Source organism: Cicer arietinum, chromosome 3, assembly GCF_000331145.2.
Source record: "Cicer arietinum cultivar CDC Frontier isolate Library 1 chromosome 3, Cicar.CDCFrontier_v2.0, whole genome shotgun sequence".
Classification (NCBI taxonomy): domain Eukaryota; kingdom Viridiplantae; phylum Streptophyta; class Magnoliopsida; order Fabales; family Fabaceae; genus Cicer; species Cicer arietinum.
In genome coordinates, this window is record NC_021162.2 from 6,038,637 (window position 1) to 6,110,725 (window position 72,089).

A 72,089-nucleotide genomic window follows, 5' to 3' on the forward strand; every position below is an offset into this window, starting at 1 on the left:
TTCTCTGTAGTATAGCACTACATGCTTCGGTTAGCATCACTGTTTCACCGCCGATTTTTCTTTTCTTCGACAGAATCTCCTTCATGAACTTGGCGTATGTTGGCATCTGTTCTAGTGCCTCTGCAAAAGGAATGTTAATTTGTAATTTTTTAAAAACATCAAGGAACTTACCGAATTGTTTTTCTGTTTCTTCCTTTTTTAACCTTTGAGGAAAGGGAAGTCGAATTTCTGGTTTTGGCAGTGGTTCCATTTTTTGTACCACAGGTTCTTCCTCCTTTTTGAGAGTGGTGTGCTCATCCACTAAGGTCGGTGTGACTGTTTCTTCTGAGTGGGTCGAGCTTGAAGTACTTACACTTTGTTTGACTTTAAGTGGTACTTGTTCACTTACCTTGCCACTCCTTGTTGTCACGGCATTGACATAATTTTGTGGATTCGGAATTGTGTCAGTAGGCAAATTTTCAGTCGTTCTTTGTGCCACAGGTTCTTCATTTTCAGTCGTTCTTTGTGCCATTTGTTGAGCAAGTTGACCCACTTGAGTTTCCAGATTCTTTATGGATGCAGAGTGATTTTTCTGGATGGCTCTTGACTCTTCAATGAAAGAATTTGTGATTGTCACTAATTTCTCCATGGCACTCTCCCAAGCAGCCTTTCTAGGTGGAAATTGGTTCGCTTGAGCTCCTTGTTGACCCTGAGAACCACCTTGTTGATCTCTCCAGGAAAAATTTGGATGATTTCTCCAACCAGGGTTGTACGTATTAGAGTAGGGATTATTCTGCCTCCCATCATTACTAACAAAATTCACCTGTTCTAGTTCTTCTAACTCATTGTCATCCAGTGTTTCACATGCTCCAGTTTTATGTGCTCCTCCACAAAGGTTACAACTAGTCTGCTTTTGTAGTTTGACGGGGGCCACTTGTGGTTGTATATTTAGAGCTGCCATTCCCTTCTTTATCTCAGTGGCGATAACCTCTTCCATCTTCGATAGTAGCCTGTCTGGAGCTAGCCCATCCATAACATTCAATTCCATTAAAACACTTAATGAACCACCACTTCTGTCATACAACATCATCTGTTCATTTGATGCCATGATCTTAATAATATTTCGTGCTTCTGCTGCGGTTTTGTAATTCAAAGAACCACCAGCTGTGGCATCCAACATAATTCTAGTGCTCGGCCTCAAGCCATTACAGAATATTTGCATTTGGGCAGTGTCGTCATAAGCATGATTAGGACATCCGACTAGTAAGTTTCTGAATCTCCTGTAAGTGTCACGAAGAGATTCCCCCTCTTTCTGTTTGTAACCTGTGATTTCTTGCCTCTTTCTAACGAACATGGCTGGGGGGAAATGATGTTCCAAGAACTTATCCTCAAGATCATCCCATGTGGTGATGCTGTCGGCGGGGAATGAAAGAAACCACTCCTTAGCATCATCTATCAAAGAGAATGGAAATAGCTTCAATTTCTTGGTTTCTTCAGACAAACCATCCACCTTCACTGTTTCACATAATTCAAAGAAATTTGTGAGGTGTCTATTAGCGTCTTCGTTATGTCTACCGGCAAAATGAATTTCCCTCAACTCTCGGTATAGAGCAGGACTTATTTCAAACTTATTGACTGTAACCGGTTGGTGATGAATGGGTAATCGAGCACGATTTCTAATTCGATTCCCATATTCTCCGAGAGTATGTTCTGGTGGTGGTGGGTCGGCCATTTCAGTAAATATGACACAATCACCCAAAACCTCTTCTTCCACAACTAACTGTCTTTTCCTTTGTCTCCTTTCTCGAGCCGCCTTTTGATGTGCCTTTGCTGTTTTTTCAATTTCTGGATCAAAGATAAGCTCAGCTGAGGACTGGCCTCACATACAAGGTTAGACAGATTCTGAGTAACGAAAAGTTTAAAATAAAGAAAAATAAATGATTAAGTAAAAATAAGAAAGTTTTAAACAAATTTTTTTTTTTAGAAATAAAATAAAAGAAGAAATTTTATTGCAGAGCAAAAAATTTCAATTCAGTAAATAAACTAATTCAATAGTGATATGGCAATCCCCGGCAACGGCGCCAAAAACTTGATATCGTTTCAGCAAGTGTACTGAATCGTTGCAAGTAATAATAAAACGGTAGTACCGAGTGTCGAACTCAAGGATTGCGTTTTACTATTGAATTATATTTGATTACTAGAATTGAACAAAAAGGTTCCCAAGTTGATTGAAATAATGTTTGAAATTAACAACAATAATAAAATTGATCTTTTATAATGAGAAAAATGTCAGGGATGAGTTTCACTTCGAATCCAACCTTGGTGTCTAATTTGATCCTAGTTACTGAATTCCTTTATTGAATTATTACCGAATTCTCTTTATTATTCTTGCCCTAATGTCTTAGTGACAGAACCTTTAATTCCAAAGTAACCCCTAATTCCTTAGTGGATTTAAGATTAGAATTAAGCATTACCGTATAGAAATTCTCTTGTAAATTATTGCTTTGCAACTAATTTAATTGGTTTCATGACCTGCACCTATGTCTAGACTACAAATTCATGAATTTCTCATCTCAAGCATTTGTAAAGTCCACTTCCGTTTCAAAATACAAATCGTAGAACATTTTAATGTTGATCAAGCAATAAAAAGCATTAAGCACAGAGATGAGAAAAATAATTCAATAAACTCATTCATATAACTAGAAATCAAATCAGAAAAATAAGGGTTTCATCTGGTTACACTCATCCCTAACAAATAGGGTTTAGTTACTCATGACAGAGATACAAAAGATAAGGATTAAAGAAGAATTACAAGAATGATTCATGGATGATTCTTGATAAAACTGCTTCAATGGCGTTAGAAACGGCCGTCTTTGAGTTTCTATGCTAGGGCACAAGTCTCCCAAGTTCCCCAGAGTCAAAAAGATCCCTAAAACAGTAAAAATCTGCGTTTTTATGGTTGCTGGTGCGCGTCGCGCGCCCCAGGCACGGAAAAACGCGCTCCAGGCGCGCGTTGGCAGAGTCCAATCCTTCGAAATGCACTCCAAGCGCTCCAGGACGCGCTCCAGGCGCATTTCATATGATGTCTGATGTATTTTGTATTTTTCCCATCTTTTGCGTCTGAATTTCGTCCTGGTGTCTTCATGAAAGTTGTAGATATGGATCTTAGCTTTCATTAGCACTTGGAGTGACACTAATTGGACATCTAGAACTCTAGATATGGCTGAACTACTCCACATATGTCATGTTGATTTTTACCAAAATTCCAGCACTGCACTAAAACAAAACGCAATGTAAAATTACGACAAATTCCTACTTAATCAACGAAATAAAAACAAAAAACATTTTATTAACTCAAAGAACAAAAATCAACAAAATGTATCAAATAAATCCTTAATTTAACTGATGATTGAGGATAAATAAGACTAAAACAGTGGGAAAATATGCATATGATGAAGAGTCATCACAACCCCAAACTTAATCTATTGCTTGTCCCCAAGCAACAATTAATTTCATATTTGGTCCTGTTAAATGCACACTTAAATTCAATTTCTCAAATTACATCAAACTCAAATTTCAAAGTTCTTGCTACTGCAAAACATTCATCATGCTCTATGGTTGTTTTCAAAAATACAGACAACAAGATTTGTACACATTGGCATTCATTCATCAAATTCAACTCTCTCTTCACACAATCTCACCAAAATTTCTCTCAAGTGTTTTGAATAGTCTTGTTGTGTTTGCCTTGGGGACCACTACCCCTATATATAACTATTATTAGTTATATCCCAAATTGCAGTATTTCTAATTCAGCCCCTCATTAAATTAGAAACTGTCTGGTATCTACACTATTAATTTTCATAACTATTATGCTCTTTAGCCATAAACTATTATATATTATGTGACCCCTAGTTTATTGGCTAATTATATAATGACCCTAACAACACTTTATTAATTAATTACATATGTGACCCATAAATCTTACACATATGTCTAACAATTAGTTAGGATGGAGTCTTGGGTGAAAATTGATTGGAGATAACGATATTGTGTATACAATGTATAATATGATTTATGAGCATGATTAATCAAATGGTTCATGATAATTTCTGATGGTGGTACACCGGTGAGGGATTTGTTGGAACCTCGCCTTATAAGTCACCTCACCTTTTTTTAATTTCTACAATATATAAATATTTCAAAAAATATATTTGATTACAAAATATAAAAAAAAAAAACTAAATATGTAATTGATATAAATGACTTAACTAATCTTCAAAATTACCTAATCAAATAATAAAAAACATATAAAGAAATAATAATTATGATGAGGTTGGTTATATATATATATATATATATATATATATATATATTATCTTTTTCTAAGAAATCATTTCTTTAAATTATTATTTTTCCCCAATACAAACATCATAGATTGAGTTTTTAAATAGCTTAAATTACATACGTGGTCTCTTAACTTAATTTCAAGTAACGTTTTAGTTGTTTATCTTTTTTTTTTTTCTGAGTTGATCCTTTATTTTAATTTTAAGTGACAATTTAATATTTTATGTTTTAAAATTTCAACAATGTTATCCTTTTTTATACAAAAATTCAAAAAAATCATCAAAATTTTCAACCAAAATCCATAAAATTAATAATCATTTTCAATATAATGCAAATTTTATCAAATCCATAACTCAAACATTCAAATACACTCATATTTTCATCTCCAACAACATCAAATAAATAATGAAAATATGAGTTTATTTTAAGATTTAAGTTATGAATTTGATTAAATTTGTATTTTATTGAAGATGATAATGAATTTTATGGGTTTTGTTTGAAAAATTTGATGATTTTTTTTAAATTTTTATAAAAAAAAAGGACAACATTGTTGACATTTTAAAACATAAAATATCAAATTGTCACTTAAAATTAAAATAAAAGACCAATTTAGAGGAAAAAAAATATAAATGACTAAAACGTTACCTGAAATTAAATTAAACAACTACAGATTGCAGATGTAATTTAACCTTTTAAATATTATAAAATAAATTATTTTCTTATATATATTTTATATTATCAAAATATTATTAAGAGTTATTATTCTTCAAACCAACTTAATTTTTATCCGAAATTTATAGGAAGCATTCGCTTTAAGATCAAGTTCGTAAGATGTGTTGTGGATTTCCCATAAGTAACATGCAGTAGTATATTTATTTCGATGTGAAATTATAAAAATCAATAGAGGATTTGTTTATTGTATAAGTGAACAATGTAAATGTCACAACTTAACCATTCATTTGTTGTTTGCAATCAATCTGAAATTTTGTCTGCCACCATATCTTTCAAATTATTTGTTTTGAATATTTTCTTAAGGTGTATTAGGTATCACATATTGAAACTCTGACTCTTCTAAATTTTCTTAAGGTGTATTAGATATCACATATAAATACATTTTAATCCTTTTTAAAAAATTCTTAATTTAACCTTATATTTTTAAAAAAATTATATTTATTTTCATCTTTGTATTCATGCCAACTCATATATATTTTTTTAAATATTTAAAGGATTATTTTCAATCATACTTATGATATTATAAATATATTTCTCACATTATAAAAAATAAAAACATAAAATATTTAGAAACTTATGAAATTAATGAAAATAAAATATTAAAATTTTATAAAAGATAATGATTTATGTAACTCTAAAAAAATAAGCATATATATTAAATCGTCATCAAACACAGTTATTTTTAATAGTAAAGTATCGTGTACCCAATTTACCAAAAGCCTACAAACAAGCAGAGATGAAGCCAGTAATTAATATTATTAGAAATCATGATCAAAACTTTAATATTTAAATAAAATTGTAAAATTATTTTAGTTTTTTCAATGTGTAAAGTGCGATCCGTCACTATATTTTTAAATTTATTGCATTATTTTGATTAATTAAAACTATCGTAATTAAACACATCATTAAACCACTTTTTATTAGTAATTATATGAATCAAATTGTCTAACAAAAGACATACTTGAGAACTAAATCAACTAATAAAAGATACATTCAAAGACCAAAATGACTAATAAAATTTAAATATATTTTTATGTAAAAATTGTTTAGTAATTAATTAACCATAGCACTATATAATATTGATTATGTATAACTCAAATGAATCTATAAAACTTGAGAGGACCGTGACACTTAGGGGTGTTCAAAAAACACAAAAACTGAATCAAACTGCTGAACTGAACCGAACTGAACTAGTTTTGAACTGAACTGATTTATAAAAATTGAGAACCGAACTGTTTTCAAACTGATTTTTTAAAATAAGAGCTGAACCAAACCGGTTTTCAGTTTAAAAAACCGAACCGAATTGGTTTTTAATTTGAAAAAACTAAACCGAACTGGTTTTTATTTCAAAAAACTTGAACCGAATTTGTTTTTTATAAGTAATTAGGAGTAGTTATGTAAAATTTGGCCTATATGAACAAAAAAAACTAAGTTAAACAGGTTTGGTTCAGTTCAAAATAAAAAAATTGGTTCACCATTTTATAAAATCGGTTCGGTTCGGTTTTTTGAACTGAAAACTGGTTCGGTTCATTTTTCAAACTGAAAATCAATTCGGTTCAATTTTCAAATGGTTCTAGTTCAGAACTGAACTTTGCCCACCCCTAGTGACACTTATCAGTCTGCCTCTCCCTCTACCCCTGTCTACAAGTGTTTTCGACAAGTTTCTTCCAGTTTGGATTCCCCCAACTCAAATCTTTTTCAATTGTCTCTATTTTTCTTAATTTTACTTTTTTTTTATAAAGATTGCATGTAAAATTTTACACAAATCAAAAATCATTTAACACTTTATTGAAATACATCAAAATTAACGTGTTATACACTTTTATCAAACACTTTTATTTTTGGTGAGTTTCAATAACATATCAAATGATTTTATATTTGTATAAAATTTTACACACATAATTTATATAATATAAATTTTTGATCCAACAAAAAAATTAAAATTAAAAAAAAAAATATACAAAAAAAAAAATTGAATTTAAAAAATCCAAAACTCTTCTTCCATCTACCTTGAATTGGTGCACCATCACACCATCCGAAATATATATATGAATTTGTTGTGTTATTTTTATTATATGAAAAAATTGTTGTTGTGTTTTGAAATGGGCAAACAGTGAGGCCTGTATATAAGGGAAAGCATGGAGTGAGTGTGTTTAGAGGCGCCGTCAACCAATAAGAAGCAAAGTGTGATTGCAACAAACACAACAAAACAAAACAAAACCCATTTCCCGTTCTATTAAAACGTTATATATCAATGCCACATACACATCATCGTACGTTATGTCCCCCCAAACACCATGCCATGTCAAAGACTAGACCATCAACCAACTCTCTCACTTTTCACCAATCAAAACTAGACAACACGTAGTACTCAAATAATTTTATCCAATCAAAACTAGACAACATTGTACTATACTAATCCTAGTTTCTCGGTTACTCTTTCTTCCATTCGTTTTAAACTTTATTCTCCTCTCCCTCTCTCTACATATCAACTCAACACCTATGTCTATATAGATTTTTTTTAGTTTTTCATTAATGACAATTATTGTCTCACATCTCACTCAATGTCATTTAGGATCAAAAGTTTCAAACTATATGGTTAAAATATTCAAAATATAATAAATATTGTAAAAGAAACATGTGAAAAATAATTATTTTTTACTTATATAGAAAACATTTAGAATTTATTTATACTACCCATGATAATAATTGGATAAACCTCATTGTAATCCTTTTGATAGTTTTGTATTTTAAACATCGTATTATTATTTTCTCCTATTTGGCCTATTTCTAATAAACTTTTTTTTTTGTTAACTAAATCATGTGAATTAAGAAAGTTAATAATATGATATTAAATTTTTTAGCAATAGATATTTTTATTTTTTCCAAACTTACCTATATTGAGAGAGCAAATTATTTTATTTTTCTATCAAAGCATTTATTGCAGGTTATAAAAAAAATATGTTGTAAAATAATTAAAAGTTTTATTTTCTAGGACCGACTATATAACAAATTCTATATTGTCAATATATTACAATCAATTATATGTATGACTTTATAAGTAATTATGATAAAACTCAAATATTTTAAAAGACAGTTGTAATTGATACTTAATTGTTTGAAAACTGTTTATAATAACAACAATTGTATATAAAATAAATCAAATAATTGAAGATATGATCGATGATAAAAATATTAATTAATACAACTAACATTTGAAAGATATCCTAAAAAAAGAGACAGAAATTTCTCAAGAGAATCAGAAAAGTAGCCAGTGATACACAATCTCTAAATTACTCTAATTAAATTCATCAAATTAGTCTCATGATATTTGCTTTCGATATAAAAGATAAAGTAAAAACTTGAAACTAACTTGAATAATTTACAAACAAACTATTAAGAGGGAAAATAATAGTTTAGATACTACACTTTCCCTAAATATAAACCCTATTTTAAATTTCTAATACATTTATTTATTTATTTCAAATGTATTCATAATTAATAACTCTAAGTCTTTTTAAAGATTAAAAAAAAAAACTAGAGTTAAACACATATTCGTATATATCAAATTGTACTCCTTATATCCCACAATGAGATGCAAAACAAAAGCAAAAATAAATTAATATTTTAAAAATCAATGTAATATTAATTATTATTTTTTCAAAATCATTAAAAAATTAATTTAATATCATTTTTTATTTTCACCTACAATTTATTTACCAAAAAAATTGAACAAAATTAAACTAATATCTTAAAAGATCAATTTAATATTAATTTTTATTTTCACCAAAAAATGTGCCCAAAATTAATTAATATTTTCAAATTTCAATGTAATATTAATTATTATTTTTCTAATTCTATTTAATATTACTTGAATTACTCTCAAGTCAATATCTTTAATATTTCATTTATAATAATAGTGAATACACTAAAACTTTAAGAGGGTAATTTAATAAAAGTATTATTCTCTCTTTCATTTATAAACTCTTTTTAATATATATCAAAATCAAATAGATCACTAATTCCAAAATAGAGACGGTATTGTAGAAATATTCATTAAAAAAAACAATAAACCCATAAATTAAATGCATTATTTTTTTCTTTTACATAATAAAAAAGTCCCCATCCTAAGCTATTAATTAGAAACCATCCATTTCTTCTGAAACTCTTCAATTCCTTCAGGTGAACAATATACTATATACTCTCTATCTACTCTACCTAGGGTTTCCTTCTTTATCACATATTTCTCTATATGTAACCCCTTGTGTTACTTTTTTTGTCTAGCTATCTCTTTTTTTATTTTGATTATTCCTTCATTCTAACTAGAAGAAGAATTGTTGGTAGGTTAAAAAAAACAAACAAAGGATCTTCATTATGGGAAGAGGTAGGGTTCAACTGAAACGGATCGAAAACAAAACAAGTCAACAAGTGACATTTTTCAAAAGAAGAACTGGACTTCTCAAAAAAGCTAATGAAATTTCTGTGCTTTGTGATGCTCAAGTTGCTTTGATTATGTTCTCTACCAAAGGAAAACTTTTTGAGTTTTCCTCAGCACCAAGGTTAGTTAGTTCATTATTTACTACAACTTCTTCCTCATAATTTTACTTCACCTATATATATTTCCACTTTATTTTTTTTTCTTCTTTGCTTTCATTTTTGGATTTAATTTCTATATATTTATATATGAATTTGGTTGTTTTGGATCCATCTTTTTCCTATCATCATCATCTAGTTAAAGAAAATTTTCATACCATATATACATCCTAATTTATTTATTTTTATAAGCAAATTGTTCATATATATATGGTTATTTTGGATCCATTTTTTTCCTATCATCATCAACATCTAGTTGAGGAACGTTTCTTACCATATACATAGGTATAATTATTATTTATTTTTTTTTGGTGTTCTCGTGTGATGTATTTCTATATATATACATGTTTTTGTTCTAGATCATGGCTCTTTTATATCTTATTATATTATCATCTTCATTTTTAATTTATATATGTAGGTGTTTATTTCATGATTCAAATATTTAAAATTGTTGTGTTTATTTCAAACTCTCTTACCTAACTGAAATAGCACTAAGTTTGGATCAAAATTAAATATGTAGCATTACTCATCATGAGTGGTTGAGTACTACATATTGCTGTTTGTTTGTACTTTTCTTCTCTATTTTGAGTCATCTATTCACATAATCGTGTTTCACTATCCAACCCTTTTTTCAAGCCATACTCTTCAAGATTTCTTTGTTACTTTTCTCTAAGAGTTTCTTTAGATGTATGTTTTTCGTACACTATTTATCATTCATAGACATGACAATGCATATTCTTCATCTTCACTATAATAAACAGTGTCCTGTTCAATTCAATTTATGCATATATACTTATATATTTATAAATATCTTATATATAGCTATGTTATTATTGTATAGATATATTTTTCAAGACATTTTCACTTACTTATTATTGTATAGTATATTATAGAATTAAATGAAATCTTAAAAAAAAAAAAATAAAGTTAATAAATGTATAAGTCTAACCCTAGAGCTATATATGTGTGATATAGAAGGAGCTATAACCTAATCTAGATTTATATTAACCTAGATATATACACCACCTCGAGTATAAGAAGCTACATATAACCTAATGAAGGCTAAGACCTAATCAAGGACTACACATAAATTCCTAATATTTTTATTGTATTATAGTAACTGTTGGAAGACAATGTGCTGGAACAAAAAATCTTGGCTGAATTATAGTATAGTACAAAAGTAGTAGTCAGAGGAAAACTGAAGTTAAAGACTTCTGGATTCCTGGTTCCTATAGAAAAAAGAAGCATAGACATGTGGATTTTTTGAGGGTTTTCTGTTTCCACAAAAATGTCATTCTTTGATAATAGGAGTAGGATTTAATATAAATCATTTTTTTTTATGATGTTGTGTCTGGATTTCGGTTGTTTTATAGGTTAGAGTATCTTTTTCTATTTTTATTAATAATACTTTTGTTTATAAAAAAAATTAAATCACCTTATACTTGTTGGACGAAAAAATCATATATGTTGATGTGTGGGTTATACATATATGGTTGAGTTTTTATTTTAAACTATAAAGTTTTTAGGAGAATTGTTAATAAGTCTGATCAATAATTATTTTTAATATTTAAACTAAATTTTTTTTAAATGATTCTTTCTTATTCAAATTTATTATCCATTTGAGTTTAATCACTGGTTTGATGGTGGACAAAGCTTATCATAGTAATATAGTTGACAAATTTATATATATATATATAGTTTAGAGGAAACTACAGGTACATAAATGTGAGACATATGGTTTGTTGTGTTGCCATTGGACGTTATGGATGTTAGACAAATAATATTATTTTATGTTGTAAACATAGCTATGTGTCTCATATATTAAAACATTGTTCTGAAGTTGTGTCATTTTGAGAGAGGATAGAGATTCTATTCTAGTCTTGTTTTTTTTTTTTTTGGACTATTGTATAGTAACCCGTTGACTTGTTTTAAAGTCATATAGGTTTAGAGATACTCCATTGTCTCATTTATTCTTTTTTTTTTTTATTATCAAGTGTTTCATTTATTTATTTGAAAATTTAGTTGTCTTTTTATATTACCAATAAAATATTAATTATTTGTTTCCACTACTATACTTTTATTTTGTTTATTGTATTTCAAATCACACTACTCTACTAACTTCTATTTTCTGGTCTAAATTAAGTTAAAAGTAGGATAAACTAATTCATTAACTATATACTACTAACAATAGTATATAATAGTATTTTAATAAATAAAATTCATTTTATAATTGAAATTAACACAATTTAACATTTAAAAAAAACATGTAAGATCTTAATGAGATAAGTATAATGGAGACGGAGATAGTATCCGAATATGTAATAGATTGGAGTACTCATTGACCATTGTACTCATAATTTTAATTATTTTATTAATATATTTCTCTATATTGAGGATATGATTCTAATTTCATATGTATCATTAAATGTCAACAGTACTATAACTAGATAAGGAGATCGTGGTTTATTTGCATGGGTTTGATTTATGCACCTATAATGTTGTTTTCTTTATTTTCTTTTTCTTATGGATAATTAATTTATGATCACATAGCATTGAAGAAGCAATTTGCAAAGGATTACATTTGGTTCTTTTTTGTCTATAGAAGAGATGATAAATATCACCATAAATTTATATGTAACTGTGAAGTTTTCAGTTCGAATTCGGTACAAGACATTCAATTTAATAATATTGACATTTCTCAATGACATTTGGTTTTAATCATTGGGCCGTGTAGCATGAGTATCAAGGGACAAGTCAAAATCAAGGGACGTTCTGGTTTAAATATAGACTTTACTTTTTTTAATAAATTTTAATGAATTATTATATTTGTAGTTCCATCTCTTATTATTATAAAATTTATTTTTTATTAAAATTAGTAAGAGTCCATCCTATACCCTTTTTGAGATCACTATATTAGACAAACCCTCGCAATTATATTGTTTGATATGCACTCATGAGTATCAAATATACATTTAATCTCTCTCATTTTTTATTGAACCAAACATACCCTTATGATTTTCCTACTTTTGCATGATTATTTGGTGTATTTTTTGTAGAATGCATGTAATTTTAGAGCTGAAAAAAGAGAGAAAAAAATGTGTTAAAGATTTTGTGTCTTTGATAGTTTCTCATTTTGATTTGTGGAACAGCATGGAAGATATCCTGGAACGATATGAGAGACAAAACCATACAGAGCTTACTGGAGCTAACACTGAAGCACAGGTATTCTTCATTAATGAAACATAATTTCTATTGACATATATTACAAAGAGAAACAACATATATGAATGAGCTAGCATTCCCATGCACTCAAAATTACATGCAGTTTTACAATAAATGCATTTGTGAACGTCTGATTAAGATTGGAAGGTACAAATTTCAAGTAGATTTTATTATTATTATTATTATGAAATATAAAAATATGAGCTTTAAATCTAGATCATAAATCAGACAACCAATTATGTGACTGTACACAGTTTTGACTTTTGACTGCATGCAATCTATATGCGTAAGAAATATATATGATTGAGATCATTTGATTGTATAGGGAAACTGGTCTTATGAATACATGAAGCTAACTGCTAAAGTTCAAGTCTTGGAGAGGAACTTGAGGTATACTTTTATTTAGACTCTATTGTAAGATGTACAATAAGTAAAAACAATTACTTTCAGCTATTACAATTCTAAATAGAAATCATAGTTAGAGAGAAAAGTAAAAAAATGTATATTGAACAATGAGATAATTGTGTTACATGAAGTACTACAATAAGGTTTAGCCAATAAGAACAATTAACTAATTAGTATAACTAACAACTAATTAACTTATCTAACTAGTGTGACTAATATTGTATCTAATAGATGTTATAGGAGATCCAAACTTTTTCTCGTGCGTTTGGATCCTCTATTGCACCGTATAACGGAGTGCAAGACCGTTGGATCTGAATGCAATTGATTTTGAATTAAGATCTAGCGGTTCTGTAGACCGCTACATGGTGCATCACTTATAGGAATCCAAACTCAACACACTCAAAATTTGTCTAACAATCCTTTTGCTCTCTTCATTTTCTCTTTTTCGATCTAACGGTCTATAGTCGGCTGCACCGTAAAGTTAACACAAAATTGAAGTAATTTACTATTTGCAAATATCATTTGGATTTTCAAAGCAGTCAACTGTATTGTGGAATCAGACACTTCACAAGTCTAGTTATGTGATTAGATGCATCAATATCACAAACATTATGGAAAGAATGATACATAGCTTATATCATCTTGAATATAGGAACTTTGTGGGACATGATCTTGATCCTTTGAGTGTGAAAGAGCTTCAGAGTTTGGAGCAACAGCTTGACATGTCGCTAAAGCGCATCCGAACAAGAAAGGTAAAGAATGCTTATTCAATTCATTTACAAGAAATAAGAAGATAAAACTATACAGAAGAGAATAAGCATTAGTACATATAACATTTGGTTTTTCAGCTGATGTTCAAATTGACTGATCAATATATATGATTTTTGCAGAACCAAGTTATGAACCAATCCATCTCAGAGCTGCATAAAAGGGTAAGATATTTATGTCAGTGACAAATGGATTGAGATCAGACGATCCAGATTCCAATGTAAATTTTAATTTTTTTTAAAATGAAAAACTAAGCTTCAAATGTGAATATCCGATCTCAATCTAACAGTCACCGATGTGTTGATTGTATCAATGCGTGGATTGCTGGCTGTATGCAATCCAAGTCCAAACATAATATTTCTTATATACAAGTTTGAAACTTAATTGCAATGACATGTTAAAGCTAAGTCAATATATATAACAAGTTTGTTTTATACTTCACAAGCAAATCATATGACATTAGTGTATTCATAGATATCATTGTTTCTACTTTGTTTTTTCTTTGTCTAGTAGAGTTCATAAAATTGAAGTTGTGAAGTGAAACTAGTTTTCATATGAATGCAAGATTTTTCCACATACATACTTTTGAGATATATAAAGATAAAATTTTGTTGTGTAATGACAGGCAAGGGCATTGCAGGATCAAAACAGCAAGCTAGCAAAGGTAGCAATCTCATTCCTCAATTAATATTCTTATAATTTAATAGGGATTTAAATAAAGGTCTATGACCACGATCTGAGCCGCAAACATAGTTTTTTATATTGCCGAAACCACAATGTGACTGTAATTGAGGCTGGGTATGTTACCCCGATTCTCTGCAATATCATGGATTACAACGCAACCCGTGACCACTATTTAAAACCTTCTAGCCAAAGAAAGGTGGTAAAAAAAAGACTAATGTTTGATTACATTTATGATTTATTTTGATTAGACAAAGGAGAAAGAGAAAACAGTGAGTGAACATCCACAGAGATTCCCAGAAACCATAGGCATAGGACAATGTTCAGCCACCTTCAACTTAACTTGTCAACCTGATCTGCTACCACCACAAAGACTGGTTCCTTCTCTAACTCTCAGGTATTTTTTCTCTCTTTAAGCAGGTAGTATCAAAAAAAAAAAATCTATTATTATCAAACTTAACATGTCGATCCTAGCATAGTTTTAAATTGCAGTCTGCAACCACAATTTTTTAATTGTATCGGTCACATTTTCTTGTAATTTTCCGCAATATAAAAGTTCACATTGTAACCACAATCACAACTGCAATTTAAAACTATGGATCCTAGTATAATTTAGAAACTCCATACATTCCCATACACACACACACACACACATATATATATATATAGCTAGCTATGAGCATTGTTGTTTTGAGATGATAAAAAATGTGTGGAAATGACGGAAGGATGGATGGATGCAGTGGAACTTTACAAGCAAGAGGGTCATTGGAATTTGAAGAAAGGGGTGAAGTTCAGATTGTCCCTAGCAACAACACTAGTCTCATTCCAGCATGGATGCTGCAACATCTCACTAACTAGGTTGACATGTATTTATGTATGTGCGAAAGACATATATATTATATATATGTATTTATGATGAGTGTGTAAGCCTTATTAAGGCACAAACTATGTCAGAATGGTATTAACTGTTCCTAGTGAATATGGCCCCTACCCTGCCCTTCATATTTCAAATCAATGAGAATACAGTCTCTGCTATATGTATGTAGATTGTTGATTCTAAGCAGTAAATTAAGATTTTATTTGGTGCCATTAATATATCTTTTCAATATATGAACAACAATGAAATATGTTTTAAGGCAGATACTACAACCAATGTTTAATTTTAATCGTCTCACTCATAAAGACGAGGAATACCGTTATCTTGTACTTCCAATAAGTTCAAGTGATCTTTAAGTCTTGTCCATAATGGATCACATTCACCTTAAAATTTACCTATGTTTTAGACTGAAATGTTTAGAATAACTTGTTTGAGTTTTTATGTTTATGTCACTTTATTTTAATACCCGTTTACGTAATTTGAAAAATGTATTCATATAACTTATATTTTATAAGTTGTTTTAAGTTTATACAGATTTTACTTTTATTGTCACCAATTAAAAGTAATATCAGTAAAAAACTTATAAAATTAACCTTTGTAACAACTACAAATTGAATAAGCATTTAGTTAAATTGTTTATTAAATACCTCTTAGATGATAATGGGTTTGCAAGTTACAATTGTACCTCCTCTTTCATGAGTCAATGATTTATTTATTCAACATAGCCAAATTATTTGTGCCATACTCTAAAATACATTATTTGGTACTAAGCTGCTAAGTAAATGAACACTATATACACTGCACTACCTTTGTGCAAATAATAACATAGTTACAGTAATGAATACAAGTAATTACATACATTTCATGAATACACATATAATCATGATTAATTCTAACTGAGCTTTGTTAGACTTTACTGTGCTTTTCCTCTCCTTGTCCATGAGCACCACCAGCAATCATGTACTCTCTGCAATCAAGTTGTTGCTATAACATCACCATATGATTCATTGAGAATATACATCAAAGCAAAAAATAAAATAAAATAAAACAAAACAAACAAACACAAAACAAACAAGCGGAGAAACAATAATAATATAATAATAACACAAGGGAAAAATCAATGAAAAAAAGGGTAATGTGCCCCGATTGACAACATATATTTAATTTGCAGAGCAAACTTTTGCTTTCATATTGACAAAAGAAGCCCAACCCAATACAAGTGTTAGAATATTATAAAATATCTTATGATAACTATTGTATTATATTAGAATATCTTGAGTGATTTCCTATGATCAATTTATAATCATAAAGATATCTTAGAATATTTCTTATTATTATGATTTGTTTCTGATTTAGGATTGAATCTATGTTTTTCTATAAATAGATATTAGTACTAAGTCTTTTGTAATCAAGTTAGCTTAATACTATTATCAGTAATATTCAAACTCTTATTATTTTCTCTCATTCTTTTCTCTAAAATCCCACAACTTCAACATGATATCTAGAGCCTATTTCGATCCTCCTTGAACGATCCCGCTGCCGAGTTCCCAAAAGTTTGGAAATGTAATAGTTTCTCTTTGTAGATATGATCTCCTTTGTTTCGACATTTTCCATTCAGTTCGCTACTGCCATCGCCACTGCTTCCGGCAAACGACCATTTCGTCAGCTTCACATCTTCTAGATCGCCCACACGCGTCGTCTCCTCCTTCGCGCATCCAATCCATGCGCAACTGCCTTCCACCACGCAGGACGGCGCATTTGGCAGCCATTTACGACGCGGCCTTTCTCGTTGCTCGTGCCTCGGCCTTGTGATTCAAGCCCTTACTTTTTAGTTTCGAGTTACGGTTACATATTACAAGAACTGTACTTTTGCCCTTGTAGCACGTTTGGCAACCGTTGACGACGCGACCTTTCTCGGTTTGTCTTGTCTCAGGTTTTGGACACATTTTATCATTTCGTTTGACCTCGGCTTCGTTTCGATAGAGTTGTGTTGCTTCTTCTTCGATGTTTGTCATGCAATTTAGTTCTTACTGATAGATTATAGCAGTGGTTTCTATTACCATCGACGATCCTTTCAGAGGTGCCCTTTTACCCACATATGAATCATATGAGTGATGACTTTTTTTTTTTCGTTGATGGTTATTCTAACGATGTCTTTTATTTTCATGACTCACTTTAGCTTGACAATTTATCCCAGATGCACTGCCCCATCTTTGTACCAGATGTACTGGTCTCGTTTTTCTCTCACTGAAACACGCCTCTGCGTTGCTTCTTCGGTGTTTGTCAAGCAATTTAGTTCTTACTAATAGATGATATCGGTGACTTATATTTCCACCGACGATCATTTCGGTGGTGACCCTTTTCTACAGATGAATCATATTAGCGTTGACTTCTTTTTCCGTTAACGGTCATTCTGATGGTTTCTTTTTATTTTCATGACTCATTTTGTCTTGGCAATTTGTCTCAGATGCACTGACCTCATCTTTGTCCCAGATGTACTAGCCTTACCTTTCTCCCCCTAAAGTACGCCTCTCTCTCCTTGAAGCAAATTCAAGTTTAAATATTTTGAGTCTCCGGTATTATTAGTTTGAAACTTCCAAATGCAGTTTTTCGAAGAACGGACCTTGTTTTGTTCAATTGTTTGCCATGAATTTCTCTCATACTGATGATTATTCCGACTATTTGACTAGGCTATATTTATAGCAATTCTCTACTACTTCACATGCATCCTTGAGTTGTCCTTCCATCCATTTTTATTATTTTGCAGAGCAAAACATTATTTTCATGTAACAAGCTAAAGCTTAGTAAGCTTTATCTTGAGGGAGAGTGTTAGAATATTAGAAAATATCTTATAATAACTATTATATTATATTAGAGTATCTTGAGTTATTTACTATGATCAATTTATAATCATAGAGATATCTTAGAATATCTCTTATTATTATGATTTGTTCCTGATTTAGGATTGAATCTATGTTTTTCCATAAATAGAGATTTATATTGAGTCTTTTGTAATCAAGTCAACTTAAAACTATTATTAATAACATTCAAACTCTTATTATTTTCTCTCATTCTTTTCTCTAAACTCCCACAACTTCAACAAAAAGAAATGTGCAGTTTTAGCATCCAATTTTATGCACTTCTACCTACACTATCATATACAATGTTGTAAATTGCGGATTGCAAAAAAATGTGGTTTGTTTAAATTCTGCTAGTTTACATCACTATAGGATTGTTATAGCCACTATTTAACAATACTTTGTACTAAACTGTATATCGTGTAGAATAATAATTGTATGCCAAATTCCGCTACGATGTATAGTATTATTATAGCCATTATTTGACAACACTAGATTTATAAAATTTCAAATTGAAAAATCTTTTGCCATTATGTAGGGGCGACTTATTTTGTAAAGTCCTCAAATAGAGCTTTGAGCTAAGGTTTTCATATAAAAGGAAACAAAATCAACAAGTCCAAAAGGGATTGGCATATCAATCAATCTTTTGCAACCGTCATTGGAGAGATTGAGTAATGAAGGGCCTTCTGTTTTGGTCATATCTTTACCTAAAGTTCAATCATAAACACGATTGATGACTGGGTGTATTCAATCTTACAGTATAGAAGAATGCTTCTAAGATTCAATTGTAGGATTAAGTACGTCGGTGAGCATGATTTTGAGGTGGTACAAATTTATATGACCAAAAGAACTTCAAATAATAGAGTTCACAAAGTATTTAGTTTTTCCTTTTGACTGTGATTTATCAATTGAAGAGTTTAATGGGTTGTTGATGTAAAAGTTTACACTTGCGTTCAATGAGAGACCTCCGTTTTCCATGTCGATTTCACCATCGATTTCAAAATACACTTATAAAAGTAGGGTGATGTAGAAAAAATGGATTTTCATTGGATGTTAGTGTGAACTAGATTTACACTAACAGTATATATCCTTTAAGTCAAAAAAACAAAAAGACATCCTCTGTATGATAAAACTGCTACCATAGTAGGGTCCAAGAAAGGGTCAAACTTATTGCGACATTGATTCTACAACTCAAATACATGACTTCCTAGTCACAAGGCAGCAACTTAAAAACCGTCACAACAACCCATCACAATGGACTATCAATTGCAGACCAATATTTTCACATCCCAATAAAAATTAATGATACTCTAATTGTGTTGCAGTTTATATAAAATACCTGAGTCTTCCACAAAGACGGGCTAAAGCATCTGATCCAGTTCTATATGCAATATCCTCAACCTTAGCAGCATTAGATAAGGTCATACTATCTGCAAGTACAAACTCACACAACTCCTTTAACGAATAAGCATCAGTCAACACAGCTGAATGGCCCCCACCGGCAGCTAGTTTGCGAACCTCCCCAACACACCTGTGATTTCAAAACTTTAACATATACCCTATGCAAAATCATGAAGTTACTTAGGGTCTGTTTGGATTGACTCATTTGAGTGTATATACTTAGTTACTAACATAAACACTTGTAAGACTGTTTGAGAGAGCTTATGGAAACAGCTTATAACAGTTTAACTTATATTCACAACCTTTTCAGAATAGCTTATGAAAAGAGTCTATAGTGTATATATGGAAACAGTTTGACTTTTTTTTATCTTTTTTATAAAAATATTGTATACATAACACTTAATTAAGTTCTTTATTCAAACAGTCTAAGCTAGAAACACGTACCAATCAACTGGTGATGGATACCAAGCATACGTAGTTTTTTCATTGGCTGCCTGACCGTAACTATTGTAACCCCATCCATGTATTCGTCCATCTCTCATACAAATAAGTGTGTGTGAATGTCCACATGCAACAAGTTGCACGCCTTTTGGAACAACTAAAACTGGAATGTTTCGAAAAAATGTCCGAGAGTCATTAGCGACACACGAGAATAATCCAGTATCGGGGCCGAGGCCTAACTGCCCAGATTGACCTCCACCCCAAGCATAAAGTGCTCCTTCTTGAGTTAAAGCGCATGTATGTACACCACCACATGATACATCTTTTATGAAAATATCATGGAGGGAAACTACCCTCCTTGGAAGTAACTCTTTATCACCATACTGAAGTGAAGAATGACCAAGCTGACCCATATTTCCTAGCCCCCATGTGTAACTGCAAGGTCCAGAGACAAATATAAAAAGTGATGAAACATTATCACGGGATAAATTCCATTACTTATCATTTTATGAATCTCAAATAACATATGACCAGAAAAAATTATTTCTTGCATAGTCTAGTATTTGGTTCCTATGGGGTCATCAGGGTCAGGGCAGGCCTCAAGGTTCAGACAATGCTAACAGAGGTACTAACAGATTATCCATCAATCTGGTCTTCACGTCGGCAGCGGGAGTTGAACTCATGCCCTTGTGGGGTGTGGGTCAACTCCTAACCAACTGGACCAACCTTCATTCATGCACAACCTAGTTAAATACATGTGTGTCCATGTATGATGCATGCACATACATACATCACCGTACATTTTTCAACTACCATATAACAAGTATAATGACCTTATTTAAATAAGCATCACTCTGAAATACGGCTATGTCTGTGTTAAAAAATACTAAGCAAAACCGTGATTATTTGTGAATATAATGACAAAACTTGTCACAGACATTTTCAAACAAAATCTAGATAAAACTAAAAATGCTTAAAATAAAATATGACACAGTTGGCTTGAGGAATATATATAACTATAACTATAGTTTTATATGTTATAACCAAGCCAAGGGTCAAGGGAATAGAAACTTGCATAATAGATGCAGCATTTCCATTGTATCTTGTCTCCCGAAGTGAGATTCCCTAACGTGTCATGCGGAAAACCACAATTCTCAAGCTTAAATTTATAAATATCTCCATCTAGAGAGTCCTTTCATATCACTTACACCTCGCCCATATCAGAAATGGCTGCTGTATGGTACTCCCCACATGACACTCTGGTAATCTTCACGAGCTCGGGAGCTTCGTCAAGGTATTTAGCATAAGAACTTATAATGTGAGCTCCCTGTAGTCCTTCACACGTAACACCTCGGCCAAGTTGACCATGCTCATTGTAGCCTGGTTTATGAAAACAATAAGACAACCCTGATAAGTATGTCGCAAGAAACCCTCTTAATTTACTTTCCTACATTCAATGCTCTGTAAACTCATAAGCCTCCAACTCAACTCTATAAGGGCAAACATAGGTACAAAATTTACAAATCATGTATAAATAACAATATATGTAGGCAGAAACAGAAAATAGTGAATAAGAGAGCCAATCATTGAGAATTACCCCAAGCTTGTAATAGGCCTTCCTCAGACAAAGCAACCACATGGACAGCTCCACAAGACACTTGCCTAATGATCTGTAAGTAATTAAATAAATGATGGCAAAATGGAAAGTGAAAGATCAATAAACACACAGAAAAATGTAAAAGATTTCTATTACTTTTGCTGCATTTAAAAATTGTGCCCGGCTAAGAAAAGGAAGAGAAACTATACATTCTACTTCACATTTAATAAAATTAAACTAACCATAACCCTAGGAGAATGGGTTCATTCATATATCACAATTGTAAGCAAGAGACTACAAACAAGAAATCGGGTAAAAAGAAATTTAATGAAATAAATACACTCCCCAAAGCAATTGCATGAAACAACAGCTTCAATTATTGTCTTTTTGGGCCTTCTTACTTATTAAACCTAAGAATAAGAAATAGGTTTTATGCGGTAGAAAAACAATGTGCCGACAGCTGAGCATATTATACTAAGTAAGAAAGAATAATCGTGAGTAAATCATGAGTACAAGCATAGTAAGCTACGGCAATAAATCATGAGTATCAAATATGCAGGAGAAAAAGTATCTAGCATGTATATGATATCAACGGTCAGATATGATAGCAACATTGACCCTAGGGGAAAGGGGAAAAGGATAAGACGTGCTTGGAAAGAGTTCATTCTGAGTAATTGGATCTATTTACATATAAACAAGGCAAATAATAAAATAAACAATGCAAATAAATGGATGCATTATTTGTTTGGGTCATAATGAATGTATAGGTATACGAGGACATGTTACATGTATATAGTCGTATATGCTCAAACATATGTACTTACCGTGTTAGGTTCAAAGGCCCCCCAAAACAACCTAGGAAGATTTGATCCCTGGAATATAAAAAACAAGTTGAAGAAATATCATATATGACATATGAAGAACATTTGTGTTAACTTAACCCTTAAAAATCTAATACCTGATTTTGCCCCCATACCCAGAGCCTTCCGGTCGAGACAGTACCATCATTTTCACGAGGTTCTGCAATGCAAGCAGAACAATGTGCACCACAGGATACAAATTTTACAAACTCTGACTCTAATCGTTTGACTTTCTTTGGATGTTTCCTTCGCTCCTCAGTTCCATCACCCAGTTGACCAAAGTCATTAGCCCCTGAGATATCGGATACATGCATTAGTCTTTGACACTTGGCATTATTATGCTTGAAGCCATTTGCAATATACGTTATTAATAGTAGCAAACAATCGTAATTATTAACCATAGCAGTGTTATCAATCCCGGATAGCGGCACATAAAGGCCGACCCGAAAAACACTAAAGTGGGATAGCTCGTGAACATTATTGTAGCAGCAGGCACTTGGCACTCCTTAAACCCTAGCAGGGTCTAGTACCCGAAATTGGGGAACAAAGGTATAAGTAATTTGCTTCGAATCTATTCATCAAATATTCAGTTTGCCTGAATAACAATCATAACAAAACAAATCCAACACTATAAAACAAAATGTTTGAATGAACACATGAACAAATGAGTAAATCAAAAAAGAGTAAAAGATGTCCAAACCCCAAGTGAAAAGCGAGCCATCGGAAGCTATTGCAGCTGTATGCTCCCGACCGCAGGCAATATCCAACCAGCGCGTATTGAGACCAGCCGGACATCCAAACAGCTGAGGAGGCAGCTGTTTTGGAATCCTCAACTGATCATCTTTCTCCTTTCTACCTGTCTGCCCAGATTGATTATATCCCCACACATAAATGGCACTCTTCCTTGGTATATTTGCGGCCACTGGTCGTGTGGTACCAAAAATTGCATCAATATCCATAGATTGTTTGACCTTGAGATTCAAAATCCAATAAGTTGATTTTCTTAACTACAACCAATGAAAATAAAAACATAAATTGCATTAGTATCCATAGATTTTGACCTTGGGATGCAAGATTCAATAAGTTCAATCTATAAATTGTAACCAATGATAATGAAAACTCCAACTGCATTCAATGTTGTCAAATAGCAGCTATAGAATATCGCTATTGGTCTATGATATGCTATTTAATATAAACAGTTGTCATATAGAGGCAGGCTATAGCATTGTCGCAATAACGAAATTTGAACAAACCGCTATTTTATGCTATTGACAACACTAATTGCATCAATATCTATAGATTGTTGGCCTAGAGATGCAAAGTCCAACAAGTTCCATTTCTAAATTTCAATCAATGATGATAAAAAAACACCAACTATAACAAAGGTTGCATAACACATGAAATGAATATGAATGATGATGATAATAGGAAAATAAACCCCCAAGAAACATTACAATGATTAAATGAAAACAAAAATAAGATGAAACCCAATTTTGATTTTGGCTTTCTGTATGATCTCAAAGACAGCGTAAAAGAACTATTTTTCAAGCGGAATGTCGTAATGAAGACGAAAAATGAAAGAAATGAGATTTTGGGAAATGGGGTTGGAATATTATGGAGGGAAAGATGTAAGATATGAAATTGTAAGGAATAAAAGGAATCGTAGTATGAGAAATTAAAGAGAGAGAGAGAGAGTAGAATGCATACCTGCAAAGAAATGAGAGAGAGAATTGAAAATTGAAAATTGAAAATTGAGAATTGAGAATTGAGAAGCAAGGAGCGGTGTCAAAATGCTTTCTCTGTTACCCACCCGTTTGGAATTTTCTAGTTACCTCATAACCTTATTTCTTTAATTCACTCCTAATCTCACTTGTAAACTAAATGTGTAAAGATAGTTATTTATATTTAGTCCTAATCTTTAGTTTGTTCAACTTTTAATCTCCTCGTTCTAAAATCAATTTTGTATGTCACTCTGTTAATTAATTATTGATATTTTTTTGGTTGTTTCCATTTTTTATCATGCTCTCATCAATAATATGGCTTTAGATTACAATTTTTTAGTTGAATAAAATATTTTGATGTTATTATTATTGTAATTAATTTTATTTTATATTAAGATATTAAAAATATATATTTTTTATTTTATTTTTATATTAAAATTAAAATATCTAAATAATTTTTAAAATTAATTTATTTTATTTAACTTTTTTAATAATTAGAATTTTAAAAATTTTATTTATTTTATTTTTAATATTTATTCTGTTTATACATTAAAATATTAAAAATAAAATTTATGTTATTTTATTTATAAATTAAAATATTTAAATAAAAATATTTAAAATTTTATTTATATTATTTTTAATATTTTAATATATGAATATAATAAATAATAAAAATAATTACAACAATAATAATATATAAAATATTATATTCAATTCATAAATGACATCTAAGTGTCATGTCATTAATGAGGATATCAAATATAGTGATGATCAAAAAATTCTAAAAATTAATTAATAGAACTAAAAAAATTAATTTTATAAATGATTAAATTAAAATTTTATTTTTAATAAAATAAGGTGACTTAAACCTATATAATTGTTTAGTGTATAATTGAATAGTCGGAGACCAAAATATCAATAACACCCATTTATTTCAAAAAAAATCACTAAACTTTTTTTCTATTTCAATTTCGTTCTTTTGCCGAATGTCTTCTCATCTTCCCCCAATTTATAAAAGCACAGTTGAAAATGAGAAAATTTAATTTAGTAGGACGTGATTTAGAATATAGTTAAAGTATAAGTTAGACATTTTCTAATAATTTTAACTGTTATTAATTGAATATATAAGTAACGTAACTCTTTTAACTTTATGCTAATAAAAAATAACAGAAAAAGGTTGGTAATCAATATCAAACGATGACTTTCCGACACGTCCGGAAAAGAAGCTAAAGACAATAAAGTCAACAAATAATAATAATAATAATAATAATAACAATCATAAATAATAATAATAATAATAATAATAATAATAATAATTGGGATTGTTAATGTTATTTTTCCATTTGAACTCTATCATCAAATTCAACATCATACAACTACAAATCCAATTCTCTGGCAAAGCTTCTGAATTCTGGTGCCTCTTTTCTCTCTTTACCCTTCCTACATTTTTCTCTTTGCAAGTTTGTTTCTGATCATGTTCACTTTCCCTTTTGATTGTGTTCTATTCTGTATGAATTTGTTTTTGATCTCCTTTTTCATTGAATTCTGTATGAATTTGTTTTTGGGTTGTTTCTGAATCATCACCTGATTCTTTTGTGCCAATGGTGGCTCATTTTCTAGCATGTTTTTTTGGATCATTCAAGAAACTTGTATCTTTACCTTTATGCAAAATTAATAACTTATTATACAAAGTTTGACACATGGAGATTTTGTTATCTTAATATTTCATTTTTAGCGTTTCATTTTGTGTCAATTAATCAATCACAACAAATCATATTTATAACTTTTAAAATATTAAAATCAAACATATTTAATAATTCATCGATTATAATGATAGTGTAAAAACCTTTTACCCTGATGAAACCTATCAATTAAATTCTTGTTTTTACCCTTTCAAATTACAAAATAGAAGCTTTGGAAAATCTCACATTTGTTAGTTTAGCCTTAACTTTAGAACAAAAGTATACATCATGTATGAAATTTGGGGTAATAGTTAAAAAGGGAAAATAGAAATGTCTAGGGACATAAGGAGGATACAAATATGACTAATGAGCTATGTTTGTCTTAGGTAATAGATTGTTCTTCCTTTTTTGTAATAGCAATCTTAATTTGTGATTTATAGACATTGCAGATACAGCAGGAGGATCATGACTGACACTAACAATGCTCATTCCGAAAAGAAACTTGTTCGAATTGATGTTAGTTCTGATACTGTATGTCCATGGTGCTTTGTTGGCAAAAAGAATCTAGACAAAGCCATAGCTTCCTCTAAGGATAAATACAACTTTGAGGTCTAACACTCTTTTTCATTGTGTGTTTTGGGGTCTAAATATGATTGACATTTTTAGTTTTGTCAAATATCTGCAATATGTAGCAGAATTTAAACAAATTGTTATTGTTCCGCAATATGCTGTTCATTACAAAAGTGGCTCTATAGCACTGAAGTGTAGCAGAATTTGAACAAATTGCTATTTCTGTGATTGACAACTCTGGACATTTCCTTTGCTAATTTGTTGTTTAACTTATTAACTCACAGATAATATGGCATCCTTATCAACTCAACCCTGATGCCCCTAAAGAAAGTATCGACAAGAGGGAGTTTTACACAAGCAAATTTGGATCCCAATCGAATCGGATGGAAGCTCGGATGTTAGAGGTTTTTTTTGCTAATCACTCTCTTAATCACATTTGTTGTTATTGGTTGTAGTAATGTCTAAAATTTCATCACATCTGTGAATTTTGAGAAAGTTCTTATTCCAATTGGTATTTCACAGGTCTTCAGAACGGTCGGTCTCGAATATAGTTTATCCGGACGCACGTAAGATTAAGAGTTGTTTTACAACTCATCAAAGGACAAAGTTTTGTAATAATAACCACCTTAAAAGTGGAGTTTTTGTTTAAGTGAGATGAAGTAACATTGTTTCAATTATTTTGCAGGGGAAACACCATGGACAGCCACAGGCTTATATATTTTTCTAGACAGCAAGATCTTGATAAGCAACATAATCTAGTTGAAGAACTTGGCCTTGGTTATTTCACTCAAGGAAAATACATTGGTGACCAGTAAGTACTTTTTTTGTTCTTTTTTATTCGGAGTGTTATGTCTCTAGAGCTATTTTTTGTGTGATCAATGAGTGGTATTGAGGCCTACTTGGATTGATTTATTTGAGCTTGTGTAATGCCATAAGCACTTGCGAGACTATTTGGAAGAGATTGTGAAAATAACTTATGGCATATCTATAAGTTATTTTCCACTTATTTCCATAAGGTCTCTAGGATAGCTTCTATGAAAATAGTTCAACTTTATTGTATCTTTTGTTATAGAAATAACTTTACATAAGCACTTATATGATAAGCGTTTAATTAAGTTGTTTATCCAAACATCATCTTTATATTTGTTGATTTGGGGCCTTTGAAATTGTTGGGATATTATTCAAACTCCTTTGAAAAGCTATAGCTATTCATCAGTATGGATTTCAGTAGTTAATTTGTTCTGCTTTTTGACATATCAATGATCCTGAATATTCACTTTTCAAGAGTTGATTTTTTTTATCATTTCTTCATGGTTAAGTATATCTTTTTTTACCCAGCTTGGGAAATGTTTTTTTGGTTTTAACCCTCCAGTTTCTAAGAGATAGGGTCCTAGTAATTCGTAGTTCGGCCGAGAGATAAGTAAAGTCTTGCCTTCGATAGTTCTAGCCAAAGTTCAAATTTGGATAATCTCGAACAATTCGACTTTCACTGAAGCTCAATAACCATTTGAGTCCAACCACTTGTTTACATTTTGGGGGACTATGAGAACTACCAATGATGAATAAGGAGGTTCTATTAAATATTTAGGTTTATGTGCTATGTACAATAAATCAAAAGATGAATAAAGAGGAATTGAATGTTCAATATGTAACAGGTATAGGAAATCAGGACCATGGAAAATATAGAATGATGGATGGTAATTTGTGGTAGGACTTTAGCTGACTATGTTTTATTGCATGACATTTGCACCAAATGTCTTCAAATCAAATCTAGTTTCTAAAGTGACAGACAGGCATTAACCTTTTCAATTTGGATGCAGGAAGTTTCTTGTGGAAGCTGCTGCCAAGGTTGGTATAGAAGGGGCAGAAGAGTTTCTTAAGAACCCTAACAATGGGCTGAAGGAGGTAAAAAAGAAGTTTAATATAAGCAAAACTCCTCTTAAGTAGCGGCACAATCTTTTTAGTTGCTAGGAAATCACACATTTTTATCAGTTGTGCAACCGGATTTGGATTTCATGTAGTCGGGCAAAGCACACAGTCAAAGGATATTGATCATTGAACAAAGTTCAGATGATTCGTAATCTGACTTTGCCAAAACCAACTTTAAAAATACATCACAAAATACAAATTGTTTGATCTTATCTAACGACTGAAATCTACAACTTCATGACTACAGAGAATCCAAATCCCCTACCACAATAGATATCATAAGCAATTATTATGGCCAGCTTGGATGTTTGGTTTCACTTTTGTACGAGGCAAAATTGATTATAGAAGAATATAATTGATTTTGACGTGTTTGAATGTGTTCTTGTATAATTGGTTTTGTCTCACGAATTGATTCCAGCTTAAAAGCTAGAATTTGGAGTTTTTGTCTCTAAAATTGATTTGTACACTTTAATTTATTCTTCAACTCGCTTTTACATGAATGTATTCAAACATAAATCATTTACATTCAATCCACCTTTATTCAACCAGTTTTACAAATCAATTTTTGTTACCGTAGAATCAAACACACATTTAATAATAGTTGCATCACTGCTGATCTTGCTTTCCATGACTTTCCACCTAGGTGGAGGATGAGCTTAAAACATGCCCAGGAAACGTCTCAGGGGTTCCATATTATGTGGTAGGTGTACAAAATATTAGTAGTTTTATTTTAGGTACATAGTGATCAGCGTTGAGCAGATTGACTCATATATTCATTTGACAGATTAATGGAAATCAGAAGTTCAGTGGTGCACAGCCCCCTGAGGTCTTCTTGAGAGCTTTCCAAGTTGCTACAAGTTGATTTTTACCTCCTCAAAGTTTATGATTCTACTATTGTCTTTAATTACAATGATATAATTTGGAAATAAGAAGCTAGTGTCATATAGTATTGTATTAGTATATTAAGATGTAAGCCAATTTGAAAGTCTTATACATTGTTTATCCCCAACGATAAATTGAATGACTTTGCTATTTAACTTATAATAACAAGTGTTGTTAAATAGTAGCTATAGTGCTACTATATGGCGTAGCCAAATTTGAAAAAATTGATATTGTTTTGCAATACATTGTTTAGTACAAAATGTCAAATCTTCTTGGCATGAAGGCTTTTGGGGAGGGGGTGGTTAGCTTTAAAGATTGATATCAAGAAGACTTTTGATATTATTGATTGGAACTTTTTGATAAATGTTGTGTGCCTTTGGTTTTAATGAAACTTTTTGTTGGTGGATCAGTACTATTTTTCACTCGGCTAAGCTATCTATTTCTATTAATGGTAAAGCGCTAGGTTTTTTTAACTGTAAAAGGGGACTCGGACAAGAGGATCCATCATCTCCTCTTCCCTTTTGTCTGGCAGAGGATGTTTTAAGTAGAGGCATATCTAAGTTAGACGTTGATGGCAAATTGCACTTGATGTCAGGGCCTCGAGGCTTTGCTATGCCTAGTCATGTGCTCTATGTTGATGATGTGACGATCTTCTGCAAAGCTAGTCATAAAAGTTTAAACTCTTTTTGGATCATGATTACAAGTTTTTAGTCAAGTAAATGGTAAAGAGAAATCGAAATTTTTTTTGGATGTCACCTATCGCACTAGATCCTCTAGTATTAAGTCCACTTTGGGTTTCTCTAGAGATAGAATTTTCTTTCTTTATTTAGGGATTCTAATTTTTAGCAGGAAACTAAAAGCTAACCATTTAATATTCATTGTTGATCGCATCAAAAACAAGCTTTCCTATTGGAAGGGGTCCATGCTTTCGATCATGGGCAAAGTTCAACCGATTAATATGGTTATTCATGATATGCTCTTATATAGTTTTTGCATTTACAATTGCCCCGCTAACATTCTTTATTCCTTAGATACTTGGGTTTGGAATTTTATCTGGTTTGGTAATATCTTTACTCAGAAAGTGGTCACAGTTGTCTGGAATCATATTTGCAAACCTGTTATAGATGGCGGCCTTGGATTAAGGTCCATAAAGGCAATCATCAAAGCTGGTCTGATAAAGCTTACTTGGGACTTTGTTAACTCAGGAGCACAATGGACTTCATTACTTAAGCATAGAACCTTCAGGAATTCTTGTAAGATTAAGTATCATATCACTTCTTCCAACCAATACGTGGCTTTCTAAACATGTTACTTATCTGGTTGAGATGTCTTCCACTACTCGTCACTTGCTCCAAGCAAAAGTCAAGTACCAATAGTAGTTGATATGTGTTTCTTTGTCTTAATGAAAATCACTTTTTTAAAATTATAAAATAAAATTATAAAATAATTTTTTGATAAACTCCTAAAAACATCTCATTTTAACCGATTTTAGATTTTAACATTTTAAAAATTTATAACAAAAGGATGCAAAATTTCAAAAGTTTTTTTTTTAAATGTAGTATTTTACGAAAGAGAAAAAATCTGTATTAAACGCCCTGTATGTTTGGAGAAGCCATGCAGTGTATATAATGGCTGATTATATTCATTACATTATCAATGTGATGATAACCAAATGAATCAAGTTCAAGCCTTTTTATTCTCATTTTTTGCATCTAAAGTAAAGTGGAATATCATTTGAATTTTACAATTAAATGATTGAATGTAAATACAAATGCACCCCAAATTTTGGTGTGCATTATGTTTAGCTATTTGTTGTTTCCTCCAAAAAACAACAGTCTTCTTGCCTTCATAAGGCAATACTCTAAGTTCACAATAAGATCTGATAGCCTTGGAAAGACATTGTTTCTCAAGATTTTCTGATTTCTGCACAAAGCTCTGCAAGTTATCTTTGTGAGAAACTCTCTCAACCTGCAAATGAGATTCAACCACATTACCCTCCCATAAATAGTATCAAGCCATAATCGAGACTTTTTATCAAGGTTCTGTTTAAATAAACAGCTTGGTTAAGTGCTTATAACATTAGTGTTTATCATATATGTGATTAAGTATAAGCTATTTATAAAACAAAAGATAAAATAAATTTAACTGTTTTCATATAAGTCATAACTTGTTTTTATAAGCTATACTGGAGAGTTTATGGAAATAATTGCTTCCATAAGCTCTTTCAAATAGTCTCACAAGTACTTATGTCAGTAGATAAGCTCAAATAAATCAACTCAACTAAGCATAGGATAGATATACCATGCATCTGCACAATATAGACACCAAACAGAAGTTACACCGAAAAGTATTATAGGACTCAAAATAAATATTTGGAAACTTGTGGATTGATATAACTTGAATGATTAATAAGCTAAATACATTCCTCTGCAGAAGTATCTATTCCTAACACATGTCAATGTATATCATAACCTATAAGCAATTCAGATCAACACTATTATTCACATCTTATTACAAAGGAAGCAAGGCAATTTATGTTTACCATTTGCTCAATTATAGGTCCGCCGTCGAGTTCTTCAGTCACGAAATGACTTGTTGCGCCGATTAATTTAACACCAGCCTCAAAGGCCTGCCAAAATAATAGAGCATATTAACTGAGAAAAGGAATCATAAAGAGTGCATAACAAAGTGGTAAGGCCCTGTTTGAATAAACAACTCAATTAAGCACTTATAGCATAAAGCATGCATTCATAGCACAAAGCGTTCATCATATAAATACTTAAGTACAAGCTATTTATATAACAAAAGATAAAATAAAGTAAATTGTTTTTACATTAGCTATAAGTTATCCTAAAGAGCCTATGAAAATAAGTTAAACACAACTTATGAACATGTCATAAGCTTAACCTATGAAAGTGCAGGAAGACCAACCTGTTTAGATGGATTACCACCCTTGAATGATGGCAACAGACCATGGTGAATGTTAATTACGTCATTCCCGTAGCTCCTTAGAAAGTTTCCGGATAGTATCTTTACATATAAATCAATGCTGTAAGTATCAATAGTTCAATACAATCAAATATTAACATTGATATACAATAGATAAAAAATAAATAAAAGTTTCTCAGATTTTCATAAGTTGTACAAGCAGAAAATACTAGATGAACCATTTCTTCCAAAAAAACATCCCAATATTAAGAATTCCTATTTCAATAAAGAGCTTAATTAAGCGCTTATCATATAAATATTTATGTATAAGCTAATGGAGAGTGCATATGGAAATAAGATGAAAACAAATTATGGGCATATCATAAATTGTTTCATAAGCTTACAGTTTCACAAGTGCATATGCCGATAGATAAACTAAAATAAGTTGATCCAAACAGACAAGTTCAGTTACAAATGATCACATTCTTTCAAATATTAGAAGTATAAAAACATGCCGCAAACACGGATTATAATTTACCTGCATATATCTTGCAAGTACTACAAAATCAGTATTCTGAACCAGCTCCAATATCTCCCCTTCTCTTTTATTGTCTTTGGTCATGCTTAAAAAATGATATGGAATACCGTGTCTTTCAAGAAAATGAAACACATGGGTGTTTGAATCTCTATGATGATTACTGATCAAAACATCATATAAGGCAATTAAAAGGTGAAGAAAATACATATAAAAGAGAGACATAAATCAATTTAGTGATGTAGTTCTGAAATTTCACCTAATTACACAAGTGATATCCACTGGAAATCTTCCGTCCTGCCATCCATGTAATAAATCAACCAAGCAGTGGTCCTGTAGCAAACGAAAGAAGGCTTTGATAAATATGACTCTAATTGGATAAACAGCTTATTTAAGTGCTTGTGTCATAAATGTTTATCACTGCTTATGTATAGGCTATTAAAGTAACAATAAATAAATTAAAGTCAAACTGTTTTTATAAGCTATCATGCAGAGCTTATAGAAATAAGCTGAAAACAGCTTATCGACATGTCATTAGTTCTTTTCATGAGCTCTCTCAAACAGTCTTACCAATGGTTATGACTATAAGCAATCCAAACAGACTCATATCTATTTATATGTCTATCTATGTCTATGTAATTATGTCAATGTAACATGACAATAGTGATAATAATGCACACCTGCTTTGATGCAAGAACAGCTATTTTATATTTAGGATCAAGAGCCGGCACCCTCACGACAGATTTCATTGCATTGAATGCCTGTGAAAGATTTAGGAAATCCTCTTCCATCTGCATCCGTGGCCATTTAACAGGATCAAAAACAAAATCGCTGCAATGATCAACACAAGTCAATGCAGCTGTAGTCATTTTTTTTGTTTCCATACACTCCTTCAAGTCAGTGTTCAGAATCCGACTTTTTTAACTATGCATTGGATTATAAAGCTCAGATCAAGCACTCACACTGATATAAACTCGACACCATAGCATGTTAAGGCATACGGAAATAAGTCAATAACTTTAAGATACATTTAATGGAAAAAAGTTTTAAAATGGTAATAATCATCATCAGATTTTTCAAACAACAACTTCTTGCATGAGTTGAAATTAGTGTCTCTATCTTTAACTACTTCATTAACATCTATAAGCTTAAAAGAACATTCCTGTATCTGAAGAATCATAAATTTATTTCAATCGAGAAGCTTATATAAGCTAGAAGCTAATCCAAATCGAGCCTCAGTGCATGATGTTAAGAACAATCCTAATCCTAAATCCAATTGAGGATACACTGTCGGAGTAAATTCAATGAGAACTCGTCATAATGCAACATAAACCCATTTGGTAGCCGCATTTTAAAAATAACTGCTAGATATTGGATTCTCATTGGACATCAATATAAACTAGTTCACATCCCCTTTTAGACCTGTTTGGATTGACATAATTGAGTTTACCTACTAGTATAAGCACTTGTAAAATTATTTGGGATAACTTATGGAAACAGTTTATGACATGCCCATAAGTTGTTTCAGCTTATTTCCATAAACTCTCCATGATAGCTTATATAAAAACAGTTTGACATTATTTTATCTTTTTGTTTTAAAAATAGCATTTACATAAGCACTTATAGGATAAGCACTTAATAAAGTTGTTTATCCATACAGAACCTTTCTGCTAAAACACTATTTAAAAACCCAAGAGCAAGAGAATATTGATTATGTTTGCATGGCATAATATATAAAAAAAAGTAGAAAATGAATGAAAGAGGGTACCTTACCTTCTAGAGTAAAAAACCTGTTTATTTTGAGGAACAAAAACATCAGCAGATAGAATGTTTCCACCTCTTGAAGCAATACATTCAGATAGCTTTGCAACAATTCCAACAGCATCCTATTCACATCACAAAATCACAAACAAAACAAAAAACAAGTCAATTTCCATTACCCTATAGACAAATAACACAATATTGACACAGACACAGACATTTCACCTCGACATCAGTAATAATTTGATAAAATAAGTTAATTGAATATAATTGATGTGTCAGAGTCGTGTTGGACGGAGCCATTACCAAGTATAATTGAAGAAACCCTTTTTAAAATTGAATAATGGGCTATGGAAAAATCATTCCTTTAAGTGTTTCCAATAGAAAAAAAAGTGTGGAATGTGAGGGACTTACAGGGCAATGAAAGACGTGGATTCCATGGTTGAGTGATGGTGATGGTAATGGTAATGGGGGATCTAAAGATTTGAAGGAGATATTTCTGATCTTGTTGTTGGTGAATCCCAAAACTTGGGAGAGTCTTCTCACCATACCCATTTTTTTTCTCTCTGTGTAAACCACAATGAGTTATACTCCATGATGGATAAGCATCATGAAATATTAGTATTTGGTTGATGTTTTTGTTGTTATTATATTTTTTATTATTATTATTATTATTATTATTATTATTATTATTATTATTATTATTATTATTATTATTATTATTATTATTATCACTATGATTATATTTGAGGAATAAAAACTACGACTTATATTATGGAATAAAATTTTATTATTGAGATACTCTTAACCTGAAATATCTTATTATTTTTAGGGAGATGTTATTGAACCTTCGATAAATACGGTAATCTTCTAAAGTTTCTAATAATTAAAAAAATTAGATAAAAACACTATAAAAAGCGATGTCTTCCATTTGTAAATGAAATTGGTGATTAAATGAACAATCACTTTATTTTTATATGCTCACACAAGTGGATCAAAACCTGTGATTAGATATGGGATTTATGAGTAGGACTGTTAAAAAAAGTCGCAAATTCTAAGGTTCTTTTTTATGTGTTTGAGAGAATGGGTGAAAGGGATAATTTCTTGGTCTACTATGGTTTGTGGTTATAGTAAAAAGGGTGATATGGATATGGTGAGGATGTTGTTTGATAGGTGTCCTATGAAGAATTTGGTGTTGTGGACAACGATAATATCTGGGTATGCTGAGAAGGGTCAGGTGAAGGAGGCAATAGGGTTGTATGATGAAATGGAGGAGGCTGGGTTGAGGCCTGATGATGGGTTTTTGATAAGTATTTTGGCTGCGTGCGCCGAATGGGAATGCTTCGTTTGGGGAAGAAAATTCATGTGTAGGTTTAGATGCAGCACTAAGGTGTTGAATGCTTTTATTGATATGTATGCAAAGTGTGGTTGTTTGGATGCTGCGTTTGGTGTTTTTAGCGGAATGAAGGTGAAGAAAGATTTGGTGTCATGGAATTCAATGATACATGGGTTTGGCATACATGGACATGGTGAGAAAGCGATCGAGCTTTTCACTAGGATGGTACACGAAGGTTTTGAGCCTGATAGGTGTACGTTCGTCAGCCTTTTATGTGCCTGCACCCACGCAGGCCTTGTTAACGAAGGGCGTAATTACTTTTGTTTGATGGATAGAGTATACGGGGTTGTTCCTCAAATCGAGCATTACGGTTGCATGATTGATTTTCTCAGCCATGGCGGGCATCTAAAAGAAGCTTTTAGGCTTCTGTGCACAATGCCCGTGAAACCAAATGCCATTATATTAGGTACTCTTTTGGGTGCTTGTCGTATGCATAATGATGTAGAACTTGCAAGAGCTGTATGCGAACACCTGTTTAAATTGGTGCCATCAAATCCTGGGAATTTCTCGCTTCTGTCGAATATTTACGCTCAAGCTGGAGATTGGATTAACGTTTCCAATGTACGGTTGCAGATGAAGAATCAAGGAGGTCAAAAGCCTTCTGGGGTTAGTTCCATAGAGGTAGAAGAAGAAGTACACGAGTTTACTGTACTTGATCAGTCACACCCTAAATCAGGTGATATATATAATATGATTGATAGATTGGTACAAGACCTAAGGCAGGTTGGATATGTTCCTGGCGTATGATGGATGAGTATGATTCTGTTACATTACTATGCACAGCTGAAATGATACTTGTAGTTCAAGAAATGAATACCATAATGTAGTCATGCAGAATGCTGGTTTACTATATGTAAAGAAATTGTCATATTCATCGCCGCATTTCACTGGTTTTGCGAAACAAATGTTGTGTTCAGGGGCTGTGGTTGAATGCCAGAACCTATGCTAACAATACAAGCCATAGAAATGGTACATTTTGCAAAGAGAAGATGCTAGCTAAAAGGTGATTCTTGTTTGCTACTTGATCTAAAAAGCACTGCTGTAAATATGTATACTAGTATGAACCTATGCTTTGGACATATGGAAGAGGTGAGGCGAAGAGGAGAAAAAGACCGCCGTTCTTCACTTCAAGTAAAAGTACTTCACAATCTATATTAATGTAAAGTACTTCTGGATACACTTTTGAATTAATATTTGTGTATTTGATTATTAGAAATGCTCAAAAATTATTCAGATTTTGACTTCATTTACTCCAACCGCTGCTTCATGTTCTTTTACCCTACCAATCTTGATACGCTTGATATGAAAAATGAACATGAATTCGTTCATTTATTTCTTTTCTTTGGTTATTCACTTTTTTCTTATATAGATTGTTTGTGTGCTTTTTACTTGAAGTGAAGAACCGCATTGTTTTTCTCCTCTTCACCTCACTTCTTCCATTGAGATTCAGTCTCACCAAGTTGCTGAAGCATTCCATTTGTTTCTTCAGGTTTGCCTACTACCTTTTGTAGCATCAACACACTTCTGATTGAAGACATGTTACCAATACATGTGATTACATTCAAATTATTCATTTTCTCAAATTATTAGGGGGCATAGATGTGTTTGTTGTCTGTGAATGTTTCATAGCTATTACCTTCCTTGTGACTTTCATATTTTTGTATTGTTGTCAGCTTTAAGAAAGGTTATCAGAGAACTAACAACCCTCGCTATTATATTTCTATTCCTGAAAGTGATGAAGATGGAATACAATCAGAAATAGAAGAGCGGCAAGAGCCTCGTGTTGTAGTTCAAATGGACACAGAGAGTCCTGCAATATACCAGAAATCTTGTTTGGACCATTATTTTGATAAACCTATACAGGTAAGTTATAAGTGTCCATTAAAAATAATACAGTATTTTCGAGTAAACATTTAATTTGATCTCTAAACAATAAAAATATAATAAATAGTCTCTAAACTTTTCTCAATCAGTAAACTAGTCCCTGAATTATCATTCTCTCTATAGTTCAAAGACTAATAGTGTATTTTGTTCGGAGTCAGAAACCACGACAACTCTTAAAACTGTGGCTGAAAACTGTGTCAACGTGGACTTACTAGCTTCTCAATTTCACAGTGAAAAGGCTCCTGACATGCAGCAGCGTTGAGCAAACGCATAACCAAACACTGGCTAAATAAGAGAGAGTGATAGCTTAAGGATTAAACTTGTATTTTTCACAGAAACTAGTTATTTTTTACTAATCACACAATCTAGTCCATTTTGTTAGTGTTTATGCTTATTTATTTTAATGAACTATTGAAAAGAAAAGGGAAGTGCAAAGCATCAACAACAGATTTTGTTAGTATGCATTACTCATTTTCATTTGTGTTTGCATATATTCTCATCAGACATTTAATCATTGGACAGGTAACTGGAGATGTACGTGTGATATTCTATGAGAAAATGATTGGAGGCCGTCTTTTCTACTGCTGTTTTAATACATCTTTTATTAGAAACAGCTTACTACAGGTAATTTCATCCTTCTTAGGGAACTGCAATGTACATGAAAATGGAATTATGCCCTTCAAATAACACTAAGTTTACATAGCATAAATTTCACATCTGTGTATATCATAAGTTTTTGTTTAGGTAGTCCTTCATTAAAATAGTTAGGATTTTGAAGCAATCAGAATATGGATATAGAAAAATACTTGGACACAAGAAATATACCTGAATATATACCAGATACGGTTTTAGTTCAGAAATGATTAGCCTTTTCTTTTCTTTTGGCTTTCTCTTTTTTTGATATTACCATATATAAATTGGATATGAAATGATATTTTGACACACCAATTTAACACCAAAATTTGACAAGTTAGGTGGTTAACACAATTCTAATATGTAGTTAATTACATTTAGTGAGCGGTTAGTTGATGAATACAAGATGTCACAACTCTTTAATAATCCATTTTAAGTAACCACAATTTTGAATGTTATTAACCACGATTTTCAAGTGTATATTTGAATCCAAAATATGGATAATAAACATTATGCATATTTGAACACGTGAAAATCAGGTACATTTGAACATAATTTGGATAGTTAATTAATAGATATGTATATTTGAACATAATTTGAATGGTTAATGAATAAATATGTATATTTTATTTGAACGTGTCAAAGTCATGGTTAATAACGTTTAAAATTGTGGTTGATTGTATTTAATTAATGTTAATAAATTGTGACACCTTGTTATAATCATTAACCATCTATTGAACATAATAAATCTCATATTTAAATTGTGTTAACTGTCTAAGTTGTTGGCAAATTTTCTGTAAAAATAACACAATAAAGGACTGACTGTGTCCCCTTTTGTAACTATTTTTGTTTGTAGCTCACAGTAAAGGACTTGGACAAAGTAGGGAAGAAAGGAAAATCAATATGTGGCCCGACATTCGGCTTAGAATTACTGTTTGGTCCTGCTAATACAGGATTTTCCTCCTCAAGTATATCTATCAGTGACAATTCTAGTGATGATTCACTATAATAATATCATATGTCCATATATGTCTACAAAAAATAATATGAAAGGTTGTGTCCAATTCATTACACTACTTGTTGTAACATATTTCCTGCAAAATGATCCCAACAATGAGTCCCTTGCCTTCCCTTGCTGTGTAGTAGTGCACTGATTCCTCCACCTGTCTTGTCGTCTAATTTTTCATTGGCGAAAGGCATGAAGAGTCTAATTATTGTATTGTTTTTAGTGATTGAATAGCATTCTCTAACTGGATTTAACTTCATGTTTACAAATTTTTAAATCTCATGCATTCTGTAAGGAATTTCCAAAATAATAACAGTCTTAAATACACTAAGAAATTAAGTCATTAAGATAAAGAATGATACGGCATTCAAACTAGCAGCATAACCTTTTGCATTTCCTTGATTATAATACAAACTACTGTATGTCAAAATGAATCAAACTAGGAACTTCAAATTTTTTGTCTTTATGACTCGGTAATACCGAGAAACTCTACAAAAAACAGTTGCACATTAGTTATCATAATTTCCCATGGCTACGAAAATTGGGCTAGTAACTAGTAAGCACATCATTAATGAAATATTACAATTTGAATAGAAGCATGGTATTATACGGTGAGTTCCTCATTGTCATGTGTAGGGCTTGTGCGCCATGCTTCGGCTAATGCAATATAGCATTTGCACGAATATCAATCAGGGATCTAGTGCTTGCCTGTCTCCTTGTCAAGGATGAGCAAACATACAATTTGAAGTAGTTTAACTTCCTGTCAATGCTGTTAGGTTAATAATGCTGCCTTGCGCTTTGCATAATCTTCGACAACACTGATAGCACTATTGCTATGACGCAGCGAAAACTCTGCAAGTAGAATTTGTCTTTCGTCAACTGTCAAATCGCCATGACGGCCCTGCAAATGTTGTGGAGAATTTAGACTTTGCTAAAAGTCAAATGAGATGCAGAAAACATCAACAACGATGCCGTAAGAAATGAATTATAGAATCAGACATGATTTTGATATCATATAAACTTGTTGGAACAGTAGCTCATGTTCAGTTCTTCATTTACAGCTATTAAGACAGTTAAGAAGAGTAAAGAGTGGCCATAATTTTTTTTTATTTTTGATAAGCTTAAGACTGACCATAATAGTTAAAAGTTCACTACCATATTGATAAAAAATCACATAGCATATTCAGATTGAAATGTACAGCTATGCTATGCCACATAAAGTACAAAATTAAAATCATTACCATACGAGAAATTCTATCGCAAACAGCATGGTGCATGAGGATTCCTGCAGCAACTGAAACATTGAAAGAGTCAACCATACCCTTCATTGGAATACTGCAGTGCAAATCTGACAATGCCAAAGCCTCTTCACTAATACCCCTGAAAAAAGAACACAACTCCTGTTAAATATACACAATCTGAGTACAAAAGTCAAACCCGAGTTGCAAGAAAAAGAACAACTATTTAACATTTAATTCAATATCAAGATGGGCAGAGATCCTCAGACTACTCATAGTCAGTCAACAAGAACATACAAGCAAGCTCACATTTGCTTCTTCAAAAGTATTACATGGAATTTTTTTAATCCAACCGCATATCAAAAGCACCAATATGAAGGAAATATATGTATTTTCTTCAAAAGCATCAACTGTCAAATTGAACTGAACCGCCTTTACTAATAAGACATCTATTACTTCATTGATAAACAATTAAGACTAGGGATAAAAAATGAAGGAAATAACCTATTTTCATTCCCGACAACTATTGCAGTCGGACAGGACCAGTCCAAGTCATATATAGAAACCTATACACAGCAGAAAAAGGTCAGTCAATTTCACTGTATGACATACAAGGATTTCGAACATTTTGCCACAGGATTTTTAATAATAAACACAATAATTCAATACTGAAAAAAAAAACATTAATACAATGCATCAATACATGATTACAGGTTTCACACAATTTCTCTGGATGTGAACTAACAAAATTAGCAGAGACAAACAATACCGCATCTATTCCCACATGAGTAGTGGCAATTCGATAACCACATGATTTCAACATTTCAAAGCACTCCTTTGTAGAATCCCATAGTTCAATGTCTAACCATTTCTCTGCGCCCATGCTTACATGGCGATTGTCCTTATACCTGCAACAAGAAACCCAGGATAGACATTGAAAATATGCAAATACCACTCACTTAAGTTCATTTCAATTTCAATTTATGAACTTCAAATACATAAGTCATAATTATGAAAAGTTTTGATCATGACAACAAAAAATTCACGACATTGGCAAATTGTAAGTAGCAAGATTCAAGAAGAGTAAAAACATATATAAAATAATTAGTACATAAATTACTGTTCACTTCATTTATAGTTGAGAATGAAAACAATAATTAGAATGCAACATCCTTTATAACCGCAAGCAACAATAACAAAATTTTCTACAATGTTCAAAAGATGAAGTTCATAACAAAATGTTATTCCACTAACTTTAACTCTACCAACTCTAGTACAATATAGAACATACGTTGAGTATGGTTCATATTAACTAATAAGTGGACAGACGCTCGAGCATAGTGTAACGTAGCAAATGGAGCTGAAAGTGCAACAAGCATAGTGGAACCTTGCCCTTTCGGCTTCGCACCGCGCAGACCGCAGTAGGTTCAGGGCTAAACTTTTAATCTAGACTCTAGTATTTAAAGACAACTTATACTCAATAAACCCTAAGCATTGCCTTTTTGTTTTGGAACACATGATAGTAATTAGTAAGTTAATATTGTTAGTATTTTGCTGAGGGTAGGGATCGAACCCTCAACCTCCTTATCACTCCACTCCCTAACTTACTCAACCCAGCCACTAAACCAACCCCATATCCCCAACTCTAAGCACTGCATAATACAAAACTACATGAGTCACTCTATTTTCGAAGACATAGACACAATTGGTCGAACTCTGTGATCAATAGTTGTGCGTTCATTTATCTACACGCTTTCTTTAAAACCAAATTTGCTAGCCTTATATATTAACATGAAATACGACTTCACTATGATATATGCACAATTAAATTCCTAAAGTTAAGTAATTTCAAAAATCGAAGAACTTGAAAAAACAAAAATTCCAAATCCATTTTCAAATTTCAAATTTCACCTCAACAACAATGTTAACTAACACCTTTTGTTAGCATCAGAAGACACAACATGAACAGACTGAACACCAAGAGCATCAGCAGATCGAAACGTAGCCGAAACATTGCCGAAATCACACAACCCTTCCACCACAAGACAAACCGAGTAGCTTCGGTTCCGAACCGCGTTCCCGAACCTATGCTTCCTCGTTTCTGAAATGCAAGGACTAACCGCTTCAATAACTTCCGAACTTGTAACTTCGTAACCGTTTCCGCACCTGAAAGAGTTTCGGTAAGGGAACCACCGAACCTGAGGTTCGTGAAGAAGAGGTTTGCGTTCCATTTTCATAAGTGATGTGACTCCTTCGGCGCTTAGGAGGTTCTGTATTGAGTGGTTTGATTGGGGATCGTCTATTGCTGAAACGGCGGCGTTTTGAGGTGAGTTGTAACATTGCCACGTGGATTTGTGGTAGTTACGGCGGCGAAGGAGAGAAGAAGAAGGTGAAGGAGTGGATTTGAATTTGAAGGAAGAAGAGAGTGATGAACACAACATGGTTTTGCAACTGCTACTCATCTTGCTTCTTGCTTCTTGCTTCTTCCTTGTATTTTCGAGATAACAAGAATATGTATCAAACTCAAATGTTTTTTTTTTAACAAGCTAAAAATTTATTAAAAGAAAAAAATTAAATGATTTATTTAAAAATAAAAACTGATATTCTATCATTCAAAGGGGTTAAAATAAAGGTAAGATTACATATTTTATTTATTTATATATTTATATTTTATACCAATTTAATCATTTATCTTCTTGCTTCAAATTGTTTTTATTATTAAAATGTATAGGAATTGACCATTAAAAAAAAATTGATGTGTGAGGCTATTGAATTATTTTTGATAAAAAAGGATTAAAATAAAAATTAACTAGATCATCTAGCCAAGAAAAAAAAAATCAAAACTTTAAAGTTAAAATTCTCAAATTAAATAAATAAATAAATAAAACTTTAAACCTACCAAACTAATCAAGAACTAAATCACACATAACACACACACAAAAACCCAGTTATGGAGTCTGGCTCAGTAGTAGCAACAACATTTGTTTAGATGGAAGTCTAGAGAGATATTGTATAAATTAAACTAAAGAGGGAGTAAAGTCGGAATTCTTGAGGAAATCTAGAAATTGTATAGTAGGTCTGAAGAGATCTTAAATAATACTTAGTTTGAATAGTATGTTAGGACAATACTTGTAGTCTGAAGAGACAATTAAATACTTGATTCCTCAATAGTGCAAGATTGCAAGGAGTATTGAGAAGACTAGAAAGTTTCAAGTGGAAAGTCTGGAGAGGCATTGTATAAACTCAGCTCAAGAGACAAAATAATGTCAAAATTCTTGAGGGAATTCAGAGGCTGTAGTTTTGGTAGGTTTGAAGAGGTCTTGAATAATACTTAGTCTAGAAAATAATATTCAACTCAAGGGAAGTGAAACCAATAGTCTTGAGTAATCGAGAGAATGTACTTTTGGTTTCCTACTAAGGCATCAAAATACAGAGAACCCGAAGAGGCTTTGAAAACAATATTAAACACTTGGAGATGTGGTTAATATACTCGAACCTTAGTGGTTTAAGTCGTTGAATGTATCATGACGAAATTTCTATGTAAGAGAAGGATTAGATGTAACAACATTTGATAATTAGTATGAAAATATCGGTGTATTTTTCTTCTCCCTAACCTCTTATGTGCCTTAGATTTTCATGTTTTATCTCCAATCATTGTTTTGTTTAATTGTGTTAAAATGAAGATAATTTTTAGATAAAGAACACATGGAAAGAAAAATTTTTAAAATGATCAACACAACTCAAAACCATCTATTTCTTCTGTTTTCCAATACCTTTAGATTTTACTAGATTTATATCATATGAATTAGTAGGATTTGAAAAGATTTAATAGATTTATAAGACTTCAAAGAACCCCTTGAATTTTTAGTAAACATTTGAAGTTTGTGAAATTAAAATAGTTTTTTTTTTAAGACATTTAAAATTTTACTTGTATTCGTTATCATCTCTGTTAAGTTTCTCAATGATGCATAGAGAAGATTACCAACTCATGTTCATTTTTATATGGAGGGTCATTACCATAACATGCCTTACCTTGTAGATTATATCACACTTCTCTTAGTGGAATATTGCACACCTTAAAGTAGAGCTAAAAATTGTTGTCATTCAAAAAATTCATATTTCACAAAAAAATTATTTTCTCTTACATACCCTATACACAAATGGATAAACAAAAGAGTATAAAGATTAGGACACGAGAAAGATGTGAAAATAAAGAGATGTGATATATGATAGAAATGGAAGAAATGACAAATGAGAATACAGGAAAGAAATAAAAATACATAAAAATCTCATGCGGTGAGGAAATATTTTTTTCTAATAAAAATTCATTAAAAAGTCTAACGAAACTCATTTTATAAAACAATCTATTTTAATGTTTTTGAATACCACTAAACATTTTTTAAGTTGTAAATTTTGATTGAATACCAATGGATTTCTACATTTTGTTTAAAAAATTCAAATTATCCTAATTGAATATTGCAAAATTTATTTTAATTAAGTACAAAATCTTAATTGAATACTACAATACGCTTTCATCCCAACAAAAATCTTTTTGATTCCTAATTGAATATATAAACGTATTTTGTCGAAAATTGAATTTTTTTTCCTACATCAGACTCTCACAACGTAATCTTGTTCCACCAATGAAGCAGATGGAGTTAGACTATCACAACGCAACTTAATAATAAATATAAGTTGATTTAAAAACAGAAATTAAAATTGTTGATAGTTGAGAGACCATTGTTAGGAAGTTGAGAAACCATTATTTTTGTTGAATTTTTATAATGGATTTCACATTTCGCAGTTCAAAAAGTATATGTGCATGATCCTAGTTTAGTTGAAATGTATTGAAATATATGAGCTTCAACTTCTTCGCGAAATACCAATTCTCTTAGTGGGTGTAACTTTTAAGAAAAAATGGTATCTAGACAAATTTTTAATCCTTTTATACTACAACTTTTTTATTTACTCCGAGCCCTCACATGAAATCTTTAACATTCTAAAATAACTAAGGTATATGAATAATATGATGCAACTAATTTGACCCGACGACTTAGGCAACTTCAATTTGATTGCTTCATTTGCTATAACATATTGGGTATCCTCTCAAATCTTTTATAGAGGATAAGAAAAGTGTGTACTAATAATGCTCACCTAAATCTTGTTTTAATACAATATTTACTTACAGAAATATAAATAAATAAATAAAAAGGCAAATTTGACTATGGAATACATCATTTCTTTAAACTACGTACTAGCCATTATAAAAGTGATAATAAACTTTGATTAAATATGTCTAAGTTGTTTAAGACATTCAAAGCTTAATTCAGGCTTGTTAAATACTTTCACAGAAGAAAAACTTATTAATTATTTATGATGGACTTATTTTTAGTATTGACATGATCTTATGAATAAAATTTATTAGCCTACTTAAAATCTTATTTTGTATTAACACTTTTTAATAAGTAATTTGACTTATTTTTGATACATTGAATACAACATTTAATAAAAACTTATCATTTTAGTATGTTAAATAATATTTTAGGACATTCATTTTCCTATTTTTAAATAGACTAACCTCTTATTTGAATTGAAGCGGTTCGTAACTGTCGCAATATCTTTCTGGAACAAAAACTAGGTGCATTTAAAGATCATGTCTGAGGCGGTTAGAATTGTCGCAAACATTTGCAGCAGTTGAAACGGCAGTTTTTTAAAAATAATTAAATGATTTGTATTTTTATGTATGTGTGCTCAATAATTTTTATTTAGGAATCATTTTTACGGGGATGATGTGAGGAAAGTTGATTGAGTTAAGCGGATTTGGATAAAAATTTCATGGTAGCATATATGATTCACATGGAAAAAGAGGGTTTGGTTATGAATTGGGGTTGGAAGGGAGAGTTGTTTGAATTAGGGGTGGGCAAAGTTCAGTTCTAAACTAGAACTGTTTGAAAATTGAACCGAACTGGTTTTTAGTTTGAAAAATATGAACCAAACTGGTTTTCAGTTTAAAAAACCAAACCGAACCGTTTTATAAATTAGTTCACCAGTTTAATATTTGAACCGAACCAAACCGATTTAACTTAATTTTTTTTATTTATATATGCCAAATTTTACATAACTACCCCTAATGATTTCTAAACAAAATTTGGTTCAAGTTTTTTGAAATAAAACCGGTTCGGTTCAGTTTTTTCGAACTGAAAACCAGTTCGGTTCGGTTTTTCAACTAAAAATCGATTTGGTTTGATTCTAGTTTTAAAAAATCAGTTCGAAAATAGTTCCGTTCTAAATTTTTATAAACCAGATCAATTTAAAAACAGTTCAGTTCTGCAGTTTGGTTCAGCTTTTGGTTTATTTTTGAACACTCCTAGTTTGAATGGGATAAAGAGTTGGTAGATGAGTGTGTAGTGTTGTTGGATAACATATTTTTGCAGGAAAACATATCTAATAAATGACATTGCAAATTCAAAATTGGAAGGATCTACACAATTAAAGATGCTTACAAACTACTCTTTGGATCAGTATCGTTGGTTGCATCTTCTTCACACCATGCGGTATTGAACAATATGGTCCCTCTGAAAGTGTTTGTGTTTGCATGGCGACTTCTTCTTATGCTTTTATCAAATTTCAGTACGTTTTTTTACTATATTATCCACTGATTGGTTTTCTGATTTATGGTAATTTTCCTTGATCGAATTTCAAAATTTAGTTTTTAGAGTATTTTCTTATAATTTATTTTTGACTTTTACCCATAAACTATCGAGTTAGATCGATTGAAGGATAAAAAGTCAAAGAACAAAGATTGTTTGCTCGTGGAATCGTACTCGTGTGTGAAAACGTCGAAATAAGGTAAGGGGTGAGAGAGCGTTTGAATTCATGAGTATAATATATTGTGAGATGAATGGGAAAACCGTATTTTCCAATGATTTTTCTGGGGCTCGCTACGTACTGCAGTAGTCCTTTGAGAGATAAATTGATTAATGTGAAATATGATAATTGTGAGATTAAAATGTGAAATAAAAATGTTTATAAGGTGTTGATTGATTTAATTTTTTATACTTGTGTGGTAGTTGATATTTGTCATTATTGTGATGTTGAATGTTGAATGAAATTATGTGCATATGTTTGATTAAACGAAATTATGTGATGTGTTAATAAAAGATGGATGCATGGTATGATATATGTTTACATGATGATAATGATGATTTTGATTGATGATAATGATGTTATAAAATTGTGACGACTTTATATGATGATCATGATTATGTATGATTAATGATATTATAAAATTGTGATGAGAATATTGAAGTACCCCATATTTGATGAGATATTGATGATTTTTAAAGATGATGCTCTTAATGGAGTAGTCTAAGCTAACGAGGGAAGAAAATAAATATTGAGAATTTGTGAAGTGGAGATTATTTTGTCATCATATAGGTAGGGCCTGACAAGCCTAGTGATTTCAGGGAAGTACAATTGAATGAGCCTGATCGTAGCGGTATGTTGTTGAGCTTTATGGCAAGATTGTTAGACCTTGAAGGTATTCAGGTGAGGATTTCCTAGGTGACTTGGAGATCGCACTCCAAATGTCGGGAGCTACCATGCAACACACGTTTACCTTGATTGTCGTGTATGTGTCTCGGGTTGAGTTGAGGGGATCTATGAGGACATGACCAATTTGAATTGTCCATCCACCGGGATAGTGGCATATTATCAAGCCTCCTAACCAAGTAATTCAGAGTTAGAATGGTACCACATTGTGAAGTAGAGTCTAAGCTCATGCATAGCATTACATTCCTTGTGATTGTTTTGTTGTGATTGATGTGTTTGCAAAGCGATGATAATTTCTCTTAGACTATTTGATATTATAGTAAAAGGTATTGATTTTCCTTGAGTGGTTTTAACTTTTTAATGTGATATTCTTCTTGAGCAGTATTTGTGTAATGATACGGTTTTACGATGATTGTTTGTGTGTTGTAACACCCCGTTTTTCAAAGCGATGGTATATTTTTTTTTCAAAAGAAATTAAAATAAAACAGAGAAATAAATAAGGAAATACCTTTGGATAAATAATTGAGTCATTATAATTTACAAGCAGCGGAAAAGTTTCTCAAAATATGAATCCAAAATATTTAAACAACAACAGATGATACATGGAACTCATTCAACTAAGATGTCATACTGACAATATTAGTAAAGGTACAGTTTTCCAGTTCAAAATAACGTAATCCATAAAAAAAAATATGTTCCCTCTATGTCATCCTAATCTGATCATTCTTCAAAAAAACTAAAGCTATACACCCTGAGTGATCTCCACGCGCCCCGTGAGGTCCTCCTAACATAGCTCATGTCAAGCATTCCCATCTACATTCGCATCTGTAGGGTACGAACCGGTAGGATCGTCCTGACTCTCATCTGAGGGCAAAGCCCAGATTTCCACAATAGTTGTAAAGGGTCACCAACCGAAATTAACAATTAACACATAACATTTAAGTTTTTAAATGCACAAAATAACCTTTCAACTTAGCATGCACCTTAAAAGGGTTAAAAGTTCATATAATGCTTGCCAATTAAAAATGAAATCAAAATAAAGTTCTCAATCCAACAAGTAATACATAACTAACCAATATATTGATAAATCAATGAGCAAACTGTTATCTAACTCAAAATAAGAATTTCTACTAAGCCAATCGATTTCCAAATCGATTTCCTGAAGGTTTTTAGTGAAATTTGAATTCTGGGCTTAATTCAATCGATTGGGCAATCGATTGACAGGATAGCTGAGCCCCTGACTTAATGCCAATCGATTTCCAAATCGATTTTTGTCAGTTTTGCTGAATTTCTGCATGGCCAAATCGATTGGGAAATCGATTTTATAAATAGTTGAGCCCCTGTAACTTCCCAAATCGATTGGGATATCGATTTCCCTGCTTATCCTTCCAAAAATACATAAACTAATTCAATCACATTCATACGCAACTCCAAATCTTAACACTTAGCAATTCCCTTACAATCACCACGACAAATTGATACTCATTTAACTTAAACGATTTTCCAAAACAAACATTAAGTAAACAAGACATTAAGTGATTCCTCATTCTTAATACTCATTTAACTTAAACGATTTTCCAAAACAAACATTAAGTAAACAAGACATTAAGAGATTCCCCATTCTTAATACTCTTTTAACTTAAACGATTTTCCAAAACAAACATTAAGTAAACAAGACATTAAGAGATTCCTCATTCTTAATATTCTTTTAACTTAAACGATTTTCACAACAAATATTAAGCAAACAGAAATATTAAGAGATTCCCCATTCTTAATACTCGTTTAACTTAAACGATTTTCTCAAACACGCATTAAGTAAACCGAGATATTAAAAGATTCCCCATTTTTAATACTCGTTTAACTCTAATGGTTTTCACGCCAACATTAAGTAAACGTAGACATTAAGAGATTCCCCATTCTTAATACTTGTTTAACTTAAACGATTTTCTCAAACACACATTAAGTAAACCGAGATATTAAAAGATTCCCCATTTTTAATACTCGTTTAACTCTAATGGTTTTCACGCCAACATTAAGTAAACGTAGACATTAAGAGATTCCCCATTCTTAATACTTGTTTAACTTAAACGATTTTCTCAAACACGCATTAAGTAAACCGAGATATTAAAAGATTCCCCATTTTTAATACTCGTTTAACTCTAATGGTTTTCACGCCAACATTAAGTAAACCAAGACATTAAGAGATTCCCCATTCTTAATACTCATTTAACTTAAACGATTTTCCAAAACAACATTAAGTAAACCGAGATATTAAAAGATTCCCCATTTTTAATACTCGTTTAACTCTAATGGTTTTCACGACGAACACAAACCAACACAATCCACCATTCAAACACAACAAGTTTCATTTACTCAAAATCATACATAAATGAGTTTAAATTCATTTTCCACGAAACATTCATCAATATAACCAAAACCTAACTCTAAGATTTTACCCATAAAGCCTTAGATTCATTTTCCCCCAATCAACACTTCAACCCTAACAAATTGCTTTCCACACAACCACAGATAAGTCCCTAAATGCAAACTAAAAGTTTGGAAGGAGCCCTTACCTTCTCGTTAGCTTTAACGTTCGATTACGGTACCGCGAGTAAATCTGGTAAACTCTTCGCTCGCAACGCCGCTTCCAAAGTTGGTTCCCTAGCACCGTAGCGTGGTAGTGAGCAACTTTCCCTTCTATCTCTTCGCGAAACGAAGCTTGGATCTAGATGAAACGGGGAGGTTTGTGTTTGACAGTTTTGAAATCCTTAACTCCGTTTTCGAATCCGAGAAGGAGGAAGGAGTTGAGAACTTGATCTTTCTCACCCACTAGCCTTGGGTTTCAATTCTCGAACTTAAAGGAAGCAAAGAAAACGAAAAATGTAGGAAGGAGGGAGATGAGCGTGCGAGACAGAGGAAGAAGATGGAAAAATCTTGTTTTCTTTCATTTCTCTTTCTTTCCTTTCTTTTTCTTTTCTTCCTTTTTCCTTATTTCCTTGTTATATCCTTTTCTTTTCTCCCCAAACAAATATATACATATAGATATTTATATATATTTTAATTACTTTTAACAAATATCTCAAAATATCTAGATATTTGTTAAATTACCATTTCACCCATAACACATTAAATTCTTCGTAAAAGATTCACCGCAGTTAATTTAATTTATTCATCGACGAGTAATTCTAATCAGCATGAAAATATCTTTTTGATCATATAAACTCCAAAATATTAATAACTTTGGCTAAAAAGCCTCCGAGTTCAATACCAAAATACACTAAAATACATAAAGTATACTTTAAAATTATGGGTCTTACATGTGTTCTCTTTACTTATATTATACTATTAACATGATTTCAAAACTCACCTCCTTAGTTGTTTGTGTTTGACTGGCTTGGCCCTGCGTTTGCGAAATCGCAGTTATTACAAGTTAATGAGTCTTGAAGTTCAAGTTTGGGAGAAACCCGCTCTGATAGGTGATACCGGGAATGATAGTCATAAGTTGTATTTTATTTATTTAATTAGAAACAACTCTTTTATGAAAACCCTGTTGTTTTATAAATGAAAAAGTTTAAATTGTTCCTTTTGAATTTTGAGAAATGTGATATTCTAAATTTGTTATAAAAGTTTTATTTCAAAAAATAAAAATAGATTTTCTTTATCTACTGCGAATTAAATTTAAAAATTCTTGTAATAATTAATATATATTATTTTAGAATTTAGGATATCACATTAAATGGTGTGTTTCTTGTTGAGAACATAAAATTATCAATTTAGGCGTGATCAAAGTTAAAAGATAATAATTCAATTTATGATTTTATTTCTTGGTATTTACGACCCGAAAGTGTATGGGGCTTTTTATTATGTATTTTGTGTTGTGTGATGATCTCCTAATCTCTTTCGAAGGATTTGTGTTTGTGGTTCGTTTTTGGCATTACTTTCTTGTATTTTTAAATTATGAATATCTCTTGTACTTTGAACTTTTATTGTTATATATTTTTTTAGCTAACTCAAAAATAAAAATACTTGCATGCTCACATCCTAAAGATTGTGCCAAAGTCTTTAACCATACAATAATTCACATATGTTACGTTAAAAACACACTTAGAGCAAATATACTTTATCGCAGAAATAGTATAAAAGATTTTCGTATTCATATAAATTAATTAACAAATACTAAATTAAAGAAAATCATCTCCATATGTCACGATATTCATTATTTTAAATTGGTAGAATATATCAATCGAGAACAACACAAATTTAAGGATGTTAAAAAAAAAAAAAAATGAATATGCAAACAAACTCCCAACATTTAAGGAAACAAAATCATCACATAAAGGAAAGAAATTGCAATTAGGAAATGGAAATAAAAAAACAAAAAATAATAGTAGAAATACCTCGAATGAAAATCGTCGGAATATAGTCGTTGTGTCAGATGTTAACCCTTCCTTATCGTAGACAAAAATTACTTAAAATTGTCCATTTATACTTTTGTTAAAGATCATATAAGAAGTTCATTAACAGTGTAATGATTTAACGATACACGTCATCAATTTTTATAATGATATATTGTAGTTCAAAAACTAAATTGTTGTAATTTTTTTTTTCTCATATTAAAAAGAGCCCTATTTTATCAATGACTTATTTGTACTGCTTTTTTGTAAGGATCAATATATTTCTTTACATTAATATTATATTAAAATATTGAAAAGATAATTCATTTTGGTAATTATTTTACAAATATATCACTAGACGGTGAAGTATAATGTTTTGCATAGAGAATATATACTGACACGTAAATAAATGAGAAACATGAAAATTTGGACAAACTCTTTCCATTGATTTCAAATTTCAAATTGCTTACCTCACTTTAATTTATAGATTATGTATGTTTTGACTGAAACTTTTTATAGCCTGGTGGAAATTTTTAATTTTTTTTTTTGAACTGGGTTTTTTAAATAAGTAAATCGCATTGATTGTAATTGAAAATATGGCGTAGTACTTCCTTTGTGATTTTTCTAACATAATTTTACACATTTTTCCGGGCAATAATATAATAACATATTTTAAGACATGATTTTCAATTGAGTAAAATAAAAAACACATGATCTTCATTTTTAAATCCTTAATTCCCGAAATAGTAATAAGGCACTAATTTAATATGATGTATTGATAGACCAAAACAATAAGTAATAATAATATGATGTATTGATGTAGACGACCACTGACCCAAATTTGATTATGGAATACAACATTTTTTAAATTATAAATTCAAATATTATTTTTATGTCACCATGCTTGTAACCCCTTCCCTATTATTATGTCTTTTGTTTTATATCCTTCCACTTAAGCCTAAATGCTTTTTTTTTTTTTTTTTCTGTGACCTAAATATCTTCTTTCTTCACGCAGTATTTGTTTTCAATAATTTAATTTTTTTTTCTCAATAACTTATCTTTATTTAATATACGTATAATATATATATATATATATATATATATATATATATTATATTTACATATATATTTTATATATTATTTCTTTAATTCTTTTCATCTTTTTCATAATAATTTATATAATTATATAATTGCTCTAAAAATAATTAATAATAATAAACTAAAAATTGTACTAAGATGGAGTTTATAAACCCCCTGACACTTAATCTTTACTTGCCCTCAAGCAAGTTATGGCTCAAAGATAAATTAAAATTTTGAAGAAAAACAATCAACAAAAATGAAATTCACCTAGACACCATGAATTTTTCAATTTGAGCAATAATCCTTGTGAATTGTTAAGACTAAATAGAATTCTTCCTACCTTATGCCAACTAAGTAAGATTAATTTGCATAGTTCAAAGTGTGTGTGGTTAACCTTATTGCTTCTAGCATTCAATGTCTTTAGATTTTCTTCGATCAATCCATTTAATCATTCTCATTCATAAAGTTTCATCTTTATCATAGAACATATATGTTTATTTTTTTCAAGTATTAGGGACATTTTTCTTTGATTTAATTAGATAACTCAACACCTTTTATTCATGACATTTTTTCTTTTGATTTTGATATCATTCTACTTCTGACTTGACTACTAATGCAACTAATGCAAGTAATCCTCAAACTACTCACTGAAACAAACACTTCATTTTTTTTTTAATTTGACAACATTCCATCTTTGGTTTGACTATTAGTGCAAGTAATCCACAAGCTACTCAGAGAAATAATACTTCACGTCACCTTTCATCTGATTACTAGTATGAGTAACCTTAAACTAATAAGTGATATAGTATTTTATTTTATTTTGTAATTCTTTAGACTAAGTTATCAATTACTTCTTTTTCTTGTCCCTTAGTTCATGAAGTTTTTCTTTTTGAGTTGTCCTATGTTGAGGATTTAATTTACTTCAAATTAGGCTTAACTCTTTTAATTTTGGTTTATCTTAAGACACCTAAACTTACTCACAATAGAAAAAAATTGTGTTAAAACTAAGGAACATCTTTATCCGAGCAAACACAGTTTCAAAGTTTCAATTTAGGCCTAACAACATGCTCATCACTAGGCCTTGCTTGAAAATCAAACACAATAACAATATTATATGATAAACTTCAAACACATAATTTAAGTAAAACAAGCTACCAAAGAAATCATCACAACCACTACAAGAGATCAAACGTCAAAATATATTTCCTCCTCTCACACTAGCAAAAAGCATGGTCCTATCCAGAATATTGAAATTGACACAAAATGAATGAATAAATAAATAATTGAGAAAAAGTAAAAGTGACTTATTTGATAGAGTTCGCAATTGGAGCTTATATTTTCTAAAAATAAAATTAAACATACCAAAATAGTAAAATTCAAAAAATAAAAATATGTTAACAATGGTTTCCTCCTATGAAGAGCTTTTTTAACGTCTTGAGCTTGCTGACAATGACCCAACAAGAAAAATCAAGAGGGCTCTTCAGCAAGTATGGGATCATGTAGAGCAATAGTTTCCATTAGAGGCTTCCCATCATTAATTAAAATATCCTGCACAAAATTACAAGTAGAAAAAAAAATATTTTTAAAGAAATTATAAACTGTGAAAACTTATTTTTCCTCATCCATTTGTAAAGTTAACCTCCCCTTTTAACTTCAATTATAATATCTCTTGTGGCCAAGAATGGCCGATCCAAAATTATTAGAACTTCTTTATCCTCTTTTATCTTTAACACCACAAAATTCGTGAGAAAAATAATAATTTTTCCCACTTTTATCAAAACATATTCCACTATCCTACAAAAGGTGAGTTATAGATCTATAAGCTAATTATATGAAGATGTTAGTAGGTTGTGGTTCATGCAAGTCAATTTTTCTAAAACACAAACATTCATCAAATGTATACTTGCTTCTAAATCACACAATGCAATTTTAAAAAGAGAGTTACCAATTGAACAAGGAATATTAAAATTACATGGATCCAATTAAGCTTAGGTGGTAACTTTTTCAAAACTATAGCAGGACATTCCTCATTAAGATTTATTATTTCGAAGCCTTCTATTGTTGGAAATAATTACTTTTAAAAATTTAGCATATTTAGACATTTGAGCAATAGCTTCAACAAAATGAATTTTGATATGCAAATTCCTAAATATCTCAAGAAATTTAGCAAATTAGTCATCATGTTGCTCATTTTTATGTCTTTGGAGAAAATGAATACTTACCTTTACTTGATCATCTTTCTCCTTTCCAGATCAATTGGTAGTAGGAATATGTGGACAAATATACTTATCCTCCAGGTACCGAGTTCGACTGCCACGAAAGGAAAAAAACTCATTATTTCCTATGGAAAGGAGACGAGATCGAGAAGGTCTTGATTAATAGTATCAATAACGGTAAGGGTCGGTCATTTTTACAATAAAATGAGTTTTTGCTATATGAAATAGCGAGTTTTTGCCATAGGGTTGGTCTTGATTAACACGGTCTTGATAAGTATCATCGTCCACTCATCCACACTACCAATTGATAGCAGGAGTTTCTTTTCTTTTCTCAAGGGCACACTCATCTTGCTTATTTTCTTGATTTAGCTCGTTACCACTCCTAAGTTTTATGGCCTTGCAATGCTCGTTCTTCTCTTTTAGGTTAGGCTCAGCTTGAGTAGGAAGTAAGCCTAAGGGCCTTTTCAATATGGCATTTCTAAAAATAAAAAAAAATAAAAACATATTTTTGTCCTATTGTGTCATTATACATATCAGGAGAAAGATTGTAAGGAGTAAAAATAACAAGACAACAACAAAAAGGAGTAGAAGATGCTTTGAAATATGGTGTAAATTGATAATTCTTCATCATATGCATATTTTTCATTGTTTTTAATTTTATATATCAGTGATTATTAGTTAACTTAAAGAGTTAATTGATATATCTTGTTGATTCTAGTTCTTTGAGTTCATAAAACATTTATGCTCTTATTTCCTTGATTAAGTAGAGTTTTTCGTAGTTTTTCGTTTTTTTCTTTGTTTTAGTGCAATGTTGAACTTTGGTGAGAAATCAACATGACCTATGTGGAGTAATTCAGCCATATCTGAAGTTGTATATGTCCAATTAGAGTCAAGACAAATTCAAATGAAAGCTAAGATCCATAGCTACAAATTTTGTGAAGACATTGGAACCAAATTCAAACTCAAAAGAAGATAAAAATGCACTAAACTCCAGACAAAGAGATGTTGTACGCTTGAAGCGCGAACCTGCGACTGGGGCGCATTTCAGCACCACCGGATCTGCCAGATTTTGCCTGGGACGCGTGGCGCGCATCTGAACATTGAAATGCGTTTTTTTCACTTTACGGGTCTTTTTATTTTTTATTTTTAGCTATTGGGAAGTTTGGAGACTTGTGCCCTAACAGAGAAACTCAGATACGATTGTTTCTAACACTATTTGAAGAGTTTTATCAATAATCATTCATAAATATTTCTTGTAATTCTTCTTTAATCTGTATCTTTTATATCTCTGTTGTAAGACTCTCAATTTTCTAAAATTTAATTTATGCAATGTTAGTGTTATTATGTATTGAATTTCTTAGGCTATTAGTCTAATTTTTATTTTACGAAATTAAGTACCAAAATTATATTTTGTTAGAGTTAGTAATATTTTATTAAATCTTTCATTGCAAGAAAATTCCTATCATACATCCAATTATGGTGTATATATATTCTAAAAGTTATATAAATTCAACACAATCACTAATTATATTGATGCTTTATATATAAAATATTTTATTTTTTTAAAAGCATTATTTTGTTATTGATGACAACAACTACAAATTACTAAATAATAATTTATGACATATTTTATATGTCAATTAAGGGACCATAAATTTAAATAAAATATATTTAATGATGTTTAATTGATTTTAGCGTAAAATAAGTCCCTACAAATCAAATTAGGGATCGTAAAAGTATATTAAATTTTGTATTAACTCAACTACAACTATTTGTGTTCAACTAACAAAAGATATTAATATCATTAATTTTATAAATATTTTTAAAAAAGTATTTACATTAAAATGAATATGTTTTATAGTTGTTTCAAAATTATATATATATATATATATATATATATATATTAAGAACGTAGTTTCTATTTTTTATTTTTTTTTATAAATCAACTAACATTTTAAAATATGAATTACATATTTCTTATATCAATATTATAAAATTGTTTTCTTTTTTGTAAGTATTAATTTGTTGTTGACTATAATTATAATATTTTAATAAAATAATATTAACATTATAAATCATAATAAAAATTCAATCTTAACTATTAAAAGTATGAAAATTTATGTGATGTTATTTGTGAGTCTTGTGAAAACAATAAAATATAAGTTTATATCATTATGTGTAAAAAGACAAATTAACATACCATATAAAATTGTTGAATGTATTCTTGAAGGGACTTTCTCTCTCACCACTATGTCCAAAGTTGGTCACCAGTGCTAGTTGGTTGAATCTCTCTGATTCACTTCCGACGACCTGTGGTCTCACCAAGCCACAAATCAGACCACCACTACATGCAGCTCCCCCTCCATGGCCATTTGTTTGATGTGTGTTTTCTAATGACAAGGAGTTGATTTATGTGTGTGGCTGTTTTATACTTTCTTTCTCTAATAACAAGTATTTGATTTATGTGTATGTGTGTATGTACGTGCGTGCGACTCTTTCATGCTTTTTTTCTTTCTAATAACAAGTACTTGATTTATGGTTATTTTTCTTTCTCTACTAATAACTATTTGATTTAGGGTTGAGTTTATTGTATGCTTATTTTATGAATTGTCTAGGTTTCTAGGAGTAAAAAAAAGTTGTTGGACATGTGGTTGAAGACAAATTTCTGAATTTTGAAGGCACATATTAATAGGGTTGACATGAGATAACTTTTATTAACAGAGTTGCATTTTTGGATTGATGGGTTTTGGGTTTGTAATTAAAGAATGAGTGATCTAAATTTGACGAGATCAAAATAATTGTACTATTTGATAAGTATACTCTTATAAGTATTCTATAAGTTAATTATGAGTTAATATGAATAAGTTGACAAATTATACTTTTTCATATTTTTGTATCAAAATTATGATTTAATATGATTAAGTTAACAAATTTTATTTTTTCATATGGATGTTCAAAATTATGACGAGTCATTAACTCTTATATATCTTGCAATAAGCTAAATTACAATGTTATTTTTTTATTTCTTATTTTTTAATTATTTGCATATAATTTTGGCATGCTATTTTATAGATACAAACTCTAAATGTTAAAAGAAGGTTTGATTTTTGCAAGTTATAATAGGCAAAATTTAGATACTTGCAAATATTAGTAAAATGGCAGGCTAAATCTTGAATATTCACTCAAAAAATAAATTTCTTTTATCTAGACCAAATAACTAAAATCTAAATTCAAATATATAACATTAACATTCAAGCTTATATAATAATAAAAATAGATTAAATATTTGAAAATCTTTTCGAAGGGAGATTTTGTTTTGTAAGTAATATTTCACATTATATCCAAACATAAAGAATAAAAATAAAAAACAAATATAGTCTATCAATAAATTAAAATACATATATAATATTTACGTAATCAACAACATGATATACGATAAAGGTAGAAAAACAACTAATTTATTTGGACCACTCTAAGTTAGAGTTAAGTTACATCCATCAATATCATTCTTATGTTACAATTATAACAACCATAAACCACATGAGTGACAACTTCAAAATCTTTGACTTTTGCACTTCATTTCTATCATGTGTTTGTTTGTCCCTATATCAGACAATACAAAATTATACTCTTTGAATTCTTCAAAACCTATTTAAATGGCGGAATCAACAATCAAATCAAAAAAAAAAAAAAAATCAGTGACTAAAATCAACATTATTTAAAAAATTACATAAACAAAAATAAAATATATAGAATAAAATTAAAATGACCAATATTTACGGGGACTAAAAATATAAAGTTTTAAAATTAAAATAGAAAAAATAAATTATGTCCTTAAATCTTAGTTCAACTTGCATAATATTAATATCTCTTGAATTCAAATCCAGAACTTATAGCAGTTGTGTGGAAGTTTTTAGTAGTATATTTGACTTTTCAAAGAGTTATAAAAAACCCACCAAATAAAATAAGTGACACATGCATGTGCCAAGTCAAATACTATTTTGCCTATAAAACGCAACACTTGTTGAGGGAAAAAAAACACACATTCATATTCCATGGAGAATCCACAAACATCCAAAGACAATGATGTCCTCAATGCCATGGTACTAGGTGCCAACTTGGTGTTTCCTGCAGTTCTTAATGCTGCAATGGAACTCAACTTGTTTAACATTATTGCCAAAGAAATTAGCTCACAAGATGATAACAATAAAGGTGGATTCATTTCAACTTTTGAAATTGCTTCAAAGTTATCAACACAACACTCTGAGTTGCCAAATAGGCTCGATCGTATGTTGTGCTTGCTTGCTAGCTATTCTCTTTTGTCTGTATCACCTCGAACCAATGATGATGATGGTAACATTGTTAGATTTTATGGAATCACATCTTTGGGAAAATACTTTGTTAGTTATTATTAGATAATATTATTATATATTAGTAGTAAGGGTATTTTAGATATTTTGTATTTTCCTCTATATATACTCATTGTAACCCTATTAACTTTAGTTTTGGTTCATTATATGTTATGAAACCCTAGAGTGGTTGTTTCTCTTCTTCCTCCTTCTTCCTCTTTTCATTGTTAACATGATATCAAAGAGCTTTGGTTAATTTTGGGATCTACCGTAGAGAAGAGAGAGACTATTTTGATAGGAAAGACAACCACCAAAAGTGAAAAGAGAAGAGTAACCCTATTCCCGATTTTGTTAAATCAGTCTCAGAAAAACATCGATTGCGCATTCGTTAACCGTTGGATCGGGCTGATTTTTGGACAGCAGGTTCGCAACATTTAGGTCTTCACCTTCAACGGTCGGATCGACGAAATGACATCTGAAGAGGGAGAAATCGTGCTCGCACAGCACCAGGTTATCCTTAATTTACTTTGTCTCAGTGATTGTGTTTGTCGTATTTTCCTGTCATTATTTATTATGGCTGGTGTTAAGGATGATTCTCTTCAAGCTGTTAGTGTTCACCTCAATGGACAAAATTACTCTTATTGGAGTTATGTGATGAAAAATTTTTTGATTGGAAAAGATATGTGGGGTTTTGTTGATGGAACTTCTGTTAAGCCTACAGATAAAAAGGATGAAACTCAATATGCAAAAGATCTGAAAACATGGAATGTTAGTAATTCAAAAATTATTACTTGGATTAATAATTCTGTTGAGTTGTCTATAGGAGTACAACTAGCAAAATATGATACTGCTAAAGAGATTTGGGATCACTTGAAACGTTTGTATGTTCAGTCTAACTTTGCAAAACGTTATCAGTTAGAAAGTGATATTAGAGCCCTTAAGCAGAGCAGTATGACCATTCAGGAATTCTATTCGGCAATGACTAATCTGTGTCGTCTGTGTCAGTTATGACTGCTGATGGCACTCCTATGCCACTAGCAGGCATTGGTTCTGTCTCCACACCTAACTTGTCTCTTTCTAATGTTTATTATATTCCTAATCTTACTTTGAGTCTTGCTTCTGTTAGTCAAATATGTGATTTCGGTTATTCGGTTACGTTTTCTTCCACTTCTTGTTGTGTGCAGGATCCACATTCTGGGAGGCTGATTGGGACAGGCCATAGACAGGGGGGACTTTACGTTTTGGATGAACTACGACTCCCAGATATTGCAGCCTCAACAACTACTGCTGACTTATTATCTAGTTTTCGCTTGAATTCATTATCTTCTAGTTTTTATTTATGGCATTCTCGCCTTGGACATGTTTCTGCTTCTAGATTAAAATATTTGGCTTCTACTGGAGCCTTAGGAAAGTTAAAACCCTGTGATATCTCAGATTGTTGTGGTTGTAAACTTGCTAAATTTCCAGCTTTACCGTTTAGTAAAAGTGTTTCCGTTTCATATGCGCCTTTTGATTTAGTTCACTCTGATGTTTGGGGTCCATCACCGGTGCTCACCAAAGGTGGATCTAGATATTATGTTTCGTTTATTGATGATTACACTCGTTATTGTTGGGTTTATCTTATGAAAAATCGGTCTGAATTTTTTGACATTTATCATATATTTCGTGCAATGGTCAAAACTCAACATAATTCTGTTATAAAGTGTTTTCGTTGTGATTTAGGTGGTGAATATACCTCTAATAAATTTTCTGAATTACTTGCTTATGATGGCACTCGCCACCAAACATCTTGTACTGATACTCCTCAACAAAATGGAGTTGCTGAAAGGAAACATCGTCACATTATAGAGACTGCTCGTTCCCTTTTGTTGTCCGCTTCAGTTCCTAGTGAGTTTTGGGGAGAAGCAGTTCTTACTGCTGTTCATGCTATTAATAGAATTCCATCCTCTATCATATCAGGTTTGTCTCCCTTTGAAAAATTATATGCTTCTACCCCTGATTACTATTCTTTGAAAGTTTTTGGTTCTACTTGTTTTGTTCTTCGCCCTCAAGTAGAGCGCAGTAAGTTGTCTTCTCGTTCAGCCATGTGTGTTTTTCTTGGTTATGGGGATGGTCAAAAGGGTTATCGTTGTTATGATCCTCATGCAAGAAAACTTTATGTATCTCGTAATGTTGTTTTTCTTGAGCACATTCCTTTTTACTCTGTTTCCTCTGATTCGCAGATTACTAAGAGTTCTGAACTAACCCATATTGATCCGTTTGGTCCTAATGATAGCGCTTCTAGTGATTGTACTATTGAGAATTGCAGGACAAATACTACTACTCCACATGATGACATCCCTCTTGTCCCCCCGGCTGTCCAACCACCTCCTGCGATTGTTGATCCTCCTCGTTACCCTTCTCGTCAACGTAAGTCTACTCAGTTACCTGATTTTGTCTATTCAACTTACTCAGCTTCGTTTGCTTCTTTCTTAACCTCTATTCACAGTTTGTCTGAGCCCTCTTCCTATAAAGAGGCTGTTCTTGATCCTCTTTGGCAGCAGGCTATGGCAGAAGAACTATCTGCATTGCACAAAACCAACACTTGGGAATTAGTACCTCTTCCTCCTGGAAAACGTGCTATTGGGTCTCGTTGGGTATACAAGATCAAAACTAAGTCTGATGGGTCAGTTGAGCGCTACAAAGCACGTCTTGTTGCTAAGGGTTTCTCTCAACAATATGGTATGGATTATGAAGAAACTTTTGCTCCTGTAGCCAAGATGACCACTATTCGTACTCTTATTGCAGTTGCATCTATTCGTCAATGGCATATTTCCCAAATGGATGTCAAAAATGCCTTTTTAAATGGTGAGCTTCATGAAGAAGTCTATATGGTCCCTCCACAAGGAGTTTCTCATGATCCAGGGGAAGTATGTAAGTTAAAAAAGGCTCTATATGGTCTTAAACAAGCTCCTCGAGCTTGGTTTGAGAAATTCTCTACTGTGATCACTTCTCTTGGTTTTCGCTCTAGTGAACATGATTCTGCATTGTTTATAAGGTCCACCACTCATGGTCGCATTATACTTTCTCTATATGTTGATGATATGATTATTACAGGTGATGATGTTAGTGGAATTAATGAGTTGAAATTGCAGTTAGCCAAACAGTTTGAGATGAAGGACTTGGGAACTCTTCGCTATTTCTTGGGGATTGAAGTTGCCTACTCTCCTAGAGGCTACCTTCTTTCTCAATCCAAGTACATTGCCAACATTCTTGATCAGGCTCGTCTTTCTGATACTAGAGCAGCAGATACTCCTCTTGAGTTGAATGTAAAATATGCTCCCTCGGATGGTGTTCCTTTACCAGATTCCACTTTGTATCGTACTTTGGTTGGCAGCTTAGTGTATCTTACGATTACCAGACCTGACATTGCTTATGCTGTTCATGTTGTTAGTCAGTTTGTTGTCTCCCCCACTACAGTACATTGGGCAGCAGTTCTTCGGATTCTTTGTTATCTTCGAGGAACTCAATTTCAAAGTCTTCTCTTTCCATCGTCATCCTCATTGGAGTTAGGAGCTTATTCTGATGCTGATTGGGCTGGTGATACCACTGATCGTAAATCCACCACAGGGTTTTGTATCTTTCTTGGAGACTCTCTTATTTCTTGGAAGAGTAAGAAATAAGACATTGTCTCTCGCTCCTCTACAGAAGCTGAGTATCGTGCTATGGCATCCATTACCACTAAAATAATTTGGTTTCGTTGGCTTTTGTCTGATATGAGTATCTCTCTTTCTGAGCCAACTCTGATGCACTGCGATAACAAGAGTTCTATTCGAATTGCTCACAACTCGGTCTTTCATGAACGCACCAAACACATTGAGATTGATTGTCATTTTACTCGTCATCATCTTCAGCATGGAACTATTACTCTACCATTTGTCGCTTCTTCTTTACAGATTGTTGATTTGTTCACAAAGATGCATTCCATTAAACGTTTCCGTTTTTTAGTTGACAAACTCTCGATGCTCCATGTTAATGCATCGTGAGTTTGAGGGGAGGTATTAGATAATATTATTATATATTAGTAGTAAGGGTATTTTAGATATTTTGTATTTTCCTCTATATATACTCATTGTAACCCTATTAACTTTAGTTTTGGTTCATTATATGTTATAAAACCCTAGAGTGGTTGTTTCTCTTCTTCCTCCTTCTTCCTCTTTTCATTGTTAACAGTTATGACAACAATGATGATTATTTGGGCTCAATGATATCATACATGTGTCACCCTACTCTCTTAGGAGTGTGGTAAGTGTTTTTCTCCTTTAGTTATTTATTGCCACTAATTATAGTTATATATATTATTGATTGAGTTAAATATTTTTTAGTCTTTTATAAAATTTTAATCTTTTATTTTTAGTTTATATAGAATAAAATTACAATTTTTAGTTTTTACAAAATTATCATGGATACAGTTTTAATGTTTGTTGTTATATATTTTTTTGAATGAATTTTTGTATGAATGTTTACAACAATATAAAAAGTTCTTATAAAAAATGAGCTTGAAATTTGATTTTTAAATTCATATTTTTGTTACTTTTATCTTGAGTTTCTTACAAATAAAAAATTCATATTTAATCATCTTAAGTTAAAAAAAAATTAAATTTTTGTAGAGAAACTTTTTATAACGTTCTAGACATACTTGTAAAAAATCATGTAAAAACTTCAAAGTCGAAAATTGTTTCAACAAAGATTAAAATTGTTCGAAAGATAATTTTGTAAGGACAAAAACATTTTAGTTTTCTTATACTTGGACTAAAATTAAAAGTTTGAAATTTTATAAAACTAAAAATCTTTTTAACTCTTCTAATAATGAGTTATGATATTTTGACACAAAATAGGACAATATAACTCAAATAGTTTAACATCATTTAAATGAATGATTAATTACATTTAGTTAATGGTTAATAAAGATACTAATTTGGCACAACTCATCAACCATTCACATAACACAATTAATCTCAATTTTGAACATCATTAATTGTGAATTTTGAAGCATATATTTGAATTTAATCACAGTTAATACTAATAGATATCATGTGTACTTAAACAATTGAAAATCATCTTGCATATTTGAACATAATTTGGTTGATTGATGTAAATAATATATATTTAAACATTTTAAAAATTATGGTTAATGAAGCTTAACTAATTTAGTGATTAGACTCCCACCTTAATCGTGGAGAAATGAAGAAATTTGTGTTCGAATTCAAATATTATATATTAATGTTTTTTCAATTACCAACTGAATTGTACTTAGACACACGTATTGTTAAATTTTATTTAACAACCATAAGTATATATAAATATATTTTGCTATATTTGCATGTGTATATATAGAGAGATGAGTAGATTAATAAATAAAATTTTAATCTAAATTTTAAATATTTAGGTACATATTCTCCATTAATTAATATGTATCATTACTTGCAAATAACTTGTTATATATCTATATACAAAAATCATTTTTTTTTAATATAGGTTGAATCTCAAGGAAGCAATTATGGAGTCAGAGATTGATCTATTCAAAAAAGTCCATGGAATATCTATCTATGATTATTTTGAAAAAGATCCACAAATAAACGAAATATTTAATAAATCAATGACTGAAACATGTACAGCTCATATGAAAGGAATCCTTGAAATATACAAAGGATATGAAGGACTAACAACACTAGTTGATGTAGGAGGTGGAAATGGACAAAGCCTCAAAATGATTTTGTCTAAATATCCATCAATAATCAAGGCAATCAATTTTGATCTTCCTCAAGTGATTGAAAATGCACCACCCTTTTCAGGTAATTGTTTCATCACATCTTAATTCTCAAAGTTTATATATAACAACCACTTATATTATTAATTTAAAATTGTCAAACTTTATTTAGGTATTGAACATGTTGGAGGAAATATGTTTGAATGTGTTCCACAAGGAGACGCCATAATGCTTAAGGTTAGTATACATACATAATATAAACATTTATTTTAGAGACTTCTATAGAACATTGAAAAATTAACATGTTTTGCTACTATCAAAATTAAATAGTCAATATAGTTGAATGACATATCATTAATGTATCAAAACTCTTAATTTAGTCGATTTTAATAAATACTATAGTAATGCATACGTGAATAAATGAAACAAAGTTATAAGTTAAAAAATTCATAGTACCGATACACACTATATTTTTTATTGTATCGTAGAATTTGTTTTTATTTTATCTTATTATTTATGTACAATTGCTCATGCAGACCCTTAATTTAATTTCAGATAATACTTCAGTCCGTTATCTTTTTTTTTCTTGATTTGGTCATTTATTTAATTTTATTACAAAAATTTGAAAATATAAAGAATGAAAATATGAGTTATAAATTTGATGAAATTTGCATTATATATATTGAAGATGATAATTAATTAATTTATGAGTTTTGTATAAAAATTTTGATGAATTTTTGTAAAAATATTTTAAAACATAAAAGATCAAATTATTTACTTCAAATTAAATAAAGGACCAAATCGAAAAGAAAAAAAAAGGCTGAAGTGTTATTTGAAATTATATTAAGGGACTGCATAATTAATTATGTCTATTATTTATTAATAATATCACCCATTTTATATTTGATTATATATATTGTTGTAGTTTGTGTGCCATAATTGGTCGGACGAAAAATGCTTAGAAATTTTAAGCAATTGTCACAAAGCTTTGCCTCCAAAAGGTAAAGTCATTCTTGTGGAGTTCATATCACCAGAAGATTCAGAATCAATAAATATATCTTATAAGCTGACTTCAACTATTGATAATATGATGTTTATCACTACTGGTAGAAGGGAAAGAACCCTAAAAGAATATGAAAATTTGAGTAAAAGCTCTGGATTTTCTAAACTTGGAAGTTGTTTGTCTTGTTTTCTCTATCCTTGGAGTGATGGAACTTTACAAATAAATAATTATATAATTTCAATAGTAGTTGGTCTTGCATGCCAATTTTATTAAATCGTTTACCTTCACTTTTATCAAATGTTAAAATATGTGTTTGAAACATATTTTCTAAAAAGTTTAAAATAAATAAAAAAGTGTAAATGATTTAATTACTAGTTTGATATATAAATATTATTTCTCGTTGTATGTTTTATGTACGATTGATTGTTTGAGCTTTGAGGATACTTATGTAATGTTGAGATTTAAAATATTGTTGCATTAATGATTGTGAGAAACACCAATAATTATTAAGATAACTTGATATAATTATTTATCTTTTTAAATAATTTATAAGTTATTCTGCTATCATTAAAATAAATCTATTAGGGTTTGGTTTTGGTTCGGTTTTAAATAATTTATAATTATTAAAGAGGATGATACGATATTATCGATATTGTCTTATTGGATTAGATTTTTATGTAATATATATATATAAAGCATGAATAGTATATTGGTTGGTTCAATTTTTATTGGTTTTTAAAACTAAAATTCAATACCTCAATCAATAATTTTTACTTTACATGCATTGATTTAGTTTTTTACCCGAACTAAAAATAACCGATAATTTTTCAGATTGATTTAGTTTGAATGTTCAAATTAATTAGATTTATTTTGTCCACTTACATCCCCTAAATATGAACAAATGTAAATCAAACAGTTGAAACACGATTGAATTATTCGCACGTAGGAATTAAGATTGCAACAACAAATTATATACATATAGACAATATATATTGACAAAGTAACATATAGGAGTACTCATCACCAGAGTACACAACAAAATTCGCTAAATTAAATTAATTAATTTTTATAGAACCTAAACTTAAAACTTAATAATCACAGCCAATACTAAAAATAATATAATTGCAATAAAAGAAAAAAAAAACTATAAATAGGACATCTCAAATTTTAACATGAAAAATTCTCAAAGAATAAAAACCATTATAAATAAAACATCTCAAATTTTAACGTGAAAAACTCTTAAAAGATAAAAATCATGTGTCGTATTGACTAAATAAATAACTTCAATATTTCAAATAAGTATTAAAATTTTAATTTGAACGGAGAATGTTTACTGAATCAACAAATATAAAATGATTGCGTTAATAAAAAAAATGTGACAAGTTCTACAGTATAATAAAAAAAAAATGTGTATTGATAGTATACATTTTTTTATCAATAATATTTTTAATTTATCTACAAATGCATTACTATAATATCTATTAAAATTGATTAAATTAATAATTTTAGTATATAGATGACATGTCATTCAACTATTGACGATTTAATTTTAATAATATAAAATATATTAATTTTTTAATGTACTATAGAAGTCTCCGTCTTAATATTACTCTAGCATACTATATTATATATAAAAGAGAGTTAAATGTGTGCAAATAACTAAATCAAACATGATAGTTCCTCGTCAAATGTTGATTTTTAGAGTATCAAACATCCACCGGAAAAGTTGGCATAGATCTATATCAAAGAGATAATAATGTTAGAAGGAGTACCTTAAAGTTGGCTTGTATTGGAATGACACTTATGAAGATTCAACGAACAAAATCAAGATGATTTAAGAAAATATGAGAGTTTCTTAGAGTATGCAGTTGTCATTACAAGATGTCTAAAGATTTACCTTTTGAAGTTAGAGACTGTGTTTTTTTAAATTTACTCCTACTAAAGTATTTGGTAGAGAATTAAAGGCAAAAAAGTTGACTAAGATCATAAAGTATCTTTAATCTTTATAATCTTAGTCACATAGTAGAACGTTCAAAGATAGTAGAATTAGGATTTTGATCATATTCTACTTCATATTACTTCTTAATTGATATAGTTAATTTAATAAAAAGTTTAATCTCAATGTATCAATATTTTAGTAATATTTTACTTCACATGATTAACTCAACTCCATATTAATTTTTAGTCAATATAGTTAATCGAAGAAGAAAATTAGTTTTAATAACATCAAATTTTGGTCATATTCTACTTCGCATGGTTAAATCAACTCGATATAGATTCTTAGTCAATAAAGTTCATCAGATAAATAGATTAATCTCAATAAATTAAAAGTTTTGTCATGTTCTATTTTCATACTGTTAACACTTACTTTTTCTGAGACATGATTACTTTTTCTGGACTAAATTTTAATGGCTTTTTAAATATTAGTTATTTTATGATTATTTCAGTTTGAAATTATAAACTCATGTAAATGAGTGGTAGTTCTTTGAATATATGTATAGAAACCACATTGAAGACCACGTGATGTAAGTCGGACATAAATTTAAGACACAAACCATACACACAAACAAAGAGGGAGTAGAGGAATTGAATATGAACTTCACACTATATTTCATCCATGCAATTGATTTGATGGCACTCTACAAGATGCAATTGATTTTATGGCTTTTTATGGCACTCTACAAACTTAACAATTAAGGTAACAAAATCTTATCTACTAAGAATGCAAACGGTGGTACGACAAGACATAGGTTGTGCCTCCTTCCTTTCCTTTGGTCCAATGAATTTATGTCTTAACTTTGAAGGTTAGTCATGCTAAAGACAACACATCAACATGTTGCTTTTAAAGTCATCTAGACAATCTTATTTAATTTTCCAACATTGTGTCCCTTAAATCTAGTATTCAAATTCATAACTCCAAGCATCTTATTCAATTGGTAAAACAACTCAATCTTTAAAGAGTTTTTAAAATTATCTGCAATTTATTCTTTAGTGGGGCAGTATTCAATCACCATTTTTTTCTCTGCAACTAATTCTCGAATTTTGCAAAATTGAATATCAATATGCTTGGATCATCCATGCAAAATGGCATTCTTGGATAGTTAAATAGCTGACTTATTTTGCTTCTGGTGCATCACTACTAAAATTCCTATCAACCATATTGTTTGAGTAACAAAACTGGTTCATGCTATATATTTTGCTTCCGCTATAGAAAACACGACAATTGGTTGGTTTTTTGAAGACCATGATATTGCATTGTATCCAAATGAAATGCATACCCTTGCATGTTTTTTTTTTCTTGTTTTTATATATTCGGTTCAATCACTATTAGTATATCCAACAAGCTTCACATAATTATTATTAGCATAAAAAATTCCATGAGTTAGAGTACCTTTGATATAATGAAGAATTCTATTACCTCCTCGCAAGTGACTAACACGTGGCTCCTCCATAAATCTGTTAAGCAATCCAACCCCGTATATTGTATCTAGTCTTTTCGCAATCAGATATCTCATACTTTCGATCAAACTTTTAGATAGGGCTGAGTCTATCCTTTTACCATCACTTTATCTTGCCAGCTTCAACTTTTCTTCAACGGTCGTGAAGATTGGTTTTGAATTTTTCACCTTGAATTTCTTCAGAATATCACCTGCATACTTCTTATAAGAAATGCAAATACCATCATTTTGTTGAGTGACCTCAATACCGAGGAAATAGGAAATTAGGCTCAATCTGTCATTTCAAAAGGTTAATCATTTCCTCCCTAAATTTTACCATCATCTTTCAATTATTTCTAGTGAAAAAAAAATCATCAACATAAAAACACACAATAAGAACATCTCCTAGATCAATGAATGTGATATATAGTGTGTGCTCAAATGGACATCTCTTAAAACCACGTTGTAGAAAATAAGAATTAATCTTTTTGTACCACGATCTTGGCGTCTGCTTCAAACCATATAATACTTTCTTTAATTTGTAGTTTATCTTCTTTCCACTGACTTCGTATCCTGAAAGCTGCTCAACATATACTTCTTGTTCCAAAGAAGCATTAAGAAATGTTGACTTAACATCCATTTGATGTCTTTTCCAATTATTTTGAGTAACGAGATAAATAATCATTCCAATTATATGTAATCTTGTAACATGAGCAATTACCTAAAAATAATCAATACGGGGTTTTTGCTTGTATCCTTTAACTACCAACCTCGCTTTAAAGCGATCAATTTCATCATCGGGTTTGTATTTTGTCTTGTACACCCACTTCACTCGTATAGGCTTCTTGTTTGTTGGTAATTTTGTCAGCTCCCACATTTTGTTCTTCTCAATTGCATTAATTTATTCATTCATGTTGTTCTCCAATTCTTATCACTTGATGCTTCTCCAAAATTTATTGGCTCACAATATGCAAATAAAGCAAAGTAGATAATTTCTTCATATGATGGGTCATTACCATTATCCAAAAACACAACCCTCTAATTTAGCTAATAATCTTTGTTGCCTTCGTTGTCTATTGGATGTTTCTGGCTCACCAAGAGTTGGATCTACATGCATATTCTCTTCTTCATAGTTGTCTGAAATCATGATCAACTCTTTTTTGGGACTTTGACGAACAGTCCCACGTTCCTTCTTCATCAAATATCATATATCAATTGATAATCACATTCTTTTTCTTTGGGTTACAAAGGTTATAGGCCTTTGAGTTTGAATTGTAACCCATAAAGATACATCTTTTGTCTTTATCATCAAATTTCTTGTAAAGAGAAAAACACAAGAACATGAGGTTTGAATTGTGCTTTGTTTAATAAATATAATTTAAAAATG

The 72,089-nt window shown here is 30.8% G+C and overlaps 7 protein-coding genes across 11 annotated transcripts; 4 read left to right on the forward strand and 3 right to left on the reverse strand.

Moving 5' to 3' along the window:
• Positions 1-9,131: 9,131 nt before the first annotated feature.
• On the forward strand, positions 9,132-15,813 carry LOC101513562 (agamous-like MADS-box protein FUL-L). Of its 3 annotated transcripts, none has more exons than XM_027332313.2 (9): positions 9,132-9,237; positions 9,400-9,614; positions 12,798-12,870; positions 13,196-13,260; positions 13,928-14,027; positions 14,166-14,207; positions 14,669-14,707; positions 14,976-15,121; positions 15,450-15,813. In XM_027332313.2, exons 2-9 carry the CDS (start codon positions 9,430-9,432, stop codon positions 15,580-15,582), a joined length of 783 nt encoding a protein of 260 aa, XP_027188114.1. In that variant the 5' UTR covers positions 9,132-9,237; positions 9,400-9,429; the 3' UTR covers positions 15,583-15,813. The 3 variants fall into 3 exon arrangements, with proteins under 3 accessions (XP_027188114.1, XP_027188113.1, XP_004491906.1); XM_027332312.2 differs by lacking the exon at positions 9,132-9,237 and adding an exon at positions 9,246-9,309; XM_004491849.4 differs by lacking the exon at positions 9,132-9,237 and having other exon boundaries at positions 9,323-9,614; positions 15,465-15,813.
• Positions 15,814-16,219: 406 nt separating this feature from the next.
• On the reverse strand, positions 16,220-24,627 carry LOC101514101 (ultraviolet-B receptor UVR8). Its single transcript, XM_004491850.4, has 9 exons — positions 24,466-24,627; positions 23,459-23,765; positions 22,857-23,050; positions 22,723-22,770; positions 21,899-21,971; positions 21,510-21,681; positions 20,305-20,736; positions 19,799-19,990; positions 16,220-16,568 (listed from the first exon to the last, which is right to left on the reverse strand). Exons 2-9 carry the CDS (start codon positions 23,715-23,717, stop codon positions 16,508-16,510), a joined length of 1,431 nt encoding a protein of 476 aa, XP_004491907.1. The 5' UTR covers positions 23,718-23,765; positions 24,466-24,627; the 3' UTR covers positions 16,220-16,507.
• Positions 24,628-25,734: 1,107 nt separating this feature from the next.
• On the forward strand, positions 25,735-29,785 carry LOC101515733 (uncharacterized). 3 transcript variants are annotated; one of them, XM_004491856.4, is made up of 8 exons: positions 25,735-25,893; positions 26,602-26,770; positions 27,016-27,135; positions 27,254-27,297; positions 27,417-27,542; positions 28,552-28,636; positions 29,304-29,360; positions 29,445-29,785. In XM_004491856.4, the coding sequence occupies exons 2-8, from the start codon at positions 26,627-26,629 to the stop codon at positions 29,520-29,522; spliced, it is 654 nt and encodes a 217-aa protein (XP_004491913.1). In that variant the 5' UTR covers positions 25,735-25,893; positions 26,602-26,626; the 3' UTR covers positions 29,523-29,785. The 3 variants fall into 3 exon arrangements, with proteins under 3 accessions (XP_004491913.1, XP_004491914.1, XP_073222722.1); XM_004491857.4 differs by having other exon boundaries at positions 25,767-25,893; positions 26,611-26,770; XM_073366621.1 differs by lacking the exon at positions 25,735-25,893 and adding an exon at positions 25,921-25,939.
• Positions 29,786-29,905: 120 nt separating this feature from the next.
• Positions 29,906-30,845, forward strand: LOC105851716 (uncharacterized). Its single transcript, XM_012713364.1, has 3 exons — positions 29,906-30,245; positions 30,373-30,503; positions 30,621-30,845. Exons 1-3 carry the CDS (start codon positions 29,906-29,908, stop codon positions 30,843-30,845), a joined length of 696 nt encoding a protein of 231 aa, XP_012568818.1.
• A 370-nt stretch (positions 30,846-31,215) lies between these two features.
• Positions 31,216-35,377, reverse strand: LOC101514651 (formyltetrahydrofolate deformylase 1, mitochondrial-like). The gene is made up of 8 exons (XM_004491852.4): positions 35,181-35,377; positions 34,779-34,891; positions 33,686-33,836; positions 33,265-33,338; positions 33,009-33,168; positions 32,474-32,572; positions 32,085-32,171; positions 31,216-31,510 (listed from the first exon to the last, which is right to left on the reverse strand). Exons 1-8 carry the CDS (start codon positions 35,319-35,321, stop codon positions 31,226-31,228), a joined length of 1,110 nt encoding a protein of 369 aa, XP_004491909.1. The 5' UTR covers positions 35,322-35,377; the 3' UTR covers positions 31,216-31,225.
• Positions 35,378-40,028: 4,651 nt separating this feature from the next.
• Positions 40,029-43,449, reverse strand: LOC101488708 (uncharacterized). The gene is made up of 5 exons (XM_004491858.4): positions 42,859-43,449; positions 41,693-41,831; positions 41,428-41,489; positions 40,927-41,065; positions 40,029-40,586 (listed from the first exon to the last, which is right to left on the reverse strand). Exons 1-5 carry the CDS (start codon positions 43,383-43,385, stop codon positions 40,458-40,460), a joined length of 996 nt encoding a protein of 331 aa, XP_004491915.1. The 5' UTR covers positions 43,386-43,449; the 3' UTR covers positions 40,029-40,457.
• Positions 43,450-60,219: 16,770 nt separating this feature from the next.
• On the forward strand, positions 60,220-60,579 carry LOC140919633 (isoliquiritigenin 2'-O-methyltransferase-like). The gene has a single exon (XM_073366230.1). The coding sequence runs from the start codon at positions 60,220-60,222 to the stop codon at positions 60,577-60,579; it is 360 nt and encodes a 119-aa protein (XP_073222331.1).
• The last annotated feature ends 11,510 nt before the right edge of the window (positions 60,580-72,089 follow it).

Bases quoted from the DNA above. Each gene is read 5' to 3' on its own strand.
- LOC140919633 (XM_073366230.1), top strand. From the start codon at position 60,220: ATGGAGAATCCACAAACATCCAAAGACAATGATGTCCTCAATGCCATG.
- LOC101514651 (XM_004491852.4), bottom strand. From the start codon at position 35,321: ATGGGTATGGTGAGAAGACTCTCCCAAGTTTTGGGATTCACCAACAAC. The intron at 34,892-35,180 runs GTAAGTCCCTCA...TGATGTGAATAG, and splicing joins TCCACGTCTTTCATTGCCCT to GATGCTGTTGGAATTGTTGC. The intron at 33,339-33,685 runs GTGTGCATTATT...CGTTTGCTACAG, and splicing joins CTGTTCTTGCATCAAAGCAG to GACCACTGCTTGGTTGATTT.
- LOC101514101 (XM_004491850.4), bottom strand. From the start codon at position 23,717: ATGGATATTGATGCAATTTTTGGTACCACACGACCAGTGGCCGCAAAT. The intron at 20,737-21,509 runs GTAAGTGATATG...TGGACCTTGCAG, and splicing joins ATTTCTGATATGGGCGAGGT to TTACACATGGGGGCTAGGAA. The intron at 19,991-20,304 runs GTACGTGTTTCT...TTGAAATCACAG, and splicing joins TATCCATCACCAGTTGATTG to GTGTGTTGGGGAGGTTCGCA.
- LOC101515733 (XM_004491856.4), top strand. From the start codon at position 26,627: ATGACTGACACTAACAATGCTCATTCCGAAAAGAAACTTGTTCGAATT. The intron at 27,298-27,416 runs GTAAGATTAAGA...ATTATTTTGCAG, and splicing joins TATAGTTTATCCGGACGCAC to GGGAAACACCATGGACAGCC. The intron at 27,543-28,551 runs GTAAGTACTTTT...ATTTGGATGCAG, and splicing joins GGAAAATACATTGGTGACCA to GAAGTTTCTTGTGGAAGCTG.
- LOC101513562 (XM_027332313.2), top strand. From the start codon at position 9,430: ATGGGAAGAGGTAGGGTTCAACTGAAACGGATCGAAAACAAAACAAGT. The intron at 9,615-12,797 runs GTTAGTTAGTTC...TTTGTGGAACAG, and splicing joins GAGTTTTCCTCAGCACCAAG to CATGGAAGATATCCTGGAAC. The intron at 13,261-13,927 runs GTATACTTTTAT...TCTTGAATATAG, and splicing joins GTCTTGGAGAGGAACTTGAG to GAACTTTGTGGGACATGATC.
- LOC105851716 (XM_012713364.1), top strand. From the start codon at position 29,906: ATGTTGTGTGCCTTTGGTTTTAATGAAACTTTTTGTTGGTGGATCAGT. The intron at 30,246-30,372 runs GTTTTTAGTCAA...TTCTTTATTTAG, and splicing joins TTTTTGGATCATGATTACAA to GGATTCTAATTTTTAGCAGG. The intron at 30,504-30,620 runs GTTATTCATGAT...ATCTTTACTCAG, and splicing joins AAGTTCAACCGATTAATATG to AAAGTGGTCACAGTTGTCTG.
- LOC101488708 (XM_004491858.4), bottom strand. From the start codon at position 43,385: ATGAGTAGCAGTTGCAAAACCATGTTGTGTTCATCACTCTCTTCTTCC. The intron at 41,832-42,858 runs GTGTTAGTTAAC...TTCTTGTTGCAG, and splicing joins TCTTCTGATGCTAACAAAAG to GTATAAGGACAATCGCCATG. The intron at 40,587-40,926 runs GTAATGATTTTA...CAACATTTGCAG, and splicing joins GCGATAGAATTTCTCGTATG to GGCCGTCATGGCGATTTGAC.